The 70,699-nt window shown below is 39.2% G+C and overlaps 8 protein-coding genes across 8 annotated transcripts in view; 5 read left to right on the forward strand and 3 right to left on the reverse strand.

Annotated features, from left to right (window-relative positions):
• The window catches only part of LOC117579941 (cell death protein Grim), an 855-nt gene extending 368 nt beyond the window's left edge, over positions 1-487 (forward strand). Inside the window, exon 1 of the mRNA XM_034266097.1 lies at positions 1-487. This exon is cut by the window's left edge and continues 368 nt beyond it. Coding sequence (XP_034121988.1) covers positions 1-287 — 287 coding nt within the window. The 3' untranslated portion in view covers positions 288-487.
• Positions 488-3,305: 2,818 nt separating this feature from the next.
• Positions 3,306-5,476, forward strand: LOC117579940. The gene is made up of 4 exons (XM_034266095.1): positions 3,306-3,581; positions 3,639-3,724; positions 3,791-5,084; positions 5,142-5,476. Exons 1-4 carry the CDS (start codon positions 3,382-3,384, stop codon positions 5,233-5,235), a joined length of 1,674 nt encoding a protein of 557 aa, XP_034121986.1. The 5' UTR covers positions 3,306-3,381; the 3' UTR covers positions 5,236-5,476.
• A 2,445-nt stretch (positions 5,477-7,921) lies between these two features.
• Positions 7,922-9,484, forward strand: LOC117579537. The gene is made up of 3 exons (XM_034265457.1): positions 7,922-8,462; positions 8,523-9,058; positions 9,129-9,484. Exons 1-3 carry the CDS (start codon positions 7,997-7,999, stop codon positions 9,183-9,185), a joined length of 1,059 nt encoding a protein of 352 aa, XP_034121348.1. The 5' UTR covers positions 7,922-7,996; the 3' UTR covers positions 9,186-9,484.
• A 19,283-nt stretch (positions 9,485-28,767) lies between these two features.
• Positions 28,768-30,076, forward strand: LOC117579547. Its single transcript, XM_034265465.1, has 3 exons — positions 28,768-29,254; positions 29,317-29,855; positions 29,913-30,076. The coding sequence occupies exons 1-3, from the start codon at positions 28,801-28,803 to the stop codon at positions 29,997-29,999; spliced, it is 1,080 nt and encodes a 359-aa protein (XP_034121356.1). The 5' UTR covers positions 28,768-28,800; the 3' UTR covers positions 30,000-30,076.
• Positions 30,077-31,253: 1,177 nt separating this feature from the next.
• On the reverse strand, positions 31,254-32,740 carry LOC117579468. Its single transcript, XM_034265357.1, has 3 exons — positions 32,211-32,740; positions 31,461-32,155; positions 31,254-31,392 (listed from the first exon to the last, which is right to left on the reverse strand). Exons 1-3 carry the CDS (start codon positions 32,689-32,691, stop codon positions 31,327-31,329), a joined length of 1,242 nt encoding a protein of 413 aa, XP_034121248.1. The 5' UTR covers positions 32,692-32,740; the 3' UTR covers positions 31,254-31,326.
• Positions 32,741-50,806: 18,066 nt separating this feature from the next.
• LOC117580541 lies at positions 50,807-52,929 on the forward strand. Its single transcript, XM_034267135.1, has 3 exons — positions 50,807-50,811; positions 51,955-52,060; positions 52,121-52,929. The coding sequence occupies exons 2-3, from the start codon at positions 51,994-51,996 to the stop codon at positions 52,927-52,929; spliced, it is 876 nt and encodes a 291-aa protein (XP_034123026.1). The 5' UTR covers positions 50,807-50,811; positions 51,955-51,993.
• Positions 52,930-63,842: 10,913 nt separating this feature from the next.
• LOC117579424 lies at positions 63,843-64,559 on the reverse strand. Its single transcript, XM_034265304.1, has 2 exons — positions 64,486-64,559; positions 63,843-64,424 (listed from the first exon to the last, which is right to left on the reverse strand). Exons 1-2 carry the CDS (start codon positions 64,534-64,536, stop codon positions 63,921-63,923), a joined length of 555 nt encoding a protein of 184 aa, XP_034121195.1. The 5' UTR covers positions 64,537-64,559; the 3' UTR covers positions 63,843-63,920.
• Positions 64,560-69,127: 4,568 nt separating this feature from the next.
• On the reverse strand, positions 69,128-70,665 carry LOC117579579. Its single transcript, XM_034265506.1, has 4 exons — positions 70,106-70,665; positions 69,499-70,040; positions 69,379-69,439; positions 69,128-69,317 (listed from the first exon to the last, which is right to left on the reverse strand). The coding sequence occupies exons 1-4, from the start codon at positions 70,557-70,559 to the stop codon at positions 69,241-69,243; spliced, it is 1,134 nt and encodes a 377-aa protein (XP_034121397.1). The 5' UTR covers positions 70,560-70,665; the 3' UTR covers positions 69,128-69,240.
• Positions 70,666-70,699: the final 34 nt, after the last annotated feature.

Below are 70,699 nucleotides of genomic sequence, written 5' to 3' on the forward strand. Positions count from 1 at the left end.
AGACGAGCCAACAGCAGCAACAGCAACAACAACGTCCACAGTTCCGTGCCAACATATCCGTGCCACTGGGCCGGCAGCAGGGTGCCATGAGCATGTCCGAGTTTGGTTGCTGGGACCTCCTGGCACAAATCTTCTGCTATGCCCTGAGAATCTACAGCTACAACTCCAGCCAGCGACGGCCGACGGTCATACAGATCTCCTTTGAGATCAGAAGCGGCAGCCAGCAGCAGGAACAGGCGCCCGACTCCCAAGCGGATGTGACTGATGCCACTGGCAAGGGCAACTAAATGTTTCCCAGAAGTGTGGCGACGGGAAGGGGGGGAATACTAAAGTAATTTGTCTTTAGTTTTCGACGGCGGCAGGCTCAATCAAAGCGCATTGTGATTTCTTTTTTGAGGATTGGACAGGACACGAGGTTGGAGGAGAGATAGAGAGAGTTTTGTAAAAATAAAATGGGATATTTCCACAAAATAAGAAAAATATTTTTAAACTATTTTTGAGAAGGAAAAAATTAATTAAGAGAGAGAGAGAGAGAGAGAGAGAGGAAAATTCAAAATTTGTCATCGACTTGCTGAAAGTGATATTTGATTGTTGGTTACTTTTTTGGGTGTCAAATTTTCCGTTTTCAATTTTTCTTTTGGGAAATATTGTTTAATTTTAAGTCAACGGTTTCCGGGCTTTTGGGGTAGCAAGAAGAAGAAAGGTTGGTTCCAAAACAATTCTCAAACAAAATATAATTATAGCATAACCCATTAATCAGTGTCTACAAATTGGAATATAATGGTATACTCGTATAAGGCCCCCCCACACACAAATATCGTATTCAAGCTATACACAACTATTGTCAAATTTTTGCATTTCAACTACTTAGACTACCGCATTATAGAGAAGTTAAACTATAGAGAGTACAGATCTACAACTATCCATACAATACAGAACCAAACAGCAAATAAAGATGCAAACAACAAAAGGACAACAACTCAATTGTACAAAATAGACTTAAGCAGACTTTAAACAATTTTTATATGTATACAAAACAAAACAAAACAAAACAAAAAACCATAAAGAATACAAATAATTGTCAATAACCTATTTGCAAGAGAACCGCCGAGAACAGAACACAGCCAAAAAAGCTAAGGAAAACCAGAACAAAAATTAAAACACACACAACAAAAAAAAAACAAAAAACTTTTAAGCAATTTTGATACAATTAAAACGAGGACAAAACAAAAACATATTTTAAAATTATAATTGATTTTAGCAAAATTCAAACTATTATTTTCCCTTTTTCGGCATTGAAAATTAAAACATTAAACGAAAAATTAATCGAATGTATAAATTAACATTTAAACACAACAACTTTTATATGAGAACAAATTAAATTAAATACAATTTTATAAAAAAGAACAATGAGCAAACATTTATTTAAAAAAAAACGTTCTATTTCAGATGTTTCAGAAGGTTAATTGTCATATTTTTGGGCACTGACATGAAGCAATACGTTTTCAATTGGAATTATAATACAGAGATAGATTGTGTCCACATTGAAGTGTCTACAATTTAATGTAGTTAAAAAGAGTCTATTAAAATTATTCGAATGAATTGATCATTTATTAATATATTCTATGCAGAAATTCGGGTGTGCTCGTTTAAAAAATAATCTTTTTATGTGACAGAAAAGAGCTTGAACTATTTTCAATTTATCCGTAGACATTTTATCTGTCTCAATAAATCATAGAAGAGAATGAAATTGATCTGGCTTTGCCTTTAAACGTCTCAAAATTTCACGTGAACCCAACGACAAAGGCAACTAAACCTCTGAAGTTGTTAAGAGAAAACTGTTAGCCTCGTAGACTTTAATTGAAACGTGGACATGAACCGAAATAGCAACTGGCAGACTTATAGAAATAATTTATTTTGTGGCACGATAAACCACAGAATTCATAACTCAAATTTTAAAAGGAAGTCAAAATTACTTTGACAATTTATCAGTCAGCACAACTCAAATATAGCAAATAAATAGAAGTACATTTTACGAAACATTTCCAATGAACGAAACTCCTCGAACCCTTTTCCTTTATGGGCAGTGACAAAAAGGCTAAGAGAGCAAACCATTCATTCATTCGTCCATCCATCCGGCAAAAGCAAACATTTAGCGATCTTAATCGTGAAAACCAATATGTCACCTTTAAAAGGAAAAACACAGAACATTTTCCCGTTGTGTCATTGTCATGCCAGGCACACTCCCCGAAGCAAACCAAAAAAGGGTTAAACGGGTTACGCTTAACCGCAGATCCGAGTCTTGGTCGGCAAAATACCGCGAGTCATCGGGGTCTTACACCCCCCTGAGCACCCATTTAACCCCGGCGAAAAATACAAAAAAGTGTAACATCTGTGGAAGGCAACGATCTGCGGCGCCAGATACGCTCTCGCCAGTCAAATAATAATTATGCAAACCTTTTGGGCCGCTAATTTGCCGCCTATCTTAATTTAAATCGCGCTCAAAAGCGCAGTGGAAAATACACACACAAAAACTTGTTTAATTGTCGTGACATGACAATAAGCGACCCTGGAAATTAGGGTACTTTCCAGCAAGGCTCGCTCGGGGGGAACCTCGTCCGTCCGTCCGCTCTTTTTTTTCGCGTGTGGCTTGATTTTTTGGCAACGATAAGCGAGGGCTAAATTATAGGGTATGCAAATGCTCGAACTTGGTGTCGGGTTGGTCGCGTGTTCTGGATTGCTGCTGTTGTCTTTTCTTCACGAATTCTTTATGGCGCCTGCCCAATGAGCGACAGTTTATGATAACATATTTGTAGTTAATTTAGTTAAATTAGTAGCGCATATGTTATGGCAGGGCACAGGTTGTTGCTGCACGAAATTGTGGACTTTTAAGGCAACCTTTTCCATTTCCAAGCAGGTACAAACAGGCAAAAGATTGTAAAAACGTTGATTACAAAAATAAATAAAGAAATTGATATTTTTACACCGCGTGGAAATTTTAAAATGAAATTAAAGTTCTTAGCTTAAGTATGAAAATTACTGATTTAAATAAGAATTCATATTTTAAATAAATACTTTTTGTGGTTAAATTAATTTTTTTACATATTGATTAAATATTCTTAAATATAATTCAATATTTTGTACGTTGAGCCTATTTGTTCTTTTCTTTTCATAATATTTATATTTATAATCAAAATAGTTATTTTTTAACAATAATTTATTTTTGCTATTCCATTTTTCTCCCAGTATTAATCACATTTTTTGTGATATCAAGTATTCACAGATATTTACTTCAAAATGTTGTAAAAATATTTAATTAATTTTTGGAAACATTTTAACATCTTGGAGCACCTTGGAAGCAGCGAGGCTCTCCGAATAGCAATGGCCAGAAGCTCGGATGATAGCAGCGATGATGAGAACGAGGAGAACTTGAGTGAAAATCGACAAATACTAAATTCAATTGACAGCTTTGAGGAACTCTACAAAACATACAGGCCAAAGGATGCAAATATTGGACCTGTGCCATCGTGTTCGATGTTAGAAAAATCTGAGAACAAATCTAAGAGCTTGAGTAGGCCTTTGTAAGTGGGAATTTATATTTTATTGAATTGTCCTGTCGATATCTCTTGGACTTTTAGCTCAAATTATCGCATAGCTTTGGGGCAAGGGAGTGGCCAGCAGCAGGGCACAGTCATGGATCATCAGGGCTACAGCTTCAGTGAATGTGAGACCAACTCCCAAGAAACCAACCCCCAAGATAACCCCACAGATCGTATCTTATCCCAAGCAGATCCCATCTGTAGAAACAGCTCACGTGCACAGCTGGCGACTGATGCCTACATGCCACATACCTCTGCCTCAGAGTGCTGCTATTGGAGCGCCGATGCTGGCGGCCAGAGCCAGGCGGCACTTCCCGAAAGCGGTTCGCGATCGGAGGATACCATTGTCAACCATCCCGGTGTGTGTGCCGCACCAACTTCAGCTGTCGGCGAAAGCCAGTCGCACATTTCGACACAATGTTGCCCTATGGGCTCATGCTGTTTCTGTCGAATGCCAGAGCAGGGTATGCCTCCCCCACAGGAGCTGTCTTCGTCGGGCCCCATGACCTATGCGCCATTTCCATTCATGCCCATGGGCATGCCCATGTTCTGCCCAGGAAACGGGGGGCCAGCACCGAATAGCGGAATGTATGCCATGCCAAACGGAGGGCCAGCACCGAATGCAGGGATGTATGCCATGCAAACTTCTGCTTCAGCGAATGGTATGTATGCAGCAGCCATGGGAATGGATCAATCCTCCCTCGCAGGACAACGTGGACTTGCTGGCCAGGCCGTAAACATGTCACAAAGTAATGCTGAGATCAACAACAGCTATGATACATCCTCGACAAGTGGCTATACTCAGTCTACCGCCTCCATGGGCAGCCATCCGGGCATGCCCGCTGCCTACCAACCATCGATGGCTGGATGTGGAAGCCAAACAGATCAGAGCTGCCAGGCTCCCGATGCTGCGGCCGCCTACGAGTATGTTCAAAAGTACAATCAAAATATTCAGCAATACTTGGCAACGGCACAGCAAAATGTGCAGCAATCCTTGGCTCAGGCCCAGCATGCCACTCCACAGGTGTTCAACAATCTCCAGCCAGGTATGGGAGCGCAACCCTATTATCCGGGCATTCAAGATGGTTTCAGCAGCTCAATGGGTCCCCAGCAGTACCTTCCCCAACCAATGTCCATGTCTATGCCGGCAATGAACCCCACGGCAGTGTTTGGCATGAATGCAGCCAGCAGCAGTGCCTACTATGCCGCTGCAGGCGGCGCCATCAATGATACTCTGCAGACCCAAACGGTGTACTCTTCCGACTACAAACCGATTGCTGCACAGGGCAATAATTTCAATCACTTTCCCAACGGCATGGACATTGGCTTGTCTCCCGATTCCTGCTCGGCCTTTTGTGCCGCTGAAACTGGAACTGGGGCAGGAGCAGGACCTGGTGCCTTTGTGCCGCCAGAGATGTGCAGTCAGTTGTACGGCATGAGCATGAATATGGGGAACAACCAATCCTTTCCACTCAATCAAATGAAGTGAGAGTGAATCTTGTATTTGTTATTGTATCTTTTATATGTAATCTGGTCTTTCAGCTATGCAAGTTATCCTTGTGAGATGCAAATGCCTGGCACAACTGGCACAGGCGGGGCCTATGATCATACGTTCATTAATTCCAAATCAATGTAGACTCTAATTTTTGATAGAAATTTACAAGAAGTAGTCTTACATGACGTCGGGGTCACCAAACACATACTTGAAGCCGTACAGCAACTATTCCTTCTAACAAAATTAATTTTAACGGAATTTCAATTGGAAATTTAGCTACAAATTCTTTAGCAAGGACTCTAACATGACGTCGGGGTCACCAACACACACATTTAAGGCCACATTGCACATATTTCTCCTATTAAAATTAATTTCAACTTAATCTAGAATCATTTTTTCGCTATAAATAAAACATTACAGTACATAATTGTATTTTCTATCTGTAATTTGGAAGGCAAGAACTCTTTATCGGGGTCACCAATTCATATTTAAAGCCACAATATGGAGCTATAATTTTTGACTACAAAAACTTGAGCACATTTTGCCATTCACATCCATTAACCCCTGGCAAAAAGCCTCAAAGAACCTGAACTTCCCATGGCATGGCACTTTAAGTCAAAGCTAATTACACTTAGCCAGCGAAAGAGCTAGAGCTAGAGCTAGGGCCAGAGTCTATTGATTTTAGCAGTAAAGTACACTAACCCATGAAAGAATACACAGCTCCCCCGCGCACACAATCAACATTTGCTGACCCACTTTTCCACCTACACTAGCGGAAAAGGGCCGGACAAACAACGCCCTACGAATGCGAAAACGAACCAGAAAAGTGGGGCACAAAAGTGAAACGCAATATGGCCACAAACGGTGCTGAAGCTCCGTTTTAAGAGACAGATACACATCCACACATGTGGCTTGTGTCTAGGAAGCGCCAAATCAAATATCAAAGTGCCCGCAAGCCAGCGAGAGAGAGAGCTTTGCCGGCCAGTTAATTGTTTGATGTTTAAGACCGATGCAAAAGGAGAAGCCTTCGTTGAATTGACAATTGACTAGGCAACCATTAAACGGTTGCTCAATGCCTTTCATTAATCTTGTGATTCATGGTGCACGAGTGGAAAAACTAAAAATACAAAAAATAAAGAGCCTATGTCAACACCCACAAACGGCAGGAGGTCCAGGAATGTTTGAACAAAAAAGTATAAGAAATGGAATGATTTACAGAGAGATGGAGAGAGGCAACACCTTAAATTAGTGGAAAAGAAGTCATTCCGAGAGGTAACTCCTTCGACTGAAGGCGTAGAATATGATTAATGATGCATCGCAGCACTGCAACAATTGCGCTTCATTATCTGCCAGTGACCGACCATCGAACGGCAGTCAATTACCGCCAGTCGATAGTCTCGTTTTACTTCGTTTCTATCCCTGTACCCACACCCATTCCTATAGCTATCCATAGCTCGGGTGTTGTTGTCAATGTCCTGCTGCGCTATTATTTGTCTTCTGTGTGTGTGAGTGACGAGACTCTGGACGGTATAAATTGCTTTACGCCACTTTTGGGTCATTAACAAAATTGAAAATGCCTGAGACATGGCAGACCCATCGACCACCGACCAGCGACCGCCCATTAAATCAGTGCCACCTATTTTTGGTAGTTGGACACACCAATCGGTGTGCCTGTCTCTCCATGGGAGACCCATGCGGCTCCATGGGTGATGTGGACTCGATTTAACAGTTGAAGCGATAAGTAATGGACGTGCAGAGAAAGCGAGCAGAGATTTTTATATATTCTAAAAATTATAAAAAAGACTAAAAGGTGAAGAAAATATCGCCACCTTGAATAAATTGTAATTACACTCCAAAACCCTTTTCCAAGCGAACAGCTCAATGAATGAACTATAAAGAGCGGCAGAGAGGACACGAGGTTGGCTCACTTCTTACCCAAGGACAATTGATAGGGTTTAATCCATGGTTCAAGTAGGTAGCAGGCAAATGTCCAGACGGCAACACACAATAAAGAAAGGAGATCAAAAAGGGATCAGAGTTTATGCGATTGCCTTTCACATCGGAAGTAGGAACGGAAGGACGGCCGTAGAGAAATCAAAAAGCGTTACAAATTTGCCAAGCAGAAGACCCGAGATACTTTCACTGAGAGGGATAGACACCGACACGGATTAGAGGGCAGGCAACGGGCACGTGACTGCACGTCCCCTGGAAAAATAGAGAGCAGGCCTTTTGTTTTGTATCGAAAGCCGATTATGACTAGGGTCGGTCCTGAAGGCGATTTACACTTCATTATTATGAATTATGACCCCAGAGTGACGCCGGTCCGGTCAGACTGGTCATCGCTTAATTATGTCACTCATTTTGGGCGAAATATATTAATTTCTCCGATCCCATGCAAATCAATTGGTCGCCACTCGAACTCATCTGCCATATCCATATCGTTTGACATGTGATGGCTGTGACAAATTCTGTGCACGCGCCGCAAACAGATCAAAGTGAGGAAAATAATGGGATGGGGGTTCAGATTTTCATCCCATTTCCCTATTCAAATCGCACAAAAAATTCAATAAATGTGCTTGGACATAGGTCAATGGTTGCTACTTAGTCAAATGTCCCATGGCTGTCGGCTCAGAGTGTAGCCGCTTAGCCTGGGAACATTTATCCCCGCAACGGATTCGAATTCGATTCTCTTTGCCTTGAAAAAATATTCACTGAAAATCCTCACTGACAGAGAATAGCCAAGGGCTTGGTCTACATTTTTTATTGATTTCAAATCGATATAAATAATCGGTCAAATTAATCGCACACACAGGGTTTACCCCATCACTGAGATAAATGTACTAAATGGCATTTCCTGTCTGTCGATTCTAAAAAGTGTTTGTGTTTGTTTTTCTAAGTCAAAATGCTTTCTGAATTACCCCTTGAGTTGCTTGATAAGGTGTTCGGATACCTTAAAGAGAAAGACAAACTGAATTTGGCCCAAGTCAACCAACAACTTGAATCTGCATTTGCACACCACGCTCGCGAAGCCTATAAGATGCTTCAGTGCGCCAAGTATACAGTCCACCAACTAAAAACAATTCTCACAATATGCGGCCCGACTGTTTCTTGCTTAATTTCAAATAGTTATAGTCTCAATTATGCAACTTGTAAACTAATAGCAAAGCATTGTGTTAACCTCAAAAATTTGACGCAAGTTGTTAGGAATTTAAATTTCGGCGCATGCAAATATGTGCTGGCAATAAAAGGACTCAAAAATATTACTTTATTATTTAACATCTCAACGGACTATGAAGAATCGGACCTCCTTCAGTACATTAATGCAGACTGCAAATTGTTGAGTGTACAAGACATTTCAGACTATCAGGGTAAGACAAAAATCGTCTAGAAAACAAAACATTTCCTGACAACTGTACAACATTTTTTAGCTCAGAAATTACGAAAACTAGTTAACTTGGAAGAATTGCACGTTGCTCCGAAAAACTATATTCGAAATGTTTTTAAAATCGTTTCAAAAATGAAAAAACTTCGAGTCTTACATCTGTATAATTACAAAGAATGTTTTACATCTCCAAATCAATATGTTGAATATCCTGAGTTGGAAGAATTCGAGTTGTATAATTGCCAAATTTTCACAACGTTGCCAAAGTGTCCCAAACTCAAATTTCTGAGATTGATGGTTCGTTCTTTTATAGACTATCGTGACATTGAACGGTACGCAGCCTCACTGGAGCATCTACAATTGTATTATCACGGTAATCTACACCATGATATCTTCGCCTCAATTTTGATAATTGTACTAAGAGAGTGTAAAAGGTTGCATTATCTGGAGGCAAATTCATGCACCATATACCATGTATTCTATCAAAACCTAGACTCATTTATTGACACCTTAAGGACAAATGGTTTTAGCAACGAGAGACGTTTTGAATTGAAAGTGAACGGTTGCGTAATGTCAAGCTTGGTGAGTGGTGTGGCTTTTATCATTCAAATTGAATTTGATTTTATCTTAATAGAAACTATTTGTATTGCAGAGGGACAATTTCGCAGACTCCGAGGTGTGGAATTTAATTCGCTGTGAAGAAATGTAAAATTGTTGTCTGTACATTTTACATCACAATTTAATTGTATATATTTGTATTTTCACTCTTGGAAATGCACACAATATGATTCGGTCATCTTTCTCACGGAGTTTAAACTGAACTTCAGTGCGCCCTTCCACTTCATAAATTCCTTGCAAAATAAATGGCGAACCCTTTGGCTAAGTGGCAAACATCAAGGGGATCATAGTTGGGCGTTACAAATGACGACGACAAATTACACACACCAACTGCTTGTGTGTCTTCGGGTGCCTTTGGGTATTTACAAGAAATTTGCAAAAACAATATTGATTTCGAAGCTATCAAAATAAAAATTAATCAATGCACTTAAAAGTGTAAAAAAGCAACAACAAAATGAAGAAGGAAACCCAATGATGTGGAAAGGTGGTGGAAACGGAACCCTTTTTCTACGAGTAAAAAATAAAATCCCCCTGCCTCTTCCAGGACTTTAAAGTACTTTACTAATTTATAACTTATGACCTCTACACCCATGGACAATTTTCCATGCCACTACAAAGCAGAGCAAAAAGCCAAAATTTGACATGAGTGGCGGTCGGAGCTAAGTAGTACACCAAAATAAACCCCTTCAGACGGAACATGGGACATGGGTGTGTGTGTGTGTGTGTGTGTGTGTGTGTGTGCACCCTCCTCGCACACATGTCAGCAAGCGAATTAATCGAAGAGAAGTGATTTATTTAGCGCTCGGACAGACGCAAACGCTTCAGTGACCCACACAGAAAAAAAGGGTTATGTTTCCCTCCGTTTTCGATTCGCACCCGAATCAAATTTTAAACTGTTTTCAAAACTACACCGAGAACAGTTACGGTGTACGGTGTAGGGTGTGGTACCTCTCTTTCATGCCATTAATGGGCTGGGCAACCACCAGGAGGGTTGGTCCCCCCCCTCTGCATTCTTTTTGGGTTAATTTTGCGTTTTTTTACTGTGTGAAATTTTGTTGCCTATTGCACTTTTTTCTTCTTCTTAAATTCACGCTGCATTTTATTTATTTCCATGGAAGGGGGGGGATTTGACTGTTGTTGTGAGCGGCTCCTTTCAAAATATTTATGACTTTGCTTTTTATGCGTTTTCTTCGATGTTCTTTCATTTCGAAGGTTTTTTGATTGATTCGAGTGGAAATGTTGTGATGCATTCAATTTGCTGTACATTTGCAGCAATTAATAAAAATCTAAAATCGGCAGAAACCATAATAAAACGGTATACAAATGCATACAAAATGCTCTTGCTTTTTTTGTGGGAACTTTTCCCAGGAACAGCTGCAACGGAGCTGGAAAAATACATAAGAACTGCAAGACTTCTGCATTTATAAGAAACGAAAGCTGAGAGATTTATCTGAATTTTCTATTTTGGATAGACAAAATACAGGAGAAAATTAAAAGAAGTAAACTGAAAAACAGTAATGCTATTTCCTATTTGTTGTTTTTGTAGCGTTAGGGAAAAAATATTTAATAAACTAAAAATACACTCCAGTCGCGTGCTTATGAACCTTTACTAAATGACACAAAATACATTTGTAACCCTTTGGGTGTGTGACCGCGTACACTCTGAATTTGCGAGTCCCATATCTGCCTGACGCTACCTGAACTAATAGGCGTGCAGCGTGCAATGTGCTGCATGCCACCGAATTTAGAAAGAGAAATTGCATTTTGCGAAACTCAATTGGGTGGAACTAATTTTTTTTGGTACGACTCTTTGACTGGATCCGATCGGTGCGTTGGCGGTGATTTTGCTTTCGATATTGACATATTTATTTGGACGGTCGACCCTTTTTGCAGAGGCGCAACCAATTGTTGGCTCTTGGGTTAATAGATTTTTGTGGTGTTTACGTGCACTCGAAAATCTTTTATCACACATATCCACCGTATCCCTGACCAAAGGCCACTCTTTAAATGAGTCCTAATGACATCCGTTGTGTGGCAGATAAGCATGCCCCAGCCAGTAGTACGAGTAGCAGTCCATTTATTGTTTTCCATTTCCTAATCTCGTCTGGGGCGGCACATTGTTTGGACGACAGGATGTGTGTTAGAGCCTGTGTGTGGTTAAGGGTTGGCCAAGTCAGTGTCTGTCCCCTTTCCGCCACGATGCGATCGAAAATTTACGATAAATGCTTTAAAAATTCTATACACCTCACAATGGAACAAAGATATTTTTCACTTTGCTGTTAAGTGAGCATAGCCAACTGAATTTGTTAGAGATCATAAATTGTCCAACATGAAAATAGATTAGATGACATCATATCATATCATATGTGAGGGCGAGTGCGTTTGCTCTTTGTTGTTCAGCTACATGTTAGATTCACATGTGAAGGAGTTGGATATGTTGTTGGATGTATCTGGGGGTAGATTTCTTAAGGGAATAACTGCACCTGCTTGTAATGCGGGGGGAGGCGACAAAATCTCTGCCACAAAATTTGTAAGCAATTATTTGTATAGGAAAAAGTTGACTCTCAAAACAGAACCCCCAAAAAATCATCAATCTCTGTCTGCTACTGTTACTCATAAAAGCGCATGCATTTAAATTAGACATTTAAGCCAACACTCTACCCCCCACGAAAAGCGGGAGAGAGAGAGAGAGAGAGAGAGTGAAGTGTCAGCAGCAGGACTCTCCGCGTCCGGAAAACGCTTAATAGGATTTTTACAATTTTTACTATTTTCCTTGCGGCAATTGGCAGTCGACAGTCGCTACTGGTAACCAGTCGGTTGCCCCTTTTCTTTCTTTTCTGCACTTTGCTTTTTTGTTTTAATTTCCCAATATTTTGCCTTTCACCAGTAACACAAAAAAAAGGGGTTAGAAATATGCCAGTGCCGCACCCCTGTGTGGAAATTCTTTTACACTTTTGTCTTTCATTTCTGCTTGTTTTTTTTTTTGTCGCTGTTGTTCAACACACACACACACAGGATATGGTTATTTCTGTTCCTGTTGTTAGGGTTTCATGCACCGCATAACATTAAAATTCAGATTTTGATTGATCATCGCGAAGGATGTGATGTGAGGGTATGGCATGGGACGCTAACTCGCACCCAAGTGTGGTGGAACGCTGTGAAGCGAAGGCATTTCACATCTGTGGAATGGGAAGGAACAGTCTGATGTTGATTTTGAGTTTAAAGCTTGTACCGACAACGTTGTAAATTGGTTATTGCTGAATTTTAATAGTGGAATGAGAACTAGCATAGGAAGACATTCAAAACTCTAGCAAAAGGAATGTAATAGTTTATTAAAGTAATTTATGTTGTATCTGATTTTTAAAACTATTTAAAACTACACAGGAGGTACCTAGCAAGATTCCCTGACTGCTTCTGCATTTGCATACAACATTAAACACGATTCCAAAATTGTAGAAAATCAGTCATGGGTTTCCTGATTCCTTTACCAAATCAATCGAAATCCTTTTAAAGTATTTCTATATGCAAATATTCCCTACTTACTCTTAGAAGACGCGTCACGCTAACTAAACTTTCCCAGGAAAATTTACAAACATTTCACCAAAACTCTCTTTCGGCTTTCACCGAAACCACTTAAATATGCAAGAATTCGATTAGCAACAAATGCATATTGATGGAATAATTGAGCAATTCTAATGAACCACAACAAACGGCAGGGAAGTCCAACAAATTGCATTGGATTTGGATTCGGATTGATGGAACGTTTTCCTTATTTTTTTTATTTTGTGCGAAGGAACCACAATATTTGCATGTGATTGACAACAGGGTTAATTGAGTGTGAGTGTCTCGGGCACATGGCATTTGCATACAGAGTCGACGGTAGAAAACAAACATTTATTATAGATACATAATAGTAATTCTGTAACTATGATTTCTGGTAACCCTTTCGGGTGGTACTGTACAGTGCAATCATTAATTCGTTTGACAGGGTGAGAGTTGAGCTGAGCTGAGGTGACTGATGATGGGGTGTTGAGTCAAGGTGAGAGATCTCATCCTCCGCCTGCCCCGGCACAAATGTCATTTCAATGAATATATAATTGGAAATTATATGAATTTTTTTCTTCTATTTTGTATGTGGCGTTTGGTTTTGTTTTTTTTTTTTCCTTTTCTGTTAAATTTACATATTTTTTCGCTCTCTTTGGCAGATCCTCTGCCTTTAATTAATGGTGTATCCTGATATTTTGCATACATGTGCTGGCTGGATCATTAATCAGGCCTTCTAAGTAGGCTGCTTGAACTCATTAACCCTTTTGTTCGCAGTCCCCCCCGACAGAAGTTTTGTGTCTTATATAAATATTTGCATTGCCGCGAATCCATGAGAAGATCTCTGCTGCCTTGCTGCGCAATAAATGAACAACAAAAAAATATAAAGGAGAAAGCACAAAGAAAAGATATCCTTATTAATGATCCTGATGAAACCTTTTCCGCAGTTTAAATTAGTGGAAACCCCGAGTATATTGCATCTTTCGACTGGGCTGGGAAAAGTCTCTTTGCTCTCTGCCACTCTCTGGGTCATATATCAAATATTGTATTTGTATTTCCTTTGGCCTCCTATCAAGATGCCCATTACGGCCAATAAGTGGCCTCTCATATTATGCCATATTTTGGAAATTGCTAAAAAAGAATATCCAAAGCGAAAACAAAGTTTTGTGGAAAAGTGCCTGCCGATAAACACGAATAAAACATTTGAGGTACATTATGTCAGGCGTTAAGAATTATTGGTTTCAGATTGTTTTCCCCAGATAAACCCCTGAGTTATGGGTCCAAACGCAGCGGGCAATACAAAAATATACTCGACAGATGAATGCTACCAAAAAAAAAAATATCTTTATCTGGGGGTTGCAAATCAAAAGGAAATTTCTGCCACATTACGTAAAATATTTAAGATTATTTTGCAGGAAATATATCAAAGTATTTCAATCATTTTTCTATACTTCTAGAAACCTTCCAAATCAATGTAAGTAAATTAAATATTTTCACCTTTAATTCGAAACATTTCACAGAGCAGAAATCGACAAGTCAATTTTATCCTTCCGATCGGGGTCACCAAAATTGCATTCCTTCCTATTTGAGACTCCTATACGTACATAGTTACCTGCAAGTAAAAGATAGATACAATAAAAATTATTACTATTGGAATTATTATTTACATACATTTACATTTAAGTTTAATTTTCTTCTGGTTCCCTCAACGAAAAATGCTAAAATTCAACTCATTCAGTTCATCTTTAGCTCAATAACTCATAATTAAAAGAAGAATTGTTACAGTTCACATACCAACAATAAACTTTGAATTGAAGCGTAATCCCTCCTCATAGACTTATGCGGGTAGATAAACAGTTGGGTTAAACTTAACCCTATCGCAGGGAACAAAAGTCACGCGAAAAAGCACACTGAAACCGTATAATTAATGGCCTGGTAATTCAGTTGTGTGCCTAAACATCATTAATATCTATAAGATTTGACGAGAGACAGATAGCTAGCAGAGACCTTGTAACCCACCACTTTTGACTACTGGAACCCGCATCTAGCCTCAAGCTGGTTCGCAGCCAATTTCAATTAAACGCGCGGATTAAAACACTGAAATTGGTACTAAGACGACTTTTGGCACTTTGTCGTCTCGCCGACAAATTGGGATACATGTTCTATGTTATGGTATATGCTGTATGAATCATTAATAAAAATCATAATAGAGGCGTGGCGAATGACGTCACGTTTTTGTGATTAGCAGACGAAGCGACAGAGTCAAAAGGATTGTTGTGGGCTGCCCCTGATAAAAATGTTTCTAATTAGTGTTTTTTCTGCTCCCACTTCCTTGCCAACATCTAATGCATTTTGATGATCTGGCAGTGAGGCGTCGTCTTATGCTTCAGTGCGTCTCTCCGTTCCGTTCTGGAAGTCACAGAACCGAAGGAAGTGTGGCTAATTTGATTAATCGATTGGGAGCTTGGCAGCTACTGTACTGTAGTGTGTGGCATATTAATAATATTTTGGACAAAAAGAATTTCTCATAAGGAGAGGAATCCCAAACGAATATTTATTTAATGAGTAATACATTTTTGAAGACAGGTTTTAGTCTAAACAGCTGAAAAATATTTATTTTGAACACAAAATATTTATGTAGGTAGTTAAAATATTTTCAAATTTATGTATAAAATTAAAGACACTTTTTTTTGCACAATTTCCACTCTTAGGGCTTTTTCTGGGAGTATAGAATTAAATCCCAGCTCTCTGTTTCAAAGACTCTCAAGCAGTGGCACATACAAACCATTAAATTAGGAAAATACATCAAATTAATGATAAAAACACTGAATTTTACGCGATTAAAAGAAAATCTCTTCCTTCCCGAAAGCCCAAGAGTTATTCCCCTGACCAAAAGCGCAACCTAAAACCCTATAAATGACAATAAAAAGCAACACATTTACATAACTTCTCAATTCACGCGAAGAAATCCAGCAGCAGCAGCAGCTCATAATTATGTCTTTGAAAATGTCTCATACATAATTCAACAAATTTTCCGCCTTAGGAAACAAGTTTCATTTTTTTCCGCTGGGGAAAAAAGGAACGAAAAATTAAAGACAAATAAATAATTTTATGCAACAAGAACATAAAAATTTCCGCACCATATAAATGTGACCGTTGGTCATAAATATTCAAATTTCACACACAAAAAAAAATAAAAGCGGAGCATAGCATCGCACATCCCAAGTGCCGCTGCATCAATCATGGCAGAAAAACAGGCTCATTAAAAACCGTAGAACGGAAATTGGTTTCATCGTGTCTTGCAGGCCGCGCACATCCTGTCCTGCCATGTCCTGTCCAGGCTGACCAGGATATATGTGGAGTATTTGCATATAAAAACCATTTCAACGCAGCAAATTGCATGTAAATGGAGTTTTTGTTTGGTTCCTCCCTTCCCCGCGAGCTGCAATCGCCACCACTAATTATGCTCATTCAAAGAGCGTTGGGATAAATCTTCGGCGAAAAATCCTTCACCAAACTGTCCCATGAACTGTCCCATGGTGGTGGGTCCAGCATCCGGCTGCTGGACCAGTACCAGTGCATGGCTGTGCCCTGCCTAGAAATGTTCAAATTATTCCCAGCCTCGTCCTGGTACAACGTGTTAATGTCTAACCCTTTGGGCCTGTCCTTATACGCGTCCTTGTCACCGCTTGACACTAATGTCCCGCATTACAAACTGTTGAGCAATTTAATTTAATGTATACTCGGTCTCGGACTTGCTCTTTTTGCAGCAGCATCCCGAAAATTCTCAAGATTTATACCAGCAAATTTACATGGCTCATTTTTTGAAAGGGGGTTAAGTTCCAGGCAACGCGCTGCTTTTGCGTTTCATTTTGAATAATTTATTGGCTTTGACGATTATTTTCGCTGCGGTTTTTGGTGTTATTTTTGGTTCATTAATTGTAATTTTATGGCCGAGTTTTGATTTAATTAAGTTGCACTCGAAACTGAAGGGCCGTTCTTCGGTGGTAAATGAGTTGGAATAAATGAAGTTGGAAAGGGAGTATATCTAGCACTTAGCCACCTGGCATTGGCATTGGGTTGCTGCTAAAGGTTTAAGGATAGAAGTTAATTGTGCGACTCTCCCCTTCCACTGATTCAACTCAAACAAAGCTCCGACGATGGTGGAAAAAGTTCATTATACCCGCTAGGGAAGTCTAATCGGCATAGCCATAGCCTTACTGTGGCTGTCTGTGTTGGCTGTCAATCAACCTTATGACTTCTAATGACAATTCACATTTTGGTTTTTATCGTGCGTCTGTCATCAATAAATTAACTCAATCCAATGCCAATGCCAGCACGCGATTGAGACAAAAGCAGACAAAAGCTGCACACAAATCGGAGAAAAACGCTCAAATGAGCTGCGATTTTTTATTACATTTGTCGGCGTCAGCGTCGTCATTTCACCTTTTGTCGCATGGACTACGAAATGCCAATGCAGACGAACCTAATTTCATTTTATTTATTTATTTATTTTAGCCAATGACAGCCAAAAACGATTCCCCCGCCAGTTCGATACGTTTCGTTTCGTTACGATTCGGTTCAATGTTTCGCATTTTACAACATTATTTAATACGAGTATTGGCTGATCGTTGCTGCCCCACCAGCCCGGTCGGTTGTCAGTGTCAGGGTTTTTACCGTCTCTCGTGTGTCGTCTCTCCGTGACTTTTATGCGCAATTGCTTGCTAATGGCCCCGCACTTGGCAGTGCAGCAGAGGCAGGCGCTACTGTAGCGTCATTCGCCTCATCATCATCATCATCATCATCGGCAGTGCCATCTCGAGACACATTCCGATTGCCCCGCGGGCAAGTTGCATTTTTCACTTGGCTGTCAACACTGCCAACGACAGCCAGACAGCTAGTCAGCCACATCAGCAGCAGCAGCAACAGTAGAGGCACATAAAAGAAACTTGGCTGCCCACAGCAAAACAGGAGACCCAGACCCAGACCCAGAACCTAAGAAATGGCAGGGAAGTTTCTAAAATTCTAAAAACCCAGCAAAATGATATAAAAATCAATACTAATAAGTATTTAAAAAAGAGAATTTTAATTTAACTATTATTTATTTTTAAATTTATTTATTTATTTTACTCCAAGAGTATAAATTGTAAAACGAATCTTTAATTTAAAATGAAAATATTTGAAAAATATTTGATTTAATAATTTAATCAAACATTTTTTATTTAGATTACATATATTTTCCACAAATATTTTATTTTATAATTATTTTGAAGGGATTTATTCGTATCTAAATTAAATATTAAATACTATTTAATTCAATTTTATGCATTAACAGCCGGATATTTAATTTAAATATGTTTTTATTTTCTTTCCAACTAACTACAGAAACTTATCTCGCCATGGCCAATCGCCCAGCCAAGTTGTTGGCCAAGTTCCCAGATAAAATCGTCCGTCATTGAGTGCGTGAATGGATGACTTGGCCCACCACCAACCCATCCGTCGATAGAGTTCCCCCCACCTGTCTGCGCTGATTGAATGACTGAATTGGTGAGTGAGGGGGGGCAAGGAAGGTGAACTTGTGGTAGCTCCCATATAGTCTGATTATCCGCCAGCTAATCCGATGGACCCGTGCCCGTTCCGAGTGGGAGATAGTTTTATGAGCGGAAGACACCTCAGCCCCTGCGGCAGTATCGCAGTCGTAAAATCTTAATATATGAAATTAAGCTGTCATAAATTTGCTTTAATGCGCTTTAACTTAATTGCCAGCAAAAGAAAATTGCAATGAAAATGAAATTCCTTTAACTCTTGACTACTACGGCAGGTGTGTCGGTCGGTTAGGTGTGGGGTGGGGTGGAAAAGCTGTAAAATAAAACGTGAGGGAGTGCATCAGGTAGATTATTAAAATATATTCAGTGAGTTCAGAGAAGAATGTTCCGGGTGCATTGCGCTCTCCAATTTCTAAATTTGTCGCATGAAAAATTGAAATTTTAATGTCACAAGAAAGTGGGGAAAAAGAGGAGCTGCTTTTCGTCTTGTCTAATTGGAAACTTCTCTCAAATCTTCATTAATAATCCAGAAGGGAGACAACTGGGCATCAAATCAATTAATTTGAATAGTTGTGCCAACATTTAGAGCAATTTTTCAGTGACAGGAACCGCGCGTGTCCCTCTTCAGCGAGGAGAACCCTTGACATTTAGAAGCCGCGTCATTGATTTGGGGGCGCGCACACTTTTGACAAGATTTATGGCTGGAGGGGGCGGTGCGGATGTCTATGAGTCTATGGGGGCACGCTTCACCGCCTGCATCCCATAATTAAGTGTCAGCCATGGACTTGTGACTTTACTAATTCCAATCAGCAACCAACCAAAAAATCCGCATTGATTCCTACTCAGACAAAACCATAATGTTCAGATCATGATACACATGGGCCTAGTCTGTCGCTTTCCCTAGCTCTAGTTCTCTGTTCTATGATTTATGACTATTGGGGGGGGGAAGGGACGGAACAGCATGTCTGATCTTTTGCTAGGACCACGAAATGGTTTCAAGCATGAATTAGTAGGGTATTCTCGTGTCCAAGGCGCGCATATGTAAACTTTTAAATTTTACTTAAAATCTCCTTAAACTTCCTAACAAAAAATGCAATAAATTCTCACGTTCCATCATCCATCTGTGCAATGAATAATTTTTTAATTAATCATGTAAAAAACTTGAATTTTTCGACCATAAAACTTCTACAAGTTTTCCCCGTGCATTGGCTGCTGCGCTTTTACCTCAGGACTACAAAACTACAAAAAGGGGGAAAAAAATCTCCCAAAAATTCAATTCAGCAAGATTAATGATGTTTTATGAGACACTAACAATAGCAAACCGAAAATCAACATCAAAAGATTCAGACACATCACTCAGGCCGAGACAGTCGTCAGTCAGGGAGTCCGTCAGTCAAGACAAGTCGGTCTGCAGCATCCGTTGGAATTTACCTTGGTCATCGCCACAGACAATGGACAATGGGTGGCGTTAATAATTCATGTTTCAATTAATTGCCATTTTGTAGCCCTTTCCACAGCCACAGCAGCATCATGCTTCAGCCCCAGCCCCAGCCCTTCATACTCAGTCACAGTCTCATTTCACAGTCAAAAAAAAAAAAAACAAAACAAAAAGGTGTTCAGTCAACACCTTGACCAACCCAGTCAAAGGGCGGCGACGCTCTGTCTGCCAGTGATGCTGAGGATGACCAGAGAGGTTGTATCTTGTATCTTGTATCTGTTCTTCGCGGGTCTCTCTCATTTTCTGTGTTGTGTGAAGTGCCAAGACGAATTTCAAGTTTTTGTTTAGGATGATTAATCCAATCCTTTCGTTTCTTGTTTGGTTGCTTTTTATGCGCAATTTGCTTTGATTAATTTTTGTGAGACATGATCTCCACTATTCATGAGCTTCTTCAGCTTTACAAATGAAGGGTTCTCGACCGACTCTCCTTTCTAGTGGATCAAAGGGTTAAGCTAAGCGGAAGATATGTGTGTGGATAATGTGGTTATTCTTCTCATTGATTATGGTCATACATACCATACATAGATAAGAGTGTGGTATAGCTAACATTATTTCTGGTAAATAAATCTTATCACTAGAGCACTGGTAGTATGTTTTGTTGAATCATCAAAGTGGTCTGTAAGGGCTAAAAGGCTTTTTAAGTGAAAATATATTTTTTAAAAGAATTACTAAATATTTAAACCGGATTTTAAATACAATTATTTGAATGTTAAATATAAAGAATTTTGATTAAAATATTATAAAATAAATATTATTAAATATCAAGGAAATATCTTTTTTCTTATTGTGAAAATATTTAAATGGTATACTTAATAAATTTCTTGAACTGGAATATAATTTCTATACATATTTTATGGATGAAAATAAATGAATGAATAATAAATAAATAATATTAAATACATAAATATATTTATTTTATGTATTTACTAAGTTTTAAAAATAATCAAAAATCAAATAAAATACTTGACTTTGTCTATGTTTCATTGAAATATTGAAATAATTTCCCCATAAATGTTGTCAATTAGCAACTGAAAAAGCCACTTTAATTTATTAATGCTGAAAAGCCCAATGCCTTTGACATTGGCGTTTGGCATTGACATTCCTCCAAGCTCTGACGATTTTTTAATTTCTGCAAGTGTCCAAAAATAATTCCCATACAGTTTTTGGCGCCCATAAATTCCCATTGAAAGGCTTAAAGTGCGCTCGGGCTACAAGACAATCTCATAAAAGACATTACAGTCAACGGGCAAAATAAAAAGCCAATCAAACGGAGACAACAACAGATCCACTTGAACTTGAGCTTCGGCGACAGATGACAGATGACAGACGACCCAGACCCCCGAGAGAGAGGGAGAGATTCTTTGCCAAATCGTGCGTATAACTGCGTCAGCGACAGCGACAAACAGAACAATTTACACATTGACAAGGCTGTCAATGCTTATTCGGGGCAATTCATTTCAAGGGGTTACCGGATTTCTTTGTGTTTGCGCAGATAGCCACAAAAATGCTTTGACATAATGCAATTTTCAGACGAGTCGACGACGGCGACAAGGAGACCAGCGGCAGCAGCATATGAAGAGAGATGCTACGCTGTTCCGATTGCATCTGTCAGATGTCAGTGTGATGCCTGAGCATATTCCCGACTCGTGTCAGAGGATTGTGTAAGGTAATATCCACTCGAGAAGTCGTCGTCGGAGCTCCTGTCAGCACCTGATTGTGTCTGAGCGCATTCGTTCGGTGCAAGAGTCAGATGTAATTTCTAGTCAAAGTCGCACCCGGGCACCAGCTCTTTCCATTCGAGGAAAAGTCAAACAAATGCAGTTTAACACTTGCCGTCTCCAGGCGCCTGCCTCAAACTGCTCCTCCCAGTTCCCAGTTCCCAGCCACAGCCTTGAATGTGGCGTGTAACTGAAACAAGCAACATCCAGTGCATTGTAATGCCCCACCAACACCCTATCCACATCCACAGCATACGCACATCAAAGTAAAACTTTTTCCATATAAAAACGCACCAGGGGGTCCCGTCCGATTCGGTTCTATGCTCTGCTATGCCATGCCAGCTCCACTCTTTTGCCTATGCCCTAAAAACAGAGCAGAGTTCAATGGAATTTTGTGTACTTTTTGGCACTGATACAATTTTAGTTTGAATATTTAATAACAAAAATAACCAACCAATTTAATTAAAAAATTCTGTTAATATATCAGCACTATGCAATTTTGCACTCTAAACAAATAAATACATAAATAAACAAACAAATAAACAAATAAATAAAAAGATTAATTTGTTCCTGTAATGTATTCGTTAATTATAAAATGTATTATATATTATTATCATAAACTATGTAGACCAATTAAATAATTAATATATATGACTACATTTTTACCTCTCCCATTTACCACTTTCATTATTTTCCATTCTATAACCTCTCAAGTATCAACTGTTTAGGTCTCTACTCTGTAAAAGTGCCACTGAACAGAATCTTTTACTAATCTCTCCCACAATCAACAGTTCGGAAAGGGCATCCGAGATTCCAATACCTTCGCCTTGCCATTATCCCTCTTGTCTGGCTGCCCTTCCTGTTTGCATCGTGTCATTTCTTCGTGTGTCGCTTTCTTTCAATTGAATTCTTTCTTATTTTTCCTATTTCCTACTCCTCGACACGCACTCACTCACTCTCTGTCGATCTCCCTGGCCCTTGCTGGTTCGTTCTATTCGTATTGTGCTCTTATTTTTCGGTTAGTGCTTCAAACACCTATGCCGACATCGTCTGTGCGTCTTTCGCCTTTAATTAGCGGCCCGATTTATTTATTTACTCTTGTTCTGTGGGTTTAGGGCCCAAAAGTGACTTGCTCGTTATTGGGCTGCTCAAGAGATTCCATCACTGGCGGATGCGATTGATGCTCGGTGCTATATTGAATTACATTTGATTCCGAGGAGCTGAAAGAATGTTCCCCGGGCCTGGTCGATGTTTGTTCAATAAACATTCTTTGTTTTTGTCGGAGATTATAAATTAGTTTCGGTCAGGGAAATGAATGCAAAGTTTCGTTCTCTCCATGATTTGATTAAAATGTTTTTTCCAAGGGCTGAAGCAGAAGGCAATAAATGTCTAATAAAAATATAATTATTGCTTGCCCACCTTTTCGCCTTTTGTCCGTGTTCCCACAGCAGTTTGTCTTGGGGTTTTATGTGTGCCTTCCTCCCCCAGCTGTTCTCTATGTGGACGAGTCCTCGGTGGTTAGGCCACTCCTGCACATAAATTAAAGCGAGTGTATTTTATATCCACTTCCCTTGCTCACACTCTCCATTGTTTCACCATTCTGTGTAGTAATTTTATGTGAAAATTTGTTTATTAAGTAGTCTTTGATAGTTTCGTGGGCAGTTCCTTCGCTCTTCCCCGGAACAGTTTAATTTATTGCCCAATTTTTTGTATCGGGTGGGAGTTGCAATTAAATGGGTGCGGTTTGCCCATTAAAAGGCATATAAATTTATCTAGCATTAGTCTTGATTTGTTTTCACTTGTTATTCCCTTTTCTTTTATTTTTTCAAGTGTGATGTGTTTTAGAATTTGTTTTGGGATTATTTTTCTAACGATTTATTTGTAGGTTTTGTTGCTGTCAGCACTTCAGTCACACAAATTTATGGAAAAAACACATCCCCCTCTCGGGCATCCGCTAATTAATTATTAACATATTTCATTTACAAATCTAGATGGAAATTTCGAATAATTCATTACAGCTTCACACCTCTCGTCGCCGCGTCCCCATTTCTCTGAATTTGTTTTAACATTTGTTGAATTTTATTTGGTTTTCCCCCCGAAGAGATTCCACGCTTTTTTCTGTTTCTATATTTAACGACAAATGGAGCAATAAAAAGGCGTCACCTTGGCAGCATGTGGCAGACAACAAAAAAAGGGGAGAAACAAATGCTATATAGTGGAGAGATGCTGGTGGAGTGCACCGATCGAGGTGATCTCTAAATTACACTTTTGTTTAGATTTATATTTGCGGGGGGCAACAATGTTAGGAAAATGCTCCCCAGCAGCGTTTCCATTTTTAACTACAAATGTACATAAGTGGCAGCTGCACAGTCTAAGAGGAATAACCTTGTGAGCCAAGTTGCTTTAGGGCTGATCCAACAGTTTGCTAAAGAGCTTAGCTAGTAACATACCAATATGTTCCATAGATCCAATAAATATCTGTATTGTTGTTTAGAAATTAAAATATTATATTAAACATTTGATTTGTAAATATATTTTATCTATCTATTTTCAGTGATTTTTAATTAAATCCTACACTCCACAGTCTGGTATAAGTTATCCCGTCATCAAAACAATATCAGCGTCGAATAATTACTAACAAAAAAAAAACGGCTAATAAATATGTACATTAAATTAAATGAATATAAAATGAAAAGAATAATAAATAAAAGAAAAAATCGTTAAAATAAATCAAATAAAATAAATAATAAATATTAAATTAATATTTCTTACACTACATTGCATATTTGTATTAATTTTTTAATCATTATATTATATTATCATATTAAATGAAAAAGATCATAAATAAAAAAAAAATTCGTTAAAATAAATAATAAATATTAAATTAATATTACATAACAAATTACATTAAATTACATAAATATTCAATAAAATAAATACAACATTTAAATAATTATTAAATAAAATAAATAATAGATATAATAAATAAAATGTCCATTATGGGCATCATTTCTGTAAATACAATTTGTTTTTAAACAACGGTTCAAGGACATTAAATTAGCTAAATGGCTATGGTGATGCCAATCTTTTATCAATTCGAATCTATGGAATTTACATTTTAAATCCATAAATCCAATCAATGGATGATATATGAACAACACTTTTATTTACTGACAAAGGAACTGGGCCCTTTATGTCATATGCAAGTGGGTCAAGGGACCGGGACCGGGACCTCTTCAACAACCTGCCAAACCACTCGGCCAAGTGCGCAATCCCCTTTGACCAGTAGGTTTACGCACTCCCGTTTGGCTACCCCTTTACCCGATGTCCAGTCTTCAAACCTCATTCCATCAGACAGCCACAACCAAATCCCTTGGCCATCCTCGAGTGTCAGCTTGCGGTAATATTTCATTTCTCTGTCCAACTCGTTTTTTGGTCGATTCTTTTCTTTGGGTCGACTTGCGGTTCGGTTGTGTGGTGGCCACAGAAAAAACAATGCCAAGAAAACCCGTCTTGAAGTGGCATCCAATGGACATTTACATTTACATTTTTATTACAAACAAATTCGTTGCGGTTACAAATGCGTCAATGCAAATACACATTTAAAAAAAATAAACGCACGGCAAGAGCTTCTTGATAAGAAGAGGACTGTGGGGTGGTTCCTTTTTCTGTTGCTGTCCATTCTGGAGTCTACAGCGTCCTCCCGTCAGGTCCAGTACAAATTACTCACGGTCAATAAATCATGCCGCTTGTCAAAATAAATGCATAAATTTCCCAATAGTTTTTCGCAACAACAACAAAAAATAAAGAAAGAGTTTATCTCAGGCTCTCTATCAATTGAATTGGTTAGTAAAATCTTGAGGGAATTCGGGGATTTGTTAAGGGCTTAAGCAGTTGGTCAAGTCAGGTCGAGTGAAGTGAAGATTGTGGGGTTCTGTTTTTGGGTTAGAACGAATATGTGAAGTGATTTTCAAACGTTTTCAATAATGGAAAAATAATAAAACTAATACAAATATATGTCTAAAATTATATTTCATATTTTATATCTATCTTTTCCATGCAGTTGTTCTCTTGTATTTATTTCCAAGAAATTTCGGAAGTTTCCATAAAGTGTATTCCAACCTCGTTGTGACTTTCTTTTTTTTTCCCCTCACAAACATTTTTCTATCGGGGGGTGGCTCAACCAAATGATGGTCAAATGGTCAATGCTTGGGCGTTTATAATTTTTCGATTTATAGTCACATTTATTTACCGTTTGCCCCGATGGAGTCCCAGGGTATAAGTCAAGCAAATGATTGATTGGCCAAGACGTGAAAGAAACCATCTAGGCCCCAAAGGAGTTTAGCCAGCTGCAAACAGTACACGGACAAGCCAGAGCAAATTTGTAACAATAAAGCGTTAAGTCTTGGGCGTCTTTTGGGAAATTTGCAATGGCCCAGAGAGGGATGTGAGAAGGGTTAAGCGGTAACCGGAAACTTACTAAACGGAGACGGAGCATCAAGAGGAGATGAAATAAATGATTGATACCAGACAGAGTCACACAAAAATTACTCAATTAGTTAGGCATTAGCCGGGGGGAGGTAAAATCATTAGGATGTAAACCCTTTCCTTTGACCACCACAAAACTCTGATCTCCTCCTCCTTTCCTATTCAGTGGCACTGGCAGCGTAAGTCCAGTGGCTCCGCCGCCAATTAGGGTAAAACTCAATTGAGCATTGACCACAGAAACCTCATTATAAACAATTTTCTTTATCACCGCACAAGTGCACAGAGGGAACGAAAGAAAACCGAAATGCATTAGGAGAAGGAGAGAGAATGATTTGAGAGGCCATAACATTAGAACCTTCTTAGACACTTTAGACCAACGAAATTGCTGCAAATCACGGCAAGTAAATTAGACAAAATTGAGGCCCAGCCTGAGATCTGTTCTGGTAAATTAAGTAAAGTACACCCGAGAGGGACTCTGCGCGTCTCCTCCATTAACATAACATACGAAGACGAAGCCACGATTAACCGCAGACAGAGGGAGCCGGGAAGGGCTGGCAGACACATGATGTCGCGACGTCTTCGTATGGATTTCGGTTTCTTCGGTTTTCAATGGCAATTAACTGGCGCTATAATGCCATAAGGTGGGGGAATAACTAGCAGACAGAGGTGGGGGGACGAGGGACTTGAGCAGTCATCGGTACAACTACCTGATAACCGTAGACTTAGTCCATTCCATTCTGTCTATAATTTCAATTCAATTAAAGGTTTTCCATGGTTGAAATCAACTCAAAAACGAGAAGGGCCGTGTGAGACGCTTCTTACGCGTCACAACCTTTATACCCGGCACTCAGTACTACATCTGCACCTTAGCGGTTTTTTGTCAAATTTTAAATATTTTTTTATCTGTCATCTACATCTAGAACACTTCTCACACCAACACGCTCCGTTAGCTAGCCGCCCTTCCCTAGACCCACACACTGCAGACTCGCGGCAGAGACAGTGCCCGCACACAAAAAAAACAAATATAAGCTGCGGGACGGGGTGGGTTAAAAGTCGGCAGAGGCAGGGGCCGAGTGAAGCAGAAGTGTGAATGAGAGAATGTGAAAATAACAACAAAAGCTGCGGGACAGGGTGGGTTTAGCCACTGCAAATTAATTTCTTCATTCTGGCTATAATAATGATCCAATCGGATCCCAATTAGGGATCATTGGACCCCTACGGAATGGCGTTTTTAGTTTTCTTTTATCTTTAAAATTGTAGATTTGGGAGGTATTCGCCCTTCTGCCGGTGCGGAAGGGGGCGTGACTCATTTTTTAAATACACTTGCAACAGTGTGAGCATACAGAAGTCTGGATGCAAAATTTGGTTGCTCTAGCTTTTATGGTCTCTGAGATCCAGGCGCTCAACAAGACGGACGGACAGACGGACGGACAGACAGACATGGCTCAATCGACTCGGCTATTGATGCTGATCAAGAATATATATACTTTATGGGGTCGGATTCCTTCTGTGTGTTACATACATACACAAAGTGTTGTGCACAAATATATAAACCCTATTTAGCCTTCGAGTACCGGGTATAACAACTCATGGAAAAGCTATCTTCTTGATTTTGTTTGTTTGTCGTTTCAAGCTTTAGTTTTATCTTTTGGAAATGTCTTAAATAAACCACTCCAACAAAAGATACATTATCATTAACCTCTTCGTGCAATTAGTGTAAAATGAGAATTACAATGAACAACACTTGAAGAGTTTCAGTCGCAGCATCATTTTGTCGTCATTTTAGATATTGTTTGTCAAGAGCCAAAATACACTCAGGCGTCGAAAGTACAAATTGGCTTGGCCTTTCCATCTGCTTGCCAAATGTGTCAAATACAGAATTGAAAGCATTTAAATTGACAGCAGAAAAACACTCGAGACTCGAAACAAAAAGTAGCAATTAGCAAATGCAAAAACCCATGTCAAAACCGGGGAAAACACTCCAATTCCAATCCCTGAAAATGTTTGGTGCCAGAATTGATATGGACATATATAGGTTAGTAATACGGAGGGAATTTCGCTCTTTAAAATAAACTTATTAAGTTAATTTGCTTAATAATTTGCTAATGTTGCAATATGCACCATCATTACGAGCAATTTACTCAGGGCCGAAAGCAAAAAATATAAATCCTCTCAACAGCAGCAGCAGCTACTGGATAATGCATTCAAGTAGGAGGCAGAGGCAAGCGAGAGTTGCCTTAAAACTATGTGAAGCTGAGGAATGCGGGTTTCTATGATCACAGAATTGTGTCTATAAGATGGGTATCCAGCAGCGAATTCCTGTCAAACTGAATGTAAAAAAAAAAAGAGAGAGTGAAAAATGGAAGAAATGTGCGCAAAAACGTAAAAGGGAGTCGAAATATATCGTCGGATTAAAAAAAACTTCATTCATGACTTTACTTGAAAAATAAATTATTTTACTTAAATTAATAAAATGATTACTTATTTTTTGCGCTCTGTTGGCAATAATGGACATTTTGCCATCCGTATGCATTATTGGCATAATGCTGCCCGCTCTTTTTTTTTAGTTTTTTATTTTCAGTTTAAATTTCAAACTGCCACTGCAGTTGGCGTATGCCTGTGTTAGTTACGTTCCACGCATAAACTAAATATATGGCAACTTAATGGCAAGAATTTTTTACGGTGCTGGAGAAACGCCTGTTCCGCAAAGTCCCTTCGGTTACTTCTTTGGCTGCTCGAAAATCAACTAAAAAAATCTACCAGTAATTGTAAGCTTAGTGTACCTCTTGGTAAACAACGATATACACATTTAATCTGTACAATATATCGAGGGACTCTGCATATTACCATCTCTGATAATTATGTACATACATTTGTGCTGTTTCCGTTTCCGGTTTAAGTGTCGCCATTAAAATGATTTCCAAATTACCGATTGAGATTCTAGATAAGATTTATGGATGTTTGAGTTTAAAAGATAAACTTCAACTGGCTCAAGTCAGCAAAGAGCTTGGCCACGCATTTCTCTACCATGGCAAAGTGGCTTATACGCATTTGGACTGCAATGTTTTTACTAATGATATATTGAGAGTTTTTCTGCCGCTTTGCGGAGCTAGTGTTGTCCACATGAATACGACTGAAAAGACATTCGAGAAGCATATTGTGGAGCTAATATCAAAGTACTGCACCAACTTGAAATCTACCAGTACGGAGATTCCAACTGAGCATTTGAAGGAGTTCAAGGCATTTATAGGCATTAAAAGCCTAAGAAAAATTGAATATGTAAATGAATATCGTTGTAATCATATAACCGAATGCATTAATACAGATTGTAAAGAGTTGAAAGTATTTCACATAAGGAATGGACAGGGTATGGACTTAAAATTAATCAAAATGAATCTATTTTTTGAATATCCTTTTAATTGGTTTCAGCACAACACATTCGAAAATTGAAAAACTTGGAAAAACTGTACCTCATTTGGCCTGAGAAAAAATATTTATTAAATATTTTTGAAATAGCCTCACACTTAAAAAAACTTCGCAGCTTGGTGGTTATATACCATAGCGTATCATTATGCCAGAAACTTGATTTTTTATTACCGGAATTGGAAGAACTTGAGTTAGTGCATTGCAGAATTAGTCTGTCGGTAATGCCAACATGTCCAAAGCTCAAATCGTTAAAATTTGCGAGCAGAGAAACTCTCAATATCGTTCAAATTGTTTCGAAAAACGCCGATACCCTGGAGCGTTTACATCTAAACTCAATCAGTTATCTTCCAAAAGATTTATTTGAAATTATCAGCAAATGCAAAAAGTTGCAGTTGATTCATACACATTTTAACATAGCTAAAACTGTGTTTTCGGAATCTCTAAACTCCTTTATAAACGTTTTGAAGGAAAATGGTTTCAACGAGCAAAGGCGCTTTGTTTGGGAACTTAATCAAGGAAATACGGACGATTTTCGAATAATGGTATGTTTATTGATCGGAATTGATGTTATCAATATTTTAAAAAGATTTTCTTTACAGATGGAACAATTCAATCATTTGGAAATGTGGAAACTTATGAAACTGAATTTATTGAGTCTTCATGGCAAAGGATTTAGGTTGATATAGAATGGGTGCATATCAGAAAAAAACGATTTAAATGTGCAATTATTGGATGCATATTACTACGTGCCGATACAGATGTTTTTAATCAGGTTTACTTCAATTCAACACAGTCCTAAATTCCGAACTTTGTACATTAAATCAGTTCAATAAAAAGGCAAATAAAAATAAACAGTAAGAATACTGAATCTGGTTTGTTTCAGGCACTTTTCAGGCAACCCTCTTGGGGTAAGTTCAAAAGTGAAACCCAGTCAACACCTTGCCACAATGCCAAAAAAAAAAATTATATAAAAATCGCAATGCATTTTTAATGGATATTTTTTTTTTGTTCGTATGAACCCGACGACATGAGCATTGTGGATGAGGGGTACACCCCACAGACATTATGTGGGTATTATTGTTGTTTGTTTTCACAGGAGCTCAGCTCCAAAATGCCAAACCCGCACCCGTACCCAATCCAAATCAAATAAACAGCGCCAGAGGAGAGGAGCCTCAGCATTTTGCAATATTAAAACCTGCGGTCAGGTCTGGCTCTGGATCGAGGTCTGGGAGTTGTGTCTGCTGGTTGGTTGCCGATTTCCAGTTGCAGGCACCGAGGAGGAGCTACAAGAGAGGGCCAGGCTCTCTGCGCGTGGCCAAAAGCGTGAAAAATGTTTCTGCCATCGTCCAAAAAGCAGCGCATTAACAGCCAACAGCAAAAACCATAAACACAAGAGAAAAAAAAGAGAACAGAGAGAAATAACACAAAAAAAGTGTTAATAACACTAATTTGTCTGCGGTCAAAATGGTAATTCTTGTGGATTTTTCTGTGGCTCGAATGGAGTGGAGTGAAGTGAAGTTTCAGTCTTTTTGGGTTGTACATATTTTATTTTTGGCTGCTGTGATTGGCAATTGTCAGGACGGGCTTCTGGTCAGTAGGTGAAAGGCGAAGAGCTGCAGATAATGAGATGTAAACGACCACAAGTATCCAAGGCACACTCGATTTTAGCCTGGTCTGGGCCTGTCTACACGTAATTGGGTGCCAATGTACCAGAAATCTTCAGCAGGCCCCAAAGGAACCTCAAAACGAGGTGCGAAAAGGTTCAAAAAGCCAATTGACAGCTGAGACTTTGTTTGGTTAATGTTATACAACAGATTGGGGTTTATTTTTAACGTTTGCTGAAAACGATTAGTCTTTCACATCTTATTAAAATAACAATGTGTGAGACACAAAATAGCTGTAATTTTTTGACTGAATTTTCAGTAAGATCAGATTTTATTTGTCTATGCTGCAGAAATCTGAACAAAAACAAACATCAGAAATTCTTCTATAGCTTCTTCGGTTCCAGTTGCCTCAGATAAGGTGCCCATCGGCTGTCGATTGTCTGATGACCAACAATGTCGGATCGTAAAACGAAATCTACAATTAGAGTTTGATTTTGATATTTTTAAATGAATTCCAAACGGCGATCCGATCTCCCAACTTACATGAGTTCCAAATTCGTAATTTACACGCATTTCCACAGGCTTATCGGCCTCAACGCCATTCTTCTTTAGAATCATGAGCGCCGGCTCAACCATTTTCTTATTAATGAATTTACAGCCATAGAAATCAATGACACGCAAATTTTTACATCCACTCAGCACACGCAGAATTCCCGAGTTGGTTAAATTGTCCGAGTGACGCACGAACAGCTCCTGCAGGCTATCTGACTTAATGAGCCCAATGAATTTATTACTGACGCCCGGCAAGCAAGCATGTGTCAGTGCCTTCAATTTGGAAATGGTGTTGGCATCATCAGCATCAAGCGCTTGACCCTCGTAGAGAAAACGAATGCGACACAAAGTATTTGCATACTTTGACACGGAGCTGCCAAACACCTGGGAAAGTTTCATTAATGGTATGGTCTCCTCAATGTTTAACTGCTTTAGACTCGGCAGATATGGCAGACCCCTCCTGTTCTGGCATTTTTCGGATGGAAATGTGGCATAAGTAATGTTGAGGAGCTCCATTTTTGGCCACAGATTTTTGCAATGTGGAATGTCCGGGCAGCCTACATAGGCGATCAATATTTCCATGTTTATTAGGTTTTTCAATGGGGCAAACCAAAGGCATACATCGATCGCCTTCCTATTGATTATGCGCAATGTTGTTAACCAATACAACTCATGGATTCGCCTCACTGGAAAATTATCAAAGGTATTGTCAAACTGAAAGTATAATCTGCACTCACTTACAGTTTTTATTGGGGAACCCAAATAAAAGCAAACTCCTCAGCAGTGGTAATTCATGCAGAGTATCGATGAAGTCAACCCCAACAAAATTATTTTGCAGCGAGATCCTGCTCAATGTTTTCAGTGACGAGAGCAACGGCGCAATTACGCCCCAATACTCGCATTGTATTTGAATATTTAACTCCTCCAAATTGGGGCAATGATCGGCGGCCAGCTTTAGTAGAGCCACAACATGGCATTTTTTGCGCAGCGAAATGCTGACCACAGATGCACCCGCATCGTAAAGTATTTTTGACCAGTACGAAATAGGGAGTTCGTCACAGTCGACATTGCAGTGCGCATTGGCGGCATAATGGGAAAATCCCTTCGCCAGTTTAGGATGAGCTTGGGCCAATCGTAGGCGATCATTCAATTCCTCAACGTAACTAAATATCAAGCTAATTGCCTCCACAGGTAAATCAAGAATATTGTTACAGCCGGCCATTTTTCAATACAAATTATTCGCAAATTAAAAAGCTTCACTTTGAACTCAACTCTATTCGGACAAGTGATGTGAAATCACTTTTGTTTGTACGCCAAAGCACACTTCCGGTTTGAGTGGATATGTTCATTAAACCACATTATGGGTACTCATGAAATTGCTTTTGATTTGTTTTATGTAATTTAAAGACTGGTTCTTGGATCAAAATTAATTATAATTATATGAATGCAATAAAAATACAATTTGAGTGAAGTGGTTTAAGAAAGGATCTAAAACAAAAACAAAAAATAACATACATCTGGCTGCAATGCTTAAAAGAAGTATTCTAAAATGAGGGAAATTGATGAAATTTATAAATATATGAATATAATTTATCCCAAATTATTACGAGGAAGAAGTTTAAGTGATCTAAATTTAATTTTTTTAAGTATTTATATTATTTATTTTCTTTTTTTAATTTAATATATTCCTGATTCAAAAATGAATTTTCTACATTTTATATTTGTCAGCAACACCGAAAACAGTGCAAAAGATCTTAAGGCAACGAAAAACCAATGAAGTAAAATGTAAAAGAAACAGCCAGTGTGACCATATAAACAAATTTAGTTTAGAAAGGAGCTTGGGCTAATTGTATTATAAGCCAAATAATTTCTTATTGATCAAAGGTGACCGTTAAATGGCTAAACTTCTGCGTAAAAATTCCTGAACAAGCCAACAGCCAGCAATGTCATTTGCAGAATGCCACATAAGGGTTTAAAGGTGACTAAGCACCAGGTGGAAGCACGTTCAAAGGTTAGCCCGAAACCATCCAAGCAGTAAGCCAGCCACGAAACTATTTTACTTAATTTCGCCAATGGCAGGACAGGACCACCCTCCGACCCCCGAATGCGGGTGCAATTTTGTCTTTGCAGCTCTTGGGTTAGGCGATAAAGCGGCCAAGGGGTTAATGGGTACGGGTACCTGGTAACTTGTAACGTGTAACTTATGGCTAAGTATGCCCATTCTAGTTTGCAGTAAGGTTATTATCATAGTTTTGCCTCTCTTGAACTAGCGACAATTGCATTTAATTGGATTCCATGCGACTCTTGAGAGCGTGTTTAATTGGGCAGAAATGCAAAAACACACACAGACACATTCACTCTCTCAGGTAAAAGTATTGGCGGAATTTTGATAAAAAAAAGGGAGCTATTATGCACCGTCAAATTGGGGTTTAAAATATTTATTGACAAAATATGGGGGAACACTTGAATTACAATTTTTATTAGGAATCAAAATATAACAATACAAAAAATGTAGAAATGAAAAACTAATTTTATTCTATATTCACCTTAATTGCTCTTCATATCCAGCAACATGATTAGCATATGCAGGAAATATTCTGCTGCTTATTAACATTCACAACCATTGATCAATTCTTAGTATAAATTTTAAATATTCAAATTAAACAGCTCATCAGCTGTTTTTTCATGGATGGTGCCAATGTGAAGAGGTGTTTCACATCTTTCAAAAAAATCTCATAGCTATATAATTTTAAGAATTTGTTGAGTGCACTTTGAAAAAGAACGAACCAGCAACGATTATTCTAGAAACAGCGGAATAGGAACAAGAGAAAAACCATTTTCATTCGATTTTTTCATAGGAAGCGCCACTTATTGGAATGGTGGATTTTTGACTAATGTAAATGGCAAGTATTTCGATTCTGGCTTTAAAATACTTCTAGAACTTGTTTTAATATCTTTAAAACCAGTGCTAACAAGGCACAGTTTCTTCTCTTTCCCATTTTGTTTGATTTTGCTGGTTTTAGTTTAATTATGAATTCAAAATTATGCTGTAAATGGTGGATATATTATCTCTTTGCAAATAGACTATCCAGACATTAAATCATACAATTTCTAAGCCACTTTCCAATTTCCCTAACGAGACTACTTGATTCCACCTTCAATTAAGTTTAAGTCATCAGAATATGGAAATATCTGCCTTGGTCCCTGAGCACTAAAGGAAAGCTTCTTCAGTAGCAACCATCAGCATCATCCATGCCATATCCGTATGCACTCAAGCATATAGAGCCATAAACACAGTCAAGCAATGACCACACATAAACGCTGGACCAGAGTTCACCCCCAAACAATGAGGCCATAAGGAAGAAAGAACGCTGCGCTCCTCCACGCACTCTTCTTTGCACAATCAAATGGAAATAATTGTGGTGGCAGTGGCAGTGGCTGTGGCAGTGGCAGGGCGGCGGCAGTGAGTGAGAGAGTACCACAAGACGAAGTGCTGCTCATTGTGTGGCGGCAGGAGCTGAAGCTGGACATATCCTCGTCGCACTCATTGAAGTGTTGATGCATCCAGCGGCCTATTGATGTGGCAGTGCACTTTCCGTACTCCCTCCCTTCTTCCTTCCCACATCAATGATTTCTTTATTGAGCTCAGATCGGAGAACTCCACTGGGACTGAAGAGAACTCTGCCAATTAGTTCGTCTATCATTGTCGAGGCGTCCGGGAGTGTAAGGGCATTTGAACAAAAGGGATTTTGTGGTTAGTTAGTGGCTTTGCTTAGGCTTCACATCAACAGCGGTCGGTGGGTTCGGCCAAAGGGGTTAAGCAGCCTGATGAGGCCTTTGCTTAGAAACCTTTTGCTAAGAGGTAGATGGACACCAGACAGCAGGTAAAAGTAACTTTACAAGGGGGAAGCCGATGATTATGAATGAGCGACCGCAGCTTCCTTTATAAAGTGTTGTCCCTTTAAGCTTGTCAACTCGTCTCCCATCAATGAAACGCAAGGTTCCCTACTTTAGGGTTCTTCCTCTAAACTAACATCTATAAAAGAGAGTGAGAGCGGTTAGGGGGGATCGCAACCCTTTCTATGGCCTATGGCTTAAGAAATCTTTCCAAACAATTAAGCTCAGCATTTGTGCAAACCAATCCTTGACAATCCCTTCAGCGAAAATAACTCCTTTGCCATCTCTATGGTGGCTCTATGGGGGGAAATGCCGACACACACTCGACTCAAAAAAAAAAAGAAACTCAAAAAATGAGATACGAAGGGGAACGGCGAGATTCTAAAGGAATTTCTCAAGTGTTCTTTTTTTTGTGCTTGTGTCGGCTGCGAGTTATGCAAATTTTCTGTATGTCTGTACAAAAAGTAAAGTACTCGGAATGAAATCTAACCAAATTTGTTGCAGTACCAAAAGTAACAATCAGAGAGTGACGCGCAGGGCAAGGGGACCATGGGCCATGCGAAGCGTATGCCACTTGTGCCACAGTACAGTTGTCATTTGAATGTCGACAATAAGAAAATGTTTAAAAACCAACAAGTTGAAGCTGGAATACCCTTTACAAAGATCTGCCTTTTAGGGTTGGCTTTCAGACCGTTCGGGGGGTTTCAGTGGAATGCCCTAGGACAGCGTAGAAATATTCTCTAAAATGTATGCCCGACCCACTCTTGAGTATTTTTATCCACGGACAGATGGTCAGTTGGTAAAGTCACATCAACCACCATTCTGGCAGCTCTTCAGGCCAGCGCTCAGCTCAGCTCTCGTCTCGTCATTCAGACAGTCATTCAGTTATTCAGTCAGTTGGTGAGTCAGTGGGCTCAAGGCTCAGGTCCCCGGCAAATATGACAGTTCACTCGCGGCATCTTGAACCCTCATTGTGTGTGTGTGGCCAGGCCAGCCAGAGTTTTTGGGGGTTGCTGCTGGCTAGGACCCCTGACTCCCCTGTTCCCCGTTCAATAGACACACAGTTTACCGATTTGACGGTGACGGTGACAGCGTTGGTGACGGGTACAGTTTGTGCATTGATACTGTTGTGGTGGTCGTCAATGCCGGCGATGCGATGCGATGCGCTGCCACTTGGGTGCTGCCGTCGCACACCGGAAAATGAAAACGCAAAGGGGCTGGGCTGGCCTCGTTGTAACAGTAGTCAGGCGGCCGTGGGCGAGGGTTTCGCGATGAGAAATTTGTTCGAAATTGTGAACTCTCGGAATTTGTAAGGATTAATAAATGTTGGGATATCTTTTTATATTCAACAACTGCTTAAAAGGTCCCTCAATATTTTTCTCCAAAAATAGCTAAAGGTGACCCATCCATAAGTGGTGTAGTTACCACTAACCACTTGCAGCCACTCTTCTGGCAGCCCTCGCAGTAGCCCAGGCAGATAATATTCTTGCTGTTGGTGGGCCAAGGAACTTTGCTACCCCCTGGCACAGGGGCTGTCTCGGTGGAGTGTGTGTTTCGGCTGGATTTAAGCGTTAAGTGGTTATATTGAAAATATTGTATTTACATCAGTAGGTGATTACACACACACAGAAAGAGAGACAGAGAGAGAGAGAGAGGGCGATGATGACTCACCACGGACACAGGGGCCTCGACGAAGGATATTGATAATTTCATTAGACCACTGACCGGAGCAGAGCAGCGAGATCTATCCTCTAGGATGAGCAGCATAATTGCTGCTGAAATATTTGAAAGGTGTAATCAGGGTCTTCCATTACGATGGGACAGGCGAAAGGCTGGAGTGGGTGGATGTGGCAGGGACCTTATCTGCGGCTTGACTTTGATGGATGCCAAGGGTTGGGGGCGTTGAAAAAATGTTTCAAATCGGAAAGTGTTTGGGCGGAAAGAGCTGGGAAGTTGACAAGGTTCATGAAATCTGTAATTATAGTGTTCGGGGGAGGTTGCTGTGGAAGTATCCTTTTGATTGATGGGCCAACATTTGTATACAACTATTTCTTGTTGGTCAAGTTTAAACATCTTCCACTTTAACTTCAAACAAAGTTCATAAACTGTCGCGTCTCGCACCCCACAAAAAAGTTCATTAAGTGAGTCGAAAAGTTCGCGGGAAACCTCATAAAATAGGCGATGACTCGAAAGACCTACCCGACCACAAGAAAAAGGGGGAATGTTGCAACAGAGCCGACTCTTGTGGGGTTCCCGATTCCCCATTCGGTAGGAGGAGGAATACAAGTGGAAGTGGTAGGCAGAGTACGGGTGAGGGCGCAAGGATATTAATGATTTCGCGCTTGAATTGCAATTGCAACAGCAATGTAATAACAATATATTCATCCACCAACACACACACACAAAGAGACGTAGCCACACACTGCGGTCAAGCTGTCAATTTTTTTCGACAACAAAAAACTGCGAACTACATAAAAAATTACACCGTACGCGTACGAGTGGGAAGCCCCTGCTGCACCATGGGGTACCCGTTCCCCCTTAGACAGTTCGGCGTGCGCGCCCGTTGCCAACGCAATGACAATGCAGTATCAGTGTATATATATCAGTGCACTTTTCAGTCGACGAAACCCTCGACGATTGTACGTGCAGTGCGTATCGTGAGTATTGGTTTGTTTGCGAATAGATTTTTTAACGACTGAAGCATTTTAGGCAAGGAATTATTTATTATTAAGGAATACTCAAATTAAAATTAAATTTAAAAAAATATAAAAAATGCCAGTAAATAAATATTAAATAATTAAATCAATTATTTAATTGATAAAAATAATATTAGCCTAGCCGTATTTTGTTCATACACCTGGGCCACTTTTCCCTTATTTCCTTTTAGTACAAGCCAAATACTATGCACTCATGAAACGTACTGCATGTCAGGCAGTTTTTTGTTGCTTTTTTTCCTCGGTTGATCCGCACTTTTGATGGTCATCTCTTTGCATTGCATCCCCTCAATTTGGTTGCTTTGTTGGCATTTTATGCACATTTGTGTTTGTTTGCCAAATGATTTGCACAAAAAAAAACCGAATTTGTTTTTCGGATTGCATATTGGACAAAATCAATGGTAGGAGGGAGGAACGGACGAACCATCAAGTTTTTTATACATGAAAAAATTAATTGAGTTTTTTTCTAGTTGACTGCATTTTTAATGAAATCGTTAGGGTTTGCTTGTGTTCTGTCCGGTACTGTGCACTGCACTGCTCGACGAGCCTGTCAAATGTCGATTTTTTGTATTTGTACGGTCATTGCTGTGGAGATAATGCTCAGGGGATAATGCAATACTAAAGAGTCCATTCTCTTAAAAATATATATTGGTTATTTTTGTGCAATTATTTGCACAGTTGTTTGATCCAGCGCGCCCACTCCACATGACTTAGATTTCAACTGCAATAGAAAGCGTCTATAAATCCGAGAAAGAACTGATAAGCTGGCCATAACATGTCACCAGCTATCATGCGCAAACCTGTCAAAGACCGAACCACTGTTTTATGACCCACTCAAAGGTAATGGAAAAGGCAGACTTGAGACACATAAAACTCCCAAAAAAAAATGTTGTACAAAAGCCACAGAGAATTTCGAGCAAAGGAATGCAATTAGTGGAGCTAAGAGGAGAAAATCTTTCCAGGAAATAAAGTGTTCTCTGAAGAAAGACATAATTGAGCACACCAAAAACAGAAAATGAAATCGTTAAACTTATTATTACGAGACGAAGCCACCCAAAAAAAATTAAATTAAAATTTATAGAGGTAAACAAGAGCTAAAAAGAAGACAATTAACTGAAGGCCCCCAAAAGAAATGAATTCCAAATTCGGGCCAAGGAGAGATAGTTTTCTTTTTTGTTAATAATAAAAAATCTGTGATCTACAACAGAATTAGCCCGACGATAATGGAAACTGTTCCCGGAATGAATGGATCGCCGCATTCAATCAAAATGTGAAATGAAATGTTTTTAATGTAGTTTTAAAAACTTATAATTAATGTGAAACGAACGAACTTTTTATCACCACAACTTGATCTACATTCATTTGATGGATATGCCCCGATCCCATCCCATCCAAAGAGAAGGTGCCACAAAGGGGCCTGCCTCCCTCTCCTGTTGGTAATTTATTAGCTTTTGACCATTTGAACTCGTTGGCTGTAGTTTGTCTTTCTCAGTTTACTGGTCATCAAATTGATCAAAAGTGTGGGGAGGCCCTTTCGTGTTGGCATTTTTACCCCGTTCAAACTTCAATTTTTTATGTTCCGCCTAAAAGTGTGGTAAAGTCAATCAAAAGGAAAATAAACAGAAACCCAAATGGAAATATGTAGTAGTTTATAAATTTGTTATGGTTTTTTTTTCATTTGAGCAAGCTGTAGAAATTCTTCACTCTCTACCAAATTGATGATCAAAGTCAAGATCTTTAAATGATTGGCTGGAGGAATTGTGTAATACAAATGTACATTTATATATTCATTCAATTGAGGTTTATTTTGATGGGACAAACAGGAACTGGATAAAAATTGGACCCAAATGGAATTGGTCAACAAATTATGCAAATATTTTACATATGTACATAAATACTAGATGTATTTTAGGCAATTATTTTTAAAGCGTAAGTACAACAAAAAGTCATTAAAATTAATTTCGAATTAATCGTTTTAATCGTATTCTGATTATTATTTTATGCCAATAAAATTCAAACTTTAATTGTTATTAGCATTGAAGGCACACAAATAAAAAATTCGTTTGTCTTTAAACCTTTTCAACCTGGAAAACCATTCAAATTGGTTTATCATCTTGGGTTTCGGCCTCCTCCTACCCACGGCAGCACGTGACAGTGTAATCAAATTTTTGGACAGTCCAATCTTTATCTAAGACAACGAACGGGTCCCGGTCCCGTGCCTTTTCTTGCATTGCAGACAGTCATCGCCTACTCCCACATATTTTGGGGATCGAATACCACGCAAGCCAGATCCATTCGGTGGCAGTGTTCAGGGGCGCGTGCTCTCTGGCAAACCCCCGCAGAGAGAGAGAGTTCACGAGACACATCTTCACATTTCCACCAGCACATGCCACACTTCATTTGACACGAAACAAAGATGCTGCCTGCTGCCTCGAAGATCGCTCTTATCGTCGAGGCTATTAGACAGAAAAAATGACCCAAAAAATTGTAGCTGCTGTAAAAAAATAGAAAAACAAGGGAGGAGGAGGATGGGGAGGAGGAAAATAAAGTGCGACCCTGCCACCCAGTGCTGCAGGGCCAAAACTCGACGCGCAATTAAAACTTTTCATGCACATCAACTTTCACTCGAGCGAGAACCAGAGTCGACAAGGGGACGGGACGGGACGGGACTGACTGACAGCGGCAGCGGCTTTGTCCCCCACGATATCCCCCCAGGAATACACCCGTATATGTGAAAACATAAAGAAAATAATATTTTTCTAACAACCGACAGGCAATCAGCGAGCAGCAAACAAATTTTCTGTGGAAAGATCTCTTGAAACAAGATGATCTTCGGGGCACGCAGCCACAGCAACAGCAACAGAAACAGAAGCTGACTCTGAGGGGGCAGCAACTGAAGCATCCATACGAGCCCACATGTCAGGGCGGCTCATGCCACAAGTCAGCGGTAAGTGTCAAGTGTTTCATGCCACTTGGCAAACAGAAAAAAAAAAGAAAAATCCATGTAATGCCCGTTCTGTGACAACACTTGAGGCGGTCTCTCGGTCTCTCTTGGACTTGTCAAACCAACAACCGCCGCATACGCATATTAAATGTGTGTTTGCCTCTACAATAAATCGAAATCTTTTTTTTGGGGATAAGCCCTGTCGGAGGTGGGGTGAAAACACTCCTCCGATCTGTTTAAATTTGTTTGATAGAGAATTTTGTGTCACTTTAAATTATTTCCTTATATTTATAACAGAGCGTTTTGTGCCTTTCACGAATGCTTCCGGTTAGTATTAGAAACCTCTACCCAAAAACCATTCTGTGTAATCTTCTCTTGCTTTTCATTCATATTTCCATTCTCCATTCAAGAGCCTTTCCATATTTACAAATATCAAACGAATAAATATATTTCTTTGCTATTGGAACCCGCTTAAAGTTCATTAAGATCCCATAAGCTACCGTTCAGCCAATCAAATGATAAACACTAAAAGAAAAAGACAGTTTGCCTGCCTGCCACAAAGCTAACTGTTCCAATGTTCCGCTGATGATTAGTTATCAGGTTTATATTTATACAGTCTCCTCCCCACCAACCAATCATAATAATACTTTGACTTTATTTCTTTTGTAAGCAGATGTTTTAGCTGCCTCAGGCCTTCCCCCATATTAACTGAAGACGACCCCATGCGGGGTCTACTATTAGCCAGCCGCTTATGACGCGATGCCAACACTATTTGGCCCAGAAGACACGGCTGGAGAGGAGGAGCGCAGCAGCCCCATAATTTCTATGATTATGTTGAGTGCAAAGAGCACACAGCATCCACTCTGATCTTTCTTCCACTTGTCTGCCTCCCTGTCGCTTGGTCTGTCTTGGGGCTTGGGGTCTCTGTTCTCGCCTAATACAACAGGCCCGCTAATGCTGATGACGATGACGATGAACACGTGCAGCAGCGACACCAAAAGAACAACAGCAACAACAGCAACAACAGAAAATACACAGACAACGATCGTTTCGCATAAAGTGCAACTTTGATGACTCTGAACGTTTTATGACAAGATCAGGGTACGTGGGTTAACGCAAGAGTTCGCCAGGTTATTGAACAGAAAAAAATCCCTGAACAGTTTTATATTTAAAATTGGATCTAAAACGATAAGCTCAAATATTATGCACCCAGAGTGGAAGTTGTCAAAATAAATGTATGTGAAAATGTTTGAATTAAATATGAAAGTATTTGATTTAAATATCAAAATATTTAAAATTGTAATTTAAAATTAAATATTCTTATATTCAGAATCCACAATTTCCTTGAAAATAATATTTTGTTTTATATTTATATTAAAAAATAGTATTTTATATTTAAATCAAAATAAATTCTATTAAATATCTCTCTGTTCGTATGTAAAAATCGAGAACTTAATTTAAATGTTGTAGTTTTTTATAACAAATTTACATATCTGTACAAATTAGATATTTATTGTTTATTTTATATTGCCTTTAATTTTACATTTATTTTTTAATCAATTCACCTGCAGATTCTACTGCACTCCTCAAGCTACCCTCGTTCCCGCAATGGCCTCCGGCTCATCAGGCATTTGGACATAGTGTGACCGACCGACCGGGCGCTGCTGCGGCTGCCTGGCATTTGACATTTGATGGCGTGCGCTTGTCCCATAACCATTTCTTTAAGCTAATAACAACAGCACAGCACCAACAATCATAATAAACTTTTCATCTTTTTATGTTATGTTAAATATGATGCTGCCCGTGGATAGAATGGATCGGAATAGAGCCAGAGAAGAGCCGCACATCTGGAGACACTTTGTTAATGGTCTCGGTCGCGTCTCCCTCGGATTCTCGATCAGAGTGGAGTGTGCCCGAGTTGTCACTGTGTGTGTGTGTGTGTGTGTGTGTGTGTGCTCCCCCTTATAAGTAGTGCTGCCGCTAGGCTGGGGCTCCCCTTGCACGATGTTTGTTTTTAATGCTACTAAAAACAGTTTTTAAATGCAAATTAATGTAGGCTCTGGTACAAGTTTTTTTTTATTTGAAGTGTTGACTGACTGACGAGTCGGGGCGCAGGGTGGCAGGGCAGGTTCTTGCCTGTCTATTGCGTGTGTGGTGATCCAATCCGATCTGTTCGCCATGTTTATTTCTTGTTCTTGTCGATTGTTATCTTTATGAAATTTTCAGTCGACTTAATTGCATGCACACAGTACTCTTTAATGGCTCTTGAAATTGAAAAGGAATGACGAGAAGAGAGAACAAATGAAGCCGAATGAATCTCCCAAAGGGGGAACCAAAAATAGACCAAGAAAAGAAAAACCAGCAGAGGTGGTTTTACTGCTTATTAAATGTTACTCAGAAGTCAAATATTTATAGCAAAACGATTCAAAAACCTTTTTCTACTCCTTGGCTCTTGTCTGTAAATTATTGCATATGCAAATATAAAATACAAAAAATACCCAAATAAATTGAAAGCCCCGAGAAAAAAAATCAAAAATACATTTGTAAGTACTTTCGAAATGCAATTGGAAATTGATTGAGAACGAAGTGTGCATACTCTTAATCTCGGAATCTTTTATTTGCCAAAAGAAACGGCTTCAGTTTATGAGGCAGGTAAACGTTGCATAATGTTTATTTCTATATTAGGAGGACAGAGAAGTTCCTTAAGTACGTAACGGCTTTTTAAAGGTTTATTTTATTATATTGATATTAAACCTTTATCTTTTTATGACGATTGAGTGCAATAAATGCAACATCACAGGTATGATCAATATTTCTTCACTTGCATCATTTCTCGACATGCTACATAAATAATCGTTACTTTTTCTCCTTACCAGTTCTTCCTGTTTTTACCCGTATGATAATCTCAAATATGTATTTTCTACACCTCATCTCAACCTGAAATCGCGTCGAAGACTAACTTTTGTCTATGCAAATCTACTGAAAAATCAATCTACACTCTCACATTCATAGAGTATAAAAACAAAGCTGAAAATGCCACAATAGAGAAAGCTATTCTACGCCAACAAAAATATATAACCAAAAAAAAAGAAGCATGCAAATCAGTTTTGCTCCTTTCTTTCTTTTCTCGACACACACTCAAACACACCCGGAGAGACAGAGAGACACAACCCATAAAAATCATTCAAGCGGCGCCAGGCTATAAAAAATCAACTCAGATGCAGGAAGGCAAAATCGAAAAAGAAGAAAAAGGAGGAAAGAATCTTTGGCTCGTTTGGCTGGTGCTTAAGCATGTTCCATGATATTTTCTTTGATGGAACAGGGACTGGGACCGGGAACGCGAGTGGGTTATTGCGCTGGTATGGGATTGACTTTCGGGTGTCTCTTTGGCGTGTGATTAGCATACGCAGTTTGGCATGACACCCTTTTTTTTGGATGGGCTGAGGCGCTAAGGGGTTGTATTAAGGGCTTATCAACCGAATTTTATTCGTTACACAAGTCATCTCTTCCTCGCCTCAGCGCGATAAAGGGTAATATACATACAGAAGTTCCTCGTAATTTATTTGAAACATTTTTTCGTTTGGTTTGGGTAATGCGTGTGTTGTAGCAACGATTTCAGAATCGTTGACATTATGTCAGATAAGTGAAATTACATGTTTTGTCGATTTGTTTACAAGAGAGTTTTTTTTAGCGGTATAAAGGGGGAGATATTACCAAGAGGGTTGCTTGCTGAAGGGTAATTATTTAAATATATTTTTATTTGTATTTAAATTGTATTTAAAAATGGGTAAAGATAATAATATGTAAAATATATGTAGTTTATAAGTCATCAAACATTTGATTTCGATTTCTTACCTTTACTAAACCCCATCTATTTTATAAATTTATTTTTAAAATATTTAATATTTTACGCTTAAATGCCCTCCAACTGAATAAAATCGAACAGAAATAACCTGAAACTCTTCTTCAAGTGCCCTTGAGTAATTCTTAAATGTTATATGCCATTTCCATTAGTCTCCCATTGAATCCTTTCACCCCTGCTGCATTTCCACAGACCAAACCGAAATGAGTTTGCAATCCCATTGAAATGCCCCAAAAATGTAAGCGCCATTCCCTTGTCCATTCCCTCAATGAGTCCTGGGTGCTAGGTCTCCTGGCCAGGCCAGCTCGTGATGTAAAATCTGGCAAATGCCATTTTTTAATTGAATTTTCATTACATTTCCGTTTCGACGTTTGCCCCCCGTTCGAGGCAAAGCCACCGAAACAATTTAATAACAGGGAATCAGAAGTCAGTAAGTCTGTCCAAAGATATTTTCTTTTTTTCTCCTTTTGTGTTGGTGCAAAAATATTTTGCTGAAATGTTTCCATGTTTTACTCGGTTTGTTTTTGGGTTTTTATCATGCAACACCGCACCGGCGGCGACACGAAAAGCCGCTTACGTTGCACATCCCTGCAGCAGTCGGGAGGATTTGATTTTGACCCTTTCGTTTTTTGGCGTTTTTTTAACGATGATTAAAAGTTATCTTAATGTCAGCTAGGTTTACGACAATGTTGTCCCGGTTGTCGCTTTTGGCCGTAAGTTCCAGGCGGAGAGTGAGTGAAAGAGTGTGACAGAAGTCATTCAGTTTGGCAATGAAATGTTTATTCTGGAATGGTTTTAATTGCGTCTAGCAATAGCATCTTTAATGACTGATGACAGGACATGATCTTAATGGAAGCAGGCAAAGTTTGGTGAGGTGAGGTAGTGCCAAATGGATAATGGATATAATCCTTTTGTGTCAATTAAAGAGTTTCTGGTTAATGGAAATGAAAGCAAAAGGCTGCGAAAGTTTCTCTTAATAATAACATTCTCTTTGGCTGTAAAAGTGCAAATCTACCCTAAGAGCACTCCCTTTATATGCAGAAAAAATAAAACAGAATAAAGAGTAAAGCAAAAGAGAAACCATCTTATTTTCCTCTTACCTTTTGGTCATCATCTTTTGCCGATTTCTTGTGGCATTTACTGTTCTTTTACATACACACGTATGTGTTAGTTTACGATTACGAGGGTTACGAATTAGAATTGGATTACGGATTTCGGATTACGCATTTGACGAGTCGGAACGGGACTGGGAGACTTTGTTAGCACTCGCAAAAAAAAATTGATTTATTACACACTGCACTTATTATACATTATACATATTGCACACGCGATGTTCTCCCATTTCGCCGCTTTCTACGCACATGAACGCACACACATACTCTCATTTGTAAATTTCGACTATGCGACTCCAATAAGAGCACAAATGTGGTATATTTCAATTTAAGGTGGGACATTGGAGAACACAACTCTCTCAAAACACGCATACTTTGCTTATTTCGCGTGCACAAGGTGCACGAGAGAGAAAGATCACAACTTCAGATTTGGAAATCACCACCTTATTCTTTTTACACTTGGAAAGAGAGGCGCTCGCTCATGCTCTTCTTCTGCGACAATTACATGCCGGAGTGGGAAAGGAAAAAACACTATACATCACATTTTTTTTTGGATATTTGCAAGACATTATATGATCAAACAAAAATGCACATTTTGAACTTGAAAAAAAAATTTAGTGCATAAATTAACGTCTTCATATGTATGTACACTGCACTTCACATATTTCCGCTCATTTTATTCTGCAACCTGCTTCTTATACGCCATTCACACTGCACTCACTTTTCACTCACTTTGGCCGCAACCGCCTGGCTCTCCTTGCCATCATTATGACCATCGACACTACACTTATCACTGCACTTCACATATTTCCGCTCATTTTATTCTGCAACCTGCTTCTTATACGCCATTCGCACTGCACTCACTTTTCACTCACTTTGGCCGCAACCGCCTGGCTCTCCTTGCCATCATTATGACCATCGACACTAACACTTTCACTTAGCACTGAGTGTGATTATTTATTTCCGCTCTTTCTTTAGTCATGCGGGACATTTAACTGTTTTTTTCAAGTAACTCACTCTAATGCTATGATCACTTCACACACTTTGGCCGCAACCGCCCAGCCCTACTAGCCGTCATAATGACCATCGACACTAACACTTTCACTTAACACCGCTCTTTCTTTAGTCATGCGGGACATTTAAATGTTTTTTCAAGTAACTCACTCTAACACTGCACTCACTTTTCACTCACTTTTTCACTGCACTTTCACAAATTTCTGCATAATTTATTCTTCTGCTTCGCCGCCATTTGCCTGCTGGGACGCCTCCGCAATTGAACACCTATTAACACTTATTAAACCACAATTTTTAAACTTTTTCCAAGTTACATCAACACACCACTACTCAATACATTATTCGCGACATTTTTCCGGTTAGATTTCCATAATTTTCCCGATTTTCGCGACCCGATACCCGGAGCTGACCCTAGAAACACGCGTTTTCGCCGGCTGCCAAATTGAAAAGAGAGGTGCAGTAATCTACATACATAGAAATGTTTATAAGCATGCGTGGGAGGCTAACGGCTTCTCTCACTCCATGCTCTTCTTCTAGAAGTTGCTCAATTTTGGCACACATATTGATGCTTCTTCCTCTCCTACTGCAAGAGAGCGGGTGTAATTGTATTGACTGACCGCTTGTTAGTACAGTAAAACATGGCTTTGCATAGATATGTGTATTTGAATTTTTCTGTGGAACTACATATGGATTTGTATAGAAACTAAAAGTGGGGTTTTTTTTGAGACTTCACTGTACATCGGCTGTGTGGGAGAGGGTCAAAGTTGTGTTGAGCTGGTGGGTATTTGGAGAGGGAGAAGAAGCCCGCTCTCTCCACACAGTTATTTTTTTCGTCCGGTCAAAGCGTGCGTTCCCAAGTCTGCTCCGCTTTTCAGTTCGCTAAAATCGGGAAAAAAGTGAAAAGCCAACCGGAAAAGTACATTGATAGTAGTACATTGATTAGACATTGAAAACGCCCCAAAATTGTGGAAAAAATAATGAAAGTGCCCCAAAACTTGAGACAAAAGAACTTGTTCTATTGCGAGGGCAGTGCCATAGACAAAAATACATAAAACAGGAAGATTTCTGCTTAAAATGTGCGGAAATATTTGCTATTACAGTTTAAGATGTGTTTTTCACATTTTACATACACGCACACATATTCATATGTATGTGGATTGTGAGATGTTTCATTTTTTTCGCTTGATCACGTGATGTCTTGCGTTGTCTGTGTATGCGCATATGACAAAAGATGCGCGATGCTCCATCCCTTTCCCACTCCATCATAGAATACGCTCATAGAGAAAGAGTAGCAACACGTAAAGAACCAGCCTCTCTCTCCTCGAAAGAACCGCAATGACATAAGGTGATGCGCTCCTAATTTGGAGATGAATGCGCTCTCTCCTTTACTTTGTGCAGACAAACGTTGCAAAATATGCGAGCATCGGGAGAGTTTTTTCCTGGAATGCCTTACCCTATTTTAAAATATGCCGAATTTTTGCGCTCTTTTTGGAATCGGTACATGAAAACTGTAAACGGGAGAAAATCGCGCGCTTAAATAATATTTGATCTCATTTCATCTAACCAAGTGAGTACAGTCCTTCTTCTATCAAAATATGTTGTCTTTTATTTGTACACTCGAAGTGCGTATCGTATTATTAAGCAACTGTAAACAATTGTTGGTCGTTTAGTTCGAAGGCTCTTTTGCCTGGTGGAAAGCGGGCAGATCTTGATTAATGCAGACACATGTCTAGTGCCGCAACAGAGACAGAATATTTTGTTGATTTGAAAATGCACTCAAAATCGTAGGATTCTGTTTGCCATTCGCCAGCCGGTTGATATGCGCCAACATGTCCGCGTGGGGGAGGGGGGGCGAGCAAATGATTGTGTTGTGTCCATTTCCAACAACAGTTAGAACGTGCCCCCGCCTGCTCTGCTCTCTTGTAATCTGTCATACAATCCGATGCAAGGGGAGCCGATTGAGCATGTGCCGGGGCTGTGCCCGGCAAGGCCAATGAACGGTAAACTTAATTATCCAGCTTAATGTCGGGGGATGGGAGCGAGTGTGGTGTCTGCTTTATGGATAGCCCTAATGCGGAATTATTAATTGCCAGCAAGTGTAAATTCAAAACCTGCAATGTAAATTACGAAATTACAAGAACATCTCAGCCAGTTCAGACACAACACTCACCTCTCCTCCTCCACTCTCTCTCTTGAGAATGGAACTATGTGTGGTTCTGAGATTCCCATGTCTGGGGGAACAAAAACCATAAGAACTTTTTTTCCCAGACTTTCCTCAGACGCATTCACAAAAATTTCAATTTCATTTTGTTTGGCCAACAAATTTTCCGCTTGGTTCATTTTTATTGACAATTAAATCCGAAAGGAACACCAAAAAAAAGTCCCTCACCCCAAAATTGCAGAAAATTGAAATGCAAATATGCAAATTTCGCTTCGCTTCTCGTTTTCGTGTTCGTTACTTTTTTTTCAATTGGTCCAGGGAGCTGTTGACATATGCGATGTGCATAAATTTCCGTTTTGCCTCAAAACATTTCCGCAATATCATAATAAACGTTGCGGGAACAGTGCAGGAGAAAACAATATATCTACAGCAAAATTATAAAAAAACTGAAGACAAAGCGGAAAGAGTAACATTTGGCTGACTCCAACATAATAATTCAGCCGCAAGGCAAAGCCACAGCAAATCAGGTCCAGGTCCTGCTGTCTCCCGCTGACGTTGATGCCGCTGCTTCTTGAGACCCGCAGGGTTAAGTGTGACTGACATGTGTATGGATTTTCGCAACAGATACTGCTTGCCCGATTCCCATTCAGTAAAGTTAGTTGAGCGGAAAATATTCCTTCTCAAACGTAAACGTATACAAAAGATGCTCTAAGACAAACGATACTCCGCAGAGTAGACCACAGTCTGGTCTGTTTGCGCTGCTGCTTCAATGATTTTCTGTTGGCCAGATGAACTTAAGTCTAAGGTTAAGGTCAGCTAAGACTGCTTAAAAATGATTAGATATTCGTGCAATTATTAGACTTCCCAAAAGAGAACCTTACAAATTTAAACCAACATATCATCTCATTATCTCTCTCAACTCCTTTCAATCTTTGAGTGTCGCCTGCCCATTATAGGCAGTAAATTGCATTAGAGACAAAAACGTATTGATTGCCTGAAAGTGCATTTATGTGACACCTTTGAAGTTGGTCCAAGCCAACACTTTGTATCTCTGTCTTTGCACAATGAGCTGGTTGGAGTCGTAGATGCAGCAGCAGCAGCACATACTGGTAATGTGAAATAAATTGGATTATCCTTTGATTCATTCACAGTTTGTCGCCCAGACGACTTGCCTGTCACATAATTTATGTGCTTTACATATTTCAAATCGAGGGGCCACCTGAAAGTCAATTGCATCTCTGGGCGGGAGGTTTACAGTGTGTGTGTGTGTGTGTGTGTGTGGGAGGGAGGGATGGTCATTAATTTGCCTTGGTGTCAGTCAAAGGAGGCGAAAACAAGTTTTTGGCTGATTTGATTGCCGCCGTCTACGATGAGCAATGAGCTGGCTGGGATTTCCTCTCATACGATGGGGGAGAACTTTGGGTTAATTGCTTTATGTGGGTTCCAGCAAAAACATTTGTGAGAAATTGACACAATTAAAGAACAAACATTTTTACTTTTCACTGGCTAACTTTCGGTATCAAATCTTAGATTATGTAGAATATTTGTTTGCATACTAAAAATATGAATGTTAATTGGATAAATGATAAGGTTTCGGCGGTGATGTTGTGTTAACTACGTTATCCATAGGCGCCGAAGGTGCAAACATATTTTATAAATGTCAATTTCTTTTTTCATTTTTGGAAACACACCTAAAAATAAATTCAAGCACATGTGAGCGAGGTATTTTTGTATTTATCTATAAGAGACTTGGCTCACCTTTAGCCTTTCCCTTAGCGTGTAGTTTTAGTCCATACAAATTTAGTAGTTTATGCAGCATTTGGGTATATTTCTCGATACTCGTTCCAGTGTTTCGAGATATTTCGACAACGTCGAGGTCTGAATCGTCTGCATGCTCAACAATAGAGAGAACGGTGGGGGAGAACGGTGCTGTACAAGGGACAAAACAATCGTGGCACAAAGCTGAGAGTGGTTGAGAAAAGGACAGAGCACAGATGTTGTGAAATATGGAAAAATATCAGTTAGTGGCCTAACACTCTGATCTGGCAGTGCGGCTTGGACAGCGGATGCTCTTTCGTGAAATTGTTTGAATTGTTTCTTGAATATCATTAACAAAATTCAATGGCAAATCATTGAAGCATTGAATCTCGGCGAGGCATCCATTTTAGTGCAGTCAGTAGATGCCACGCGCCACGTGCTCAAATGTACAGAAATAAAGAAAAGTTCAGACCGATGATTGGTGATGGGAACAATCGATAGCTGCAAGAATATTTCCGTGGTCAAGATAGCGAAACAACAAACACTTTTCGATTAAACAATAGCGCTTTGTATTGCATATATGTGAATACCCATATTATCATAAGTGTCCGCACAAAGTTTATTTTATTTTGATGCTGCAAAATGGACACCCGCAACCAGTCGAGTATTGTGAACCTGCCACCGCAGCAGCTGAGCAAAATATATAAATTCCTTGTGGAAACGAATGATAAACTAAGTCTTGCACAGACTCATCCAGTACTTCGCGAGGCTTTTAAAATTGACGCCGGCAACCATTACGAGCTACTAGATTTGGAGAGTTTGCCCTTTACGGACTGGAAGTTCATATTCTCTGCTTGCGGTTCGACTATTCTGGGCGTTATGTCTTACAAGGTAAAGAATTCAATGGCTGGGGTGATTCTGGCAGCCAAATATTGCCCCAACCTGCAAGAGCTATTTATTGCCATTCGGGACGAGTATTGGAATCAAGTTAAGCCATATCTGAAACGACTAAAGAAGGTGGAGGATTTAAGACTGACGAATAACTACAGCCCGATTGATTTGATGAACACATTGCTGGAACTTCCCAAGCTGAAGACCCTGAAATTAGTTCGCTTTAACCGCAAGGATAGTAAGTGGTAATATTAAACGTGCAAAATGGTTATAAATATTTACTGTTTATATATTTCAGTAATGCAAATCAAACATTTGCAGCAACTCCAGAATTTATTCATCAGGAGCGACCACACGGTGAACATGTACGAACTGTGCTCCTCAATGTCGCAGCTTGAATCATTGGAAATGGAGTTTGCTTCCATAGATATTCCCCTAGGAAAATGGGAGCCGCTGTGGCCCAAGCTGAAGCTTCTGAGCATCGGTATCGAAGATTTTCGAACCGAAATGCCGTACTTGCCGAGTCTGGAAACACTGCACGTTACATTCAGCCCCGATATGGAATTAAGCGAGCTATTTGGCAGATCGATTTCGGACTATGCCAAGAGCTTGCAGGTGCTGCGCTTGAACAGCGATGAGATAACCCCAGTCCATGCGGATAATGCCAAGACCATCGGACAACTAAAATCACTAAAAAGTCTGATCTGCTCCGATATGAATAATACATATTTGCAATTCATCAAGTTGGATCAACTGCAGATGGTGATCCTCCAGTCATCCAATAACGTAACCAACTCCGGAATCCTACGCATGCTCCGTGGCTGCAAGAACCTCCGATCGCTCGATGTCTCTGGCTGTAGGAGAGTCAACAAGAATGTTGTGGCTCCACTCTTAAAGATTCTAAAGCAGCATGACGTTCAGCCGGATGATCCACTGGTTCTGACTGTTCGTTTTATGTCGTTCGGAGATGCAGTACAAACTACAGCCACGGATCCGAACAATAATTTATTGCTCATCCAGAAAAGTAATAATATTATATGCGAGCGTCCCTATACGGCATACGATGCTTCCCTTGATATTGAATATTTGAGTGATGATTCCTTTTAATATATTAAAATACGTTTATTCGAACGATTTCCCATTAAGGAGGTCTACAGTTAAATTTAATAATATTTTAACAGCAATTAGCCATAAGTTGTTACTTGTAAATTAATTTGTTAAGCACTAATTCTCCTTGTTGGAAGCGGGTTCGAGGGTAATTTGAATGCCATTATTAAGTAGATCTGGAGACACAAAAACTGAAATTACTGAACTCAAGACACAATTTTCTGTGTGGAATTTATATAAATTAGTTTTTTCATATCTGTTAATTTATGTTTCGCTACTGTTTGCTAGTTGATCCCTTGCTCTCCCTCTCTGTATCTCTCATTAAGTGTGTTTTTTGAGCAGGACCAAGCTGGAGTGATTAATGATGGATGAGATTGACCAAAAGAGATTTGAAAATCTCCAATTATGGCATTTGCATTTACATTTCTGAAATTGTAACCAATTATACTGGACATTTGCTCTCCAGCCACTGATCGATTGTCGACGGGTTGGTTTTCTTTTCCCTTTTTTTTGTTGTTTGGGAATGTAGATAAGAATCGGAACAATAACAAAACGATGAACCGAAAATGATTAGTCAACAAGAAACGGGACACAGACATAGAAAAGAAAAAAAAAAACCTGGGCAAGCAATAAAAACAAAATTACAGACAATTTTCATGAACAAACGCCTTTTATGATCGGCAGACGGGGAGAAATAGAAAGAAAAAACTATTAACAAATGTCAATTAGATGACACAGGCGCAAAAGATTGAGATTGAGAGAAATGCATGGAATGCACAGGGGTTAATGACAATGAGACGTGCAGCAGATAAAGCCAACAGATACACAGATACATAACATAAAGAGATACATCCACAGATATGTTTGTCATTTTCGGTTATCTTTTCGTTATTTTTTTTGTTGTGTTCTTTTTTTGTTGTTTGTGTTTTGTGGCCATGTTACATATATTCTGAACTTGTTGGATCCCAATGAATTGCTTGGGAAATTAAAATGAGTCAGAAATGACTCAGAGGTGTGTGAATTTGTGGGCTTTTCAAGGGAAATTAATGAGAAGAATGGAAGGCAGAGAAAACAATTAACAGCCAAAATTTTCATTAAAATAGTTAATTAAATTAAGCTGAACTGAGGGTTTTTTGATCTTCAATTGGGATTGACTTAAGTCTTAATCTTGGGCTTTAAATAATTCAATTTGTGGCAACTATTTTAAATTTAATTTGAAAAGTATTTATTTTACATATTAAATATATTTATTTAAATGTAAAATACATTTAAGTCATGTAAACCATTCCTTCGGATCCTCACGGACTCTAAAATTGTCTCTCTGCTTTTTTTTATACAACTCAATTTGGGGCTCTACTTTTTTAACTTCTTCTCCTTTGTTGGTTTGCCTTTTTTTTTAATGCATGAAATCAATTTGTAGCACTTTACTGGAAATTAACATTATTAGGTATTTTCATTTTATTATAATGCGAGACACTTTTCCCAATGAAAGAATCGACATTTTTATTTGAATGTGGGCACGTCTGTGCGACCAATTAAGAGGCTGTAGATGGAGCCCTTCCGCAGTCAGAGTGCGGGGCAATCGAGGTGTTTGCTGGGTGCCAAGTGTCACTTGCCAGGGAAGTCGAGCATAAATGCGTTTTGTTCTATCAAAAATTAACGCCTGAAATGGATTTTAAGTGTGGCCAAGCTAATTGAAAAGGTGTTTCCACAAGTAGAGAAAAAAAGAGTTCCTAACAAAAGGCCTCCGCCACAGGCAGGAGGAAGAACAGAAAAAATCACAGACGAGCGTCAAGCAATTGACCGCCGGGAAATGAACCCATAAACAAATTACAAACAAAAGGCATTTAAGGACTTGAACCCGGACCCAGACGCAGAGACCCTGAGTCCCCGGCTACGGCACGCAAGGTTCGAGGCATTTATTTATTAATCGCATGTCAAGGGACACATTCCACTGTGTCGCCGAAATAAAAAAAAGTCGGGGGAAAGAATACATATTAGCACGTGAGCATTAAACACTTTTTAAGCGGAAGAACTAATTAACAAGGAAAAGGACTCGGGACTCGGACTTCAGCCCAGACAGAACTCGGTAAAAACTCATTAGCACGCTCGAACGTTAAAAATGTCGCGTCAAAATCAGAGCTTAATATTTTTTATGATTAGCAGTCGCAAAAGAAAATCAGGTGTGGGTGCGGATAAAATTATGACAGCCTGCGAAAGTTTATGGAAACCAAGGGAGACAGAAAAATGTGGAATATTTTTTTGTATTTATATAAAAATATATTATTCACGACTTAAAAATATAGCTGGACAAAAGGGAAATTGCATTGATATGATTTTTATATGATTCGTACCTTTAAAATATTTTTAAAAACTTTTCATGTCTACAAATGTTATATTATATTCTTCCTGGACAAAATACATTCCGATTCCCTCTGCTTTTATTTACTTGCGTATGTACACGTATTATTTACGCAGACTGGACTACACATAGACAGACAGATGGCTGGTTAGTGTGGTGTGGGAAAAAGCAGTGACAGATCGGGGCTCGGGGGCGTGACACAGTCAAAGTAATCATCATAACTCCATGCGACTGGAAACGCTAAAGACTCATTAATCGCCAGCACACACACAAAGGCCGGGGCCAGGCGACAGGACGCTTGTGGCATGTCCTGGCAGCGACTTTCGCGACTTTTGCCGCCAGATCCATTTTAATTGTCTGCTTTTGTGACGCTGCCCGACTAGGGAAGCAAAACAAAACGAAACAGAGGACCGCTCAGGTCCTGTGACACCCGCGGCTGCGTCACTCAGTTGTCAGTTGGGGTCCTGTTGGCTTTGTCCCGACGCTCATCTCCGTTCCTCTGCCTCTCTCTTTTTTTTTTATCGGTAATAAGGTGTTTTTGACGACCCTACGGGACGACTGTCTCTGCATTGCTGGTGCTTCTGATGCTTCTGCTGGGCTGCGCTTTTATAAATATGACGATATATTTTGGTTGGTCACTGTCGCTATGTGTTCGCCCTGCCCTGCAACTTCATTTTGGTTTTTAATTTCCTACTGGGATTTACTTAAAAGGTATTCCCACTGTCTGTGGCGTTGCTCTCCACGACCGCTGCAGACATCAGCATCGTCCTTTTAATAGCCACTGGTCCACTCGTCCAGTCTGCCAGCGATTTTAATATAAAAACTAAAGCAGAAACAACCGCAGCGTGGAGGAGTCACAACCGAAAAAATAAAGGGGTGTGGAGGGAACCAAAGTGAGATAAGCCCCTGTAAGCTCTGTTAAAGGAAAAACAGGATTTTCCACATGTGTGTGTGTGTGTGTGTGTGTCTATGTCGGGAGCATGTAAAGGAGCTAAAGGGTGGCACATGGCAAAGGGGCTTTAGTTCTCTAACCAAAAATCGTGGGGAATATAATTCAAATAATAGTAACAGAAATAAAAGAAAAACGAGAAGGGACGTGTGAGACGCTTCTTACGCATCTGTACCTTAACGGGTTTTTTCAAATTTTACATTTTACATTTTTCATCAACATCTACATCTACATAGCTTCTCACGCCAACACGCTCCCTAGAACCGCACAATGCAGAAGCAGAGTGTGAATAAGAAAATGTGCAAAAAAACAAATATAAGCTGCGGAACGGGGTGGGTTTAGCCATAATAATGGCCCAATCGGATCTCAATTTGGTGATCTGATAGATGTAATCATTCCCTACGGAATGGCATTTTCAGTCTTCTTTTAAACTTGTAAATTGTAGGTTTGCGAGGTTTTCGCTCTGTTGCGATTTCGCCATTTCGTAGGGAATGACTATGTCTATCAGATCACCAAATTGCTTCGGCCTCTGCCTCTGCCTCTGCCGCGAGTCTGCAGTGTGTGGGGGTATAGGGAAGCCCGGCAAGCTAAAGGAGCGTGTTGGTGTGAGAAGTGTTGTAGATGTACATAGATGACAGAGGAAGAAAAAATGTAAAATTTGACAAAACACCGCTAAGGTGCAGATGTAGTACTGAGTGCCGGGTATAAAAGTTGTGACGCGTAAGAAGCCTCTCACACGTTCTTTTTTATTTTTATCATAAAACATTAAAAAAACGTAAATAAATATAAAATCAAAATTTTTAAATATTTAATTAATTGTTCTTCTGGCTAAAAGGTTATTCTGTTCCAACACATTTCTTTAAAATGGCGTCTTGCTTATTTTCTGCATACTCGTACACCTACATTTTAGCTCATAACGCTAACTTGCGATAACTTTTTTTTAAACAAAACAAACCCTTTCGCAACATTCTTGATCTCAGCATCTGCATCTTAATTGACAGTTTAATTTAATTCTTTTAATACTCTGTGTGGTGTACTCTAAATCGCACTCTCAATCTTTTGCAATTAATATTTCAAAGACCCTTCGAACCACTTTGCATTCCTCCCTCCTTTTGCCATTTGGGTAATTAATCAAAAAAGGCTTGCCCATCGTGCCATAAAATGAACAGAAAACTTGTCAAGCGCTAGACCTGAAATAAATTGCATAATGCTTGGCAAACAAAAAATTGTATGTGAAAAGCCTGGCCCATACATTAATAATTACACACAATGCACAAAAGGCAAAAGTGTTAGAAGCCCCCAACGCCAACCAGAGTCAAAAGTTTCAAACTCCGCTACGGTTTGTAATCCATCAAAAGCGGCGACAAACTTCACGCATTGTTAGACAGCCAAAGACATTTCCCCACCAAACGGGTTGAGGTTTTTTCAAATTAAAAGCCGCAGCAAATGTTAAGTTTGAGTTTGGTGGGTGGCCGTCCGGAGTACTTCGGGGAAGTAAGTCCCAGAAGCAGGGGCTAAGCATCGCCCAGCCTCTTCTATTGACAGTGGAAGAAGGAAGGCCCTGCCAAGCAAAAGAAAATCTCTCGCTCTCTCTTTGAGCTGTAATTTTTAGCCATTTAGCTGGCCGGGCACGTTTTGCATTTAGCGCGTAAAATAAATTTGCACAATTTGTGACAAGTGTGCGAGCAGGCAGTGGCGGAGTGTAGCAAACAAATTGACAACACAAATGCGTTGCAAATGCCACAGACGGGCCACTGTGGTGACAACAATATTTACCCTCGAGCTAGTTTACAAATATATTTTAATATCCATGCACCGAAGGAACTTCTTTAAATGTAACTTGATTTAACTACAGGCTAACCGAAGGACTTGCAATATCGACTGTAGTCCTGCCTTGTACCAGTGTGCAGTGCAGTGCAGTGCAGTGCTGTGGCTGTGGCTGTCTCTTTGTTCCAAGGAGGCGTCACTGTGTGGGCCCCTGTGGGTCGACTAATTGTCATGCTTTGCACAGTCTGCTTGGGGGCCCTCTGCTACTGCTACTGATTTTTCTTATTTGTGCCTCTGTCAGTCCCTGCTCTGTCTGTCTGTTTGTCTGTCCTTCTCTGTCCCTGTCCATCAATTGACTTTATCTATTTGAACTCGCATGTTAAAAATATCAATTTGTTCTCGCGGGGCAACTTGCAGTCAGCCCCCCAAAGACTTTGACTTTGCCTTTGCCTTTGCCTTTGCCCGTTTGCTCTGACAGACAGTTCGGGCTGGTTCTTCGATTGGCTGGTTCTGCCACCGCTCCACTCCAATCGGCTTTGTTTGTTTGTTTGTGGGTTTGGTTCGTATAGACTGGCTCTAGAATCGCAGCTTTTGCGTTTTTGGTGTGATTTATGGCCAGTTGCATTGCATAAATGTAGGTGCGGCCCGCTGCCACATAAATCATTGTTCAACGCTTTGCAATTGCACAGAAATTTTCGCCACTCCGTTGCCGTGGCTTCCGAGTGTTCCGAGGTTTACCAGGGATAACGCTTGGTAATTGCTTGAATCACTAACCAAAATCTACGAATCATAAAGGCAAACGTTTTAAAAGCTTTTTAGAGTGCAGTATTTATGGGGATTATTTATTTAGATTTTTTTTTTACCATTATCAAAGCTTTTGTAATGCTTAAAAAACGTTAAATATTAAAACAATATTTTTTGTAATAAGAAAAATAATAATTCAAAGTAATACAATTTTCTTAACAAATTTATTTATATTATTAATATTTAGAAAGCATTTTTTTGTTGTCACTTATTCTGATAATAATTCAAATAATAATAATAAATAATAAAATATAAAATAAACAAAATATATATAGAAAATATTAATATTAATTAAAAACAATTATATTAATTACCAAAAAAAATGCAATTAATTTATTAATTCACTTCTCTTGCCACCCCACAATTTTCCTGTAATTCCTTGTGCATTTTTCTCTGACTTCCTGCCAATATCCAAAGCGGATTAGGCCCTCAAAATGACTCAAGAAGTTTGTCATTCCCTAAGACCTTTTAATCTGTTTTCTTGCAGACCATTTCCTGTTTAAATAGCGGTCTATTGCCCATATATACCCGACACCTGTTATACTTTCTTCCAAGTCTCTCTTTTAGCCAAGTCATCTGACCATTTTGAATCACTTAATTTTCGCTAAGGAACCCAACCCTGTGCCTGGCACTTCAGATCAATTATGAAACCGAATGAGCCAAGACCCATGCGAGCCATAAGTGTGCCATAAGGAGGGAAAAAGGACCCGAGTCAATTATAAGGTTTGGTCAGGGAAAATCAAGGGAACCACACCCACACAGACTGGCTGGCTGTCCCATGAATAATTCATCGAGTCAACCGAGTGGCTGTGCCTGCATTAATGAGTAACGCTTCTTATTTACCATGATGCCGCACAAAAAAAAAAGAAAGAATTGGAAAGTGTATGCCCCGAGACAAGTTTAATTAGAGAGGGAAGTCAGGGCAAATTGTCTTATCATAATCATCCCCATGCCCAGATATTTTCGTGATTTTTCGCACACACTGCGACTGCGACTGGACTCGAAAATTGTGTTTAGTCATTGCCATCACTTTGGCTTTCCCAGCACAGAGAGACATCAATCATAGTGTCAGTGACTCGTAGACCATTTGGACAGTGAAGTTAATAGCATGATGAGGCCAGAGGAGTAGGAATCCTGAAGCCAAGAAGGCGGTCCCTGGGCCATATAATGTGCTGGGTGTTTGCGTGTCCTCGGGAGAGTCTCTTTCTCTCGGACAAGTGCATGATTAATTATTTTATTATCTATAAATTGGTATTGGACCTTTTTCTCTTGCTCTCGCTCCACCTTTGCATACTTTGAGGCTTGTGGAAATTGTACTCTATTTTCTGTATTGTGTGTTTCTGCTTTAAAAGGTTTTTGTCCCGTGATTTTCACATATTCTGCTCCATCATCATTAAGCCCCCTAAAAGCTCTAAGCTGTGCTCAACACAAAAAAACATTTTTTCCTTTATTTTTGAAGTGAGGTTTTTGTGCTGTGGCATGGAGACTGTCCAAGGATATGCCACTCCAAAAAAAAAGTGAAGTACGCTCTGCACTCTGTAGCGGATATCTGGTTCAATATTTTTGCCATTTTTGCGAAAACATTCGAGTGGAAAATCTGTTGAAATTCTTTTCGTGCCTCTGCCCATTAAAAATCTTTCAATTTTTTATGTCCCTTGGAATGGCTGGGGGGAAAAGACTTGGGGTCACCAGAGATTTGGGTCACCAACTGTTGTGCTCTTGTTTAATTAGCAAAACTTTTATGACTCTGCCATGGGCGGAGTGGGGAAAATGTATTTGAAATATTGTGATGACAGAACGAATGTGGCACAATGATAAAGTAATGGATATGTACTTTGAAATAGCTTTCAGATATATTCTGGTGTTTTTCCTTTTTTAAACTGCAACACAGAATGTGGGAAAGTTATCTTAATCACAACCCAAATTAAGTTCATTAAAATTTCAAGCTGGAAATGCATTAACCGACAAATATCTTCCTCCAATTAGCGGTTTAGGGTCATAAAATCAAGCCAGCAACTAACTCAATCATTACGCAATTAGGCGGCACATATTTCTATACAGATTTATGACCATAACCATATCGACTGGGGGTCACATTAAATCACGCGACCCATTAATAAAATTCTTACAGTCTATCGTAGATATTTCTTGTGTGCTTGGGGGGGCTGGAAACAGAAGTTTCAAATATTTAATCATTGTCGCGTCGGGCCTTGAGATACATAGATGCCATAATTCTGTTGAACACAATTTGTACGAGTCCGCACGCTGCTGCAGCTGTGCGTCTGAGTGAAGATTCGAACAGTTTTATGACCCTGCTTTGGCTGCCATTAAAATGATTGTGTAAATTCTGGAAATAATCAAATCCGAAAGCACACACAACCGTCGAAGAGATCACACTCGAAATTCTTGAAGAAGACATTAAAAATTAACAGATAGCTGAGAAGGAGACCCTCTGGGGCATATCAATTATTCTGATTTATCACTTCGCTGTAAACGATTTTTGAGTGTGCGCTGAGATCGCCAAGTGGGTTAAAGAGATGCTCAGAGATTAAATATTTAAGTTAAGAACTACTACAAAAAATAGTTGAAACGTCTTTGGGAATGTCTTAAGAAAAATAATATAAAACATATAAATATGTGGGACTATTTTTATAAATGATATGAACTATTTTCCAGTTCGATATTCCCTTATTTCTTATTTAATAACTAATTTTTTGCTACTATTTTAAGCCACAAACTGCCATTCCAAAAGTCACTCCAAATTTCCTAATCCCACAACCAAATCTATGGCGAAACAAACTCAAGCCATTACCATAATGAGGTTCATTTACATTTGACGAGTTACCGCCTCCCGAGCAAAAACCAAATGAGAGCAATTTCAACATTAGATCAAATCAATGATCGACATCGACTATAGACCCACACGCACACACAGAAAATCGTTTCAGTACAAAGTATGTGGGTTTAAGCCAACAAACAAAAAATCCAATTAACACTTTTAGAACGTGCCAAAAGTTTATTGCGCAATATCTGTGATTTATGCAAAAAGTTAAGGCAGGCCGAAAATTATTGGGTAGCCAATGTGTCTAGGTTGAGTTGATTTTTGGTAAATGGAAACCTTCGAGTACGTGAATAGAACACCCACAAAGAGACACAAGATAGACAAAATCAATTAACTTCGTAACTGCAGTAAAATAGACAGTGCGAAACGAAACTGTTATAATGAGAGGAGAGTGTTAAAGTGGATTTTCTGAGGGCGTCCGATTGGTCATATAAAAATTTAAAAATATAAATTAAACCGAAGCAATATTTGACATTATGTCATCTAATCAACGTAAACAATGGAAATTTTATGCATTTTTATAAATGTATTTAATATGTTTTGATAGGTACATATTTTTATAATTTATCTTTATTTTTTTTAATAGTTAAGTTATTTTGTATTTATTTCAGAGACCGTAACTGTTATAACTTTTAAAGGAAAATATAAAAGTTATAAAAGTTACGAGTAACACTTATTTTTTAACTTTTTCAATATAAATCAGAAATAAGAGTTATTTTTAATTTATGCTTTTATACTTTTTGGGGGTTTAAAATTTATATTTTATATTTATGCACAAAGTGGATGTATGTAACGCAGAGAAGGAAACGTTTCCGACCCCACAAAGTGTATATATTCTTGATCAGCATCAATAGCCGAGTCGATTGAGCCATGCCTGTCTGTCCGTCAGTCTGTACGTCTGTCCGTCCGTCCTGTTGAGCGCCTGGATCTCAGAGACCATAAAAGCTAGAGCCACCGAATTTTGCATCCAGACTTTAGTACGCTCACACTGTTACAAGTGTATTTCAAAAATGAGCCACGCCCACTTCCGCCCCCTCAAAAGGGCGAAAACCTCTCAAATCTACAATTTTGAAGATAAAAATTGGAAAATTAAACAAAAGGAAAGGAAAGGAAAGAAAAGGAAAATTAAGAAAAAGGAAAAAAAGAAAGGAAAATTAAAAGGGAATGACCATATCTATCAGATCTATCTATAAACCGTCCCCGTCCCGCAGCTTATATTTGTTTATTCGCCTTTTTCCTGGATTTTATCATTGCATGCATTGTATGTATCATTAAATTTCCTCAAATTAATTTGCTTTAGGCCTGGTAGCGCCAGCCGATAAGGCTGATAAATAAATGTGTTCATTATATGAATCAATAATAATTTGTAAACTTTCAAAGTGCTGAAATGTCTGCTTCGTTTCTGCGATATAGATCCAATCAAAATGGCTCAATCAGTCAACCCACTGCACTTACATCCACATCCATATGTAAACTCGTACATATGTATGGTTTGTTCCCCTGTATATGGTTTTGTCGTTCTTTTGGACTCATAATAATAAATTGCCGTGATTTAATCAATTGTGGCAGGTGTTTTCTTTCGATTTTTCATTGTTGTTGTTGGTTGCCACAAAAAGTGCACGCAGATCGAAACTGGTTGGATCTGCGACTCAAAACTTCCAAACTCCGAGCGATGGGGTCTGGGGGTCTTGTTTGATTTGCTCAAATTAGCGCATGCAGCACCGAAAGACACAAAAACCAAAAAACCTGCTGGGTAGCCAGCCAGGCACTTGCAACATGTGGCACGTTTCTGTGTGCGCGAGGCGAGCTCAAAGGCAATTGAAATTGAAAACTTCACAGCAAATTGTTGGCACTTAATTGAGTAACTTGTGATCGATCTTGAGATGTGCTTTGCATAAATTGAGAGGGGGGAACGCAACAGTTGGGGTTTGTGGCAGGCTGTTCTGGGAGTGGGTGCGTGACACCTACAGTGTCATATGGAAGTCGCTTGACAGCTTGACTTTGATCGTGTCTCTGAGGCAGAGTGAAGTTGCCATTGTCTGTGTGCTGCAGGGGGCAACCAATCGATTCGATCGACTCGAAATTTATCAAACTCTTGAGTTGCTTTGGGTCAGACACAATGAGGTCATAGTTCTTAGGGTCGTGCAGCTGCAATCTTTATTTGCAATAATCTTTCATTCTGGCAAACATTTCGCTTTCAAAGACTTTTATTTAATGACAATTGGAATATAAGATAAAACAACGCAAAGCGAAAAACTTGGAAAACTCTAACTCTGACGATCCTCAATCTTGACGACCACAATTAGACCTCCAACATTTTTGCCAGCACTGAAGAACGTTATGATCGCCTTGAGAATGCCACGTGGCACTTGCTGCGGCCAGTCTTCCGTGTTAAACAGGACTCCCTTGATGTAGTATTCGCCCTCCGGTATGGGGCACGTGTCCTCATCGACAATGGGAAAATTTGTCGTCTCACCTTGTGTCAGCGATGGCTGCACGAACTGCACATAGAACTTCTTGAAGCACTCACAGATGCTGGTCTGTGGCACGTCCATGGCCATGCGCTTAAAGTCGCCATCTCCATTGGGACTGGAGTAAAGTTCGACGGACACCTTGAAGTCATCGTTGTTCATCGCACCCAGAAATTTGAACGAACCATTGATCGCTCGCTCGCGGCCAGTGGTCTTCAGGCTATCGAATATCACCAGCGTCTCCGAGTCGCCCTCAAAAGGCTCCAGCTTCTCATTGGTGACCACATAAGATTGCTCGCACTACAAAATATTTATATGTTTATGTTACAAATCCCTGAAGTTGGTAGTACTTTATATTCACCGAAATATTGTGCAGCAATTGTAGCAATAACACTGCCAGTATACAATTCATTTTTTGATCTGATCGAAGCGTGGAGTGGACTCAACCTATTTATTGCTGTATTTGGGCATGCAATGTTCATGTTTTATAACGATTAACGATCTTGTTTTTCTGTAATGTCATTGACAACAATGTTGTTGCTGATCCGCTGATATTTGACTTTTGAACAAGAACGAGATTATGTACAGCGTAAAAGTATATTTGGTTTGTATTAAAGAACACTGAATGGAATGCATGAATGAGTTGATCTAGTGGGTGTATCTATCTATTCGCAGGCCAATTTAGATGCCATTGGGCTAAATTAAACCTATTTATACATTATAGAATTTTTAATAGCCTAGAAATATTTTGTTTACCTATTTATAATATGTTTAGCTTGTCTGCGAAAGACAAAATAAATATATTCAAATGAAAATAGTTTTTTAAAATATTTTTAAAATCGTAATTAAAAATACTTCATACTTATTTTATGTTTTTAATAAATTAATATAATATATTTCCTATTAGTTTAATATTTTAGGTTTGTAGGAAATGTTAAAAATAACTAAAACTTTTTAGAATAGATAAAATCACATTTTTTAAATTATTATTAAATACTTTTTTCGTTATTTATTATTTGGACTTATTATTATATTTATTATTTAATAATTTAATAGATAAACTTAAATTTATTACACGCATAAACAAGTTTTAATTTTAAATTTAAATTTAAATTATGCGTTTTTTTTAGCAATACAAATTCGAAATATTCTCTGAGTGTAATAGGGAACTCCAAATACTTCTCAACACCGACAAATTAGGATATCCATATTCCTTTCTGGTGTGTGTTGAAAAATCAACTAAAATAATCAAATTTGTTAGAATTTTGGTATGCAGCTTTCTCCCCTTCTGCCAGATGGCAGACAAAATTCAAGCGAAGCCTCCTTCAACAGCTCATCAAACCCCCCCAAAAAAACGGTGATAATAAAGCATTAATTGAAAACTTATAAACAAAAGACAGGAGTTCCGAAGACAACACACATGAGCGGGAGGGGCAAAAAAAAAAAGAACTCAGCAGGAGATATTTTACATTTTCACGGATGGATTTCCCCGTAAAGTGTTCTGGGGCGCGCTAGGTTTATATTTAAAACAGAATTCATTCAAGATCCAAAAACAACGAGGGCGAGGGCCTCTAGCCACACACACGCCACCCCAACCTATAAATAGGAAAAAAGTCAAATGAGAGGGGATTTTCCGAAAAATGAAAACGTCACTTTAACTTGGCATTGGCAGGGGCACCCGACCCCTCCCAAAAACATCTGCAAGCCGCAACAATTTGAGGCATTTTCCAAGTAATATGCAACACATGTTGAGGGGGGAGTGTGCCTGCCACAGCGCCTGCGCCCCGTGCCACAGGCATTACTCCAAAGCCCCAACAACGAGTGACAGTTTGCTGTCCTCAGTCAGGCATGACATTAGATGGTTCTTTGACTGTGCACCCTAGACCTCTCTTCCCCGGCAGCAACGTCAATCAAAAATATTAGAAAACACTTTCAAAGGGAGGGAAAAATACGCCAGGTTGATGTCCTGTTTAGTCAGAATAAAGTAACTAAAAATGCTCTTATCTAAGGCTCAACCATTAGCCATGGCTAAGAACGCAGTTAGCCAAATCCTTAAGCATGTTGACAGCCATAAAGCCAAAAGCATGAAGAAATACGAAATACAACGGGTTAGGAAACCGTCTAGCAGCTCTGACAGTTTTGCATATTCCAAGTCTTAGCTCTCCCATATTAATTATACCCCTCCCTAGCAGGTGACAGGCATTAGCATAAATCGCTGAAATCGCAGAAATCGCTGATGCCGATGCCGATGTAAGCTGAGCGAACGAACGGACAGACAGACAGACAGGTCGATCGCTCGGTGAACAATTAACCAGACAGACACCTACACGGTGAGGCGAGGAGACCTGATGGAGACCCGCCATAGCAGTATAAATTTAACTTTTAATTACAGTGTAATTAATGTAACGTATTTCAATTAATTAAGTGCACTTTGATTGGCGTCGTTGTTGCCCAGAGACTGTGCTGTCCACAACCAGAAAGCCCAACCAAAACTCAAAACTCAAATCGAAACAAAACTACAAAAAATTATATTACGAAACCAGAAAAAGTTTTGCGCGCCAAAATATATCAGCAATATCAGGCAAAAGAAACAAACTAGCGGATATAAACAAGAAATTTGAGTATGGGAGTTTATAAAGAGTTTGGAATACACTTTGCTGGCTATTGATTTGGGGGCCATGTCTATCTGTCCGTCTGTCCGTCCGTCCGTCTTGTTGAGCGCCTGGATCTCAGAGACTATAAAAGCTAGAGTCACCAAATTTTGCATCCAGACTACTGTATGCTCACACTGTTACAAGTGTATTTCAAAAATGAGCCCCGCCACCAAGAGCAAAACCATCTGGCCCCATATATAGTAGAGTATCTCAAGCAGTTGGGCCTTGCTGCTGAAACAGGTGATAAGGCGGCGCACCGCGGTTGTTGGCTACAAAAACCACATTGAACGGCATCATGAACCAGCTGCAACTGCCGACGCCGCTGCTGAAGGAGGTGTGGAGGGGGCCGGCAGGCGTGGCGTGGGCGCGTGGAACTCTATTGCGTCGTTGCGAAAATTAACTGCAATATGCACAGAGAGCCCAAAGAGGCCGAGAGCCACTTGTGACACAAATGTTAAAAGGCTCGCCACAAGGCCTGGCCTGGTCCCCCACCATTGGCTCCAACTCCGACTCCGGCAGTGACTTCGGCTTCCTACGACCCACTCGCACACCACGGGACCAAGTCGGAGAAGGCGTCGCGTCTATCTCTATGTGGCTTCCGTGGCAGGTTCCAGCAAAATGTGCTGTTGCTGTCGCTGCTGCCGCTGTTGGCCTGGCCTAATGCGAAAGTTGTTGCCCTTGTGTTAGTGTGCCACACAGCGGTGTGTTCGTGCCACAAGTGGCAAAGCCAAAAAACACTGGCCTACACAAAGGAGTTAGTTTTGATAGCATTCGCCAGGCAAATTAATCTTCGATTTGTATTAAACTTTTGAAACTTTTTGTATAGCTTTTTAAATACAAATTTAAATTTTAAAAATAAATTCTAATTTTTTCTATTGATTTATTTACGTTAAGTTATTTCCTAACAAAAAAATCAAAAAGAATTGTATGTATTTATGAATTTATATTACATAAAATATAATATAAATATTAAATAATTTATATTTAAACTTTCTCCTGTTACAGGACAGTTATCCCGAATATAATTTGATTGAAATTCACATAAAAACCAAATAATAATAATACTCATTGCTGCAAAAACCTTAAAAAATCACACAAAACAGGCCTTAAATCATTTTCCATATTTATCGCTTCCGAAATAATTTGTTGCGTGGTGTTGGGCCTACCAACCACGTCACGCGTCAGTTTTTTGTACGTGTTGTTTCGTTTGTTGGTCAAGTGACCCGCAACAACAAAATAAGCAACAACATACGACAGTAACAAATGCAACACGCGCTTAATTTTTATTAGACCTCATGCGGTGCGCATGCGCAGCACCGAATAACCGCTGCACACGAGCGTATCTGCACACACTATCACACACACACACACACACACACACACGCGGAATATACAATATCTTTTTGGGGCCAGCAATTGGCATAATTGACTGGTCGGTCGCCCTGGCTGTCTATCTGTCCGTCTGGCCTCTGAGTGCAGTACGTGAGGCGGTAGAACTTTTCGGTTAACATATTGTGTTACTTTGCCCCAAAAGACAATTGATTTATGTTCATCATTAATAACAATCACAAGAGACCAGAAACAAATGTGGTGCCCACAAGCCGCTCGGGAGTGACACTGAGCTTGTACCGCGAGGAGGCGACACTCTGGATGCTACATTTCAAGCGGAATGGGGCAGCTGGCCAAAACGGCCAGGAAAATCCTTAGATTTGTTAATCGATTTAAGAAGTGAAATGTTCCGTCTTTTATTTTGCAGACCATCAAAACAGAGCGAGAGCAAAAAAAGGAAGAAATTAATAATAATTAAATGCAGCTGACTGTTCAGAAAAACACTGATTTCATTTCGACACATTTCTCTGTGTAAACATCCAATTAATTAATTAATTCAAAAATTGTATACCAATAGGTAGATATTTTGTGCACAATAAGAGACAATAAGAGAACGCAGCAACCGCAAAGTCCCGTTGGTTGTTGCTTCTGCTTCTCGAAAGTGTTTAGCATTTTGCTGAGAGCATAGCTAGAGAGCGAGCGAGAGTGCAGCTTTGTTGTTGTTGTTGCTGCTGAGAGAGCAATAGAACAAAGGATAGAAGGAGAATTGCGAGAAGGTTTATTTTTGCATGCGAGAAGTGAAGCTAGCAAATGAAGAGAACAGAAAATCGGATGCAAAATATTTTAATAGTAAATAATATGAATATAAAATGTAAATAATAATACTTAACAAATGTTTATGAGATTAGTAACAACTATATTAGGTATGAATATTCCGTATCTACATTTGAAGATCTGTTTTATATTTATTATGAATATTTAATCAGCTTTTATAATTTGTAATCTATATTTCGATGGATTTCCATTTAGAAAATATTAATTAAAATCAAAAGCCCGAATGAATGCATTCAAATGGTTTTTGTATGATTTTCTTCAAGTAGAAAAATATTTCTAAAAACTTATTGCGTTATAATTTAACCATTGACATACTTCAAAATGGACCGCTCAAGTGGATATGCAGCTCGTAGATTTGTTACAGGGGTTCTTCGTACTGAAAAGTTAATTAATGTTTGTACAATTATTTTAATAATTATAACTCGCAATTCGCTTACTCTTATCAGTTACATTCACTTCTATTAGTTTCCGCATTTGCGATTGTGTGTATTTTTGCATCTATAATAAAAAATTGTTTTAAAATATTGAAAATTATCATTTCCGATCAATAAACATACCAATAATCGCATCCCATCTTCCGAATTACGTTCATTAACTTCCCAAACAAGACGCCTTTGTTCGTTGAAACCATTTTCCCTCAAAATGTTATCAAAGGAATTCAGAGAATCGGAAAACACAGTGTTAATTACGGAAAGTTTTGTATGAATCAACTGCAACTTTTTGCATTTGCTGATAATTTCAAATAAATCTTTTGGAAGATAACTGATTGAGTATAGATATAAACGCTCCAGGGTATTGGCGTATTTTGAAACAATTTGAACGATATTGAGAGTTTCTGTGCTCGCAAATTTTAACGATTTGAGCTTTGGACATGTTGGCATTACCGACAGACTAATTCTGCAATGCACTAACTCAAGTTCTTCCAATTCCGGTAATAAAAAATCAAGTTTCTGGCATAATGAAACGATATTGTACATAACCACCAAGCTGCGAAGTTTTTTTAAGTGTGAGGCTATTTCAAAAATATTTAATAAATTTTTTCTCTCAGGCCAAATGAGGTACAGTTTTTCCAAGTTTTTCAATCTTCGAATGTGTTGTGCTGAAACCAATATAAACCAATATATTCAAAAAATAGATTCATTTTGATTAATTTTAAGTCCATACCCTGTCCATTCCTTATGTGAAATACTTTCAACTCCTTACAATCTGTATTAATGCATTCGATTATATGATTACACCTAAATTTATTAAAATATTCAATTTTTCTTAGGCTTTTAATGCCTATAAATGCCTTGAACTCCTTCAAATGATCAGTTGGAATCTCCGAACTGGTAGATTTCAAGTTGGTGCAGTGCTTTAATATTAGCTCCACAATTGGCTTCTCGAATGTGTTTTCAGTCGTTTTCATGTGGACCACACTCGCTCCGCAAAGCGGCAGAAAAACTCTCAATATATCATTTGTAAAAACATAGCAGTCCAAAAGTGTACAAAACAATTTACTATGGTAGGAAAATGCCTGGCCAAGGATTTCGTTGACTTGAGCCAGTTGAAGTTTATCTTTTAAACTCAAACATCCATAAATCTTATCTAGAATCTCAATCGGTAAATTGGAAAGCATTTTAATAGCGACACTTAAACCGGAAACGGAAACAGCACAGATGTATGTAAATAATTATCAGAGATGGTAATATTCAGAGTCCCTCGATATATTGTACAGATTAATTATGTATGTCTATCGATGTTTACTTAGTGATGCGA

This window comes from Drosophila guanche, unplaced genomic scaffold (assembly GCF_900245975.1).
Source record: "Drosophila guanche unplaced genomic scaffold, DGUA_6, whole genome shotgun sequence".
NCBI lineage: Eukaryota > Metazoa > Arthropoda > Insecta > Diptera > Drosophilidae > Drosophila > Drosophila guanche.

Coding starts and splice junctions, on each gene's coding strand:
- LOC117579940 (XM_034266095.1), top strand. CDS start 3,382: ATGGCCAGAAGCTCGGATGATAGCAGCGATGATGAGAACGAGGAGAAC. Junction 3,725..3,790: donor GGGCTACAGCTTCAGTGAAT/GTGAGACCAACT, acceptor TATCCCAAGCAG/ATCCCATCTGTAGAAACAGC. Junction 5,085..5,141: donor TTTCCACTCAATCAAATGAA/GTGAGAGTGAAT, acceptor CTGGTCTTTCAG/CTATGCAAGTTATCCTTGTG.
- LOC117580541 (XM_034267135.1), top strand. CDS start 51,994: ATGAACACATTGCTGGAACTTCCCAAGCTGAAGACCCTGAAATTAGTT. Junction 52,061..52,120: donor TCGCTTTAACCGCAAGGATA/GTAAGTGGTAAT, acceptor TATATATTTCAG/TAATGCAAATCAAACATTTG.
- LOC117579537 (XM_034265457.1), top strand. CDS start 7,997: ATGCTTTCTGAATTACCCCTTGAGTTGCTTGATAAGGTGTTCGGATAC. Junction 8,463..8,522: donor AGACATTTCAGACTATCAGG/GTAAGACAAAAA, acceptor AACATTTTTTAG/CTCAGAAATTACGAAAACTA. Junction 9,059..9,128: donor GTTGCGTAATGTCAAGCTTG/GTGAGTGGTGTG, acceptor TTTGTATTGCAG/AGGGACAATTTCGCAGACTC.
- LOC117579579 (XM_034265506.1), bottom strand. CDS start 70,559: ATGCTTTCCAATTTACCGATTGAGATTCTAGATAAGATTTATGGATGT. Junction 70,041..70,105: donor TCACATAAGGAATGGACAGG/GTATGGACTTAA, acceptor TATTGGTTTCAG/CACAACACATTCGAAGATTG. Junction 69,318..69,378: donor AGTGAATGTAACTGATAAGA/GTAAGCGAATTG, acceptor TTAACTTTTCAG/TACGAAGAACCCCTGTAACA.
- LOC117579468 (XM_034265357.1), bottom strand. CDS start 32,691: ATGGCCGGCTGTAACAATATTCTTGATTTACCTGTGGAGGCAATTAGC. Junction 32,156..32,210: donor TGGGTTCCCCAATAAAAACT/GTAAGTGAGTGC, acceptor ATAATTTTCCAG/TGAGGCGAATCCATGAGTTG. Junction 31,393..31,460: donor ATTACGAATTTGGAACTCAT/GTAAGTTGGGAG, acceptor CTCTAATTGTAG/ATTTCGTTTTACGATCCGAC.
- LOC117579547 (XM_034265465.1), top strand. CDS start 28,801: ATGATTTCCAAATTACCGATTGAGATTCTAGATAAGATTTATGGATGT. Junction 29,255..29,316: donor TCACATAAGGAATGGACAGG/GTATGGACTTAA, acceptor AATTGGTTTCAG/CACAACACATTCGAAAATTG. Junction 29,856..29,912: donor CGGACGATTTTCGAATAATG/GTATGTTTATTG, acceptor TTTTCTTTACAG/ATGGAACAATTCAATCATTT.
- LOC117579424 (XM_034265304.1), bottom strand. CDS start 64,536: ATGAATTGTATACTGGCAGTGTTATTGCTACAATTGCTGCACAATATT. Junction 64,425..64,485: donor AATTGCTGCACAATATTTCG/GTGAATATAAAG, acceptor AATATTTTGTAG/TGCGAGCAATCTTATGTGGT.